Here is a 70,894-nt window from a genome sequence, read left to right on the forward strand (position 1 = left end):
GATCATGTAGGATGACTTAAAATGGCTGCCATGCTGACTACACAACATGGGTGATGCTGGCTTATAAAGAGTGCCTCCACCAGGCTGCTTCCCTCTTCCAGAGGAGCAAAGCTCTAATCATTTGTACTCAAGAATGTAGGCAGAGGATAAATATCCACCCCCCTTTTTTTACTCACCTGTAAGCTACCTGAGGCACCAGAGCTCCATCAAAGCTGGACTTCTGTTAGATGGTCACTGCTATTATTGGCCCAACAGCAAGGAATATGGACAGTTTTATCAGTAGGTAGACATCACTCAAGGTGTGGCACCCATCAGCATTTGCAAATTCAATATTTAAGGTAGATACTGAAGCCATGTTCTGTTTGCTTTGGGGCAGGGAGAAGGGGAAGATATAGGTATGTATAGCATCAAAACATACCTAGCTTGCATCAAGGAGGGGAGGGGAGCCATTAACACGACATTTGACCTCCCAATCGAGTAAGGCAGCATGACAAGGTGAAGTTATTTCTTACCTGCTAAGCAGGGAAGGAGGGGGGAACCACAAATTCATTGCAGGCTAGAAAGGGACAGATTAACAGTATTTGGGGGCTGCTCAATTCACTGAAATTAACAAAGCGGCTATAGCAGATCCTTCAAATACATACAACTGCGCCTCTAGACATCTTCCCACTAGGCAGACTGCTGATCTTCCTTCCAAGACTAAGCCAAGTCTTGGGGGTTAGGATTCCTCCCCTTCAGAAAATGAACTTTGTGCGCCTTTTGTGTACTATTCCCACAGGGATACTGGCACATTAAGACACCCAGGATGCAAGCCTAGGCACTCTCACCCCCAATTTGCAAACTACCTCTGGACTGGGTGAGGCCAACACCCAGCACTTGTATATGCAACTTGCTGATCCATACTTTGGAAAATGTGAAGAATGAACGAATGTAGGTAAAGGGTGTATTCCACACCCACCACTGACTGAGGAATCCCAATAAGGGATTTGGGAGCTTAGCAAGTAAAAATTCTAGTTTTGTGTCAACAGCAATTTGACAGCACTCCTGAATAGACAGCCAGCATTCCTCAGATAATAAGGACCCAAGTCTAATCCATAAAGGGGTCACCATTTATTCCTTTCAAATGTTACAATAAGACCCATACAACTTTTTTTTTTCATTTAGGAGTTAGAAAATTGCAGATCAGAAGTTGGGTCATTAAAAAATTATTTACAAAGACAATGAAACAAAAAACTGAAGTCACAGCATACAGCCAGCACTCTCCCTCACCCCCTGCTCCCCCCACCCAAGTGCCCCCCCTAAATAAACCCCAAAGAAGTTCTCCCTCTGAAGTCAAATTAAACACAGTGGACTTACAAGCTTTATAGTTTAAAGCCAAGAGCAAGACATTATAAAAAACTAACCAGATTAGCTTTTAAACTGTTGGTTTCTATAAAAAGCACAAAATACTTTTAAATGAAGTCAGAACCAGGAATGTAAACCAAGAAGAGATAAAAGAGAATATCCGTTTTGAAGAACGGTCAGTTGCTGGTTTATTGGACTCCTTTTCTTTTTGAAAAAGCTGCTTTGAGGATTAGTAGAAACAGAAGATCAGAGAGAGACCAGAACCCGGTGTTAATATCTGGAGTCTCATTAAACTGAGCAAATTTCCAGTTGCATCCAGGAACAGTATTTCCTCCATAAGAGTTTCAGAAGGATCTTAAGAACGCCTACTCCTGAGTGGTAGCGGTGGCTGTGCTGGGCACCAAGGATCCAAGTTGGTTTTTTGCTTAACTGTGTTGGATGAAGAGTGAGAAAAGGGGGAGGGGGACACTGGAGTGAAAGCTTGTCAGTTCTACGCCGAGAGACTTGTGTTTGTGGCATTGTGTGTGGTGTGTGAACAAGGCAGCAGTTCCAAAGGGGTTACTGGGGATGAGAAGGATGGCACAAATAAGTCTCTTTTTTCTTTTTTTTTAAGTTAGGTGGACATCGTTAAGCTGCCTCTACTCTTCCTTCTGCTCAGCAGGTGCAGGACTGGGCTCCGCCTCTGCTGGTTTTGAGGTCTCTCCTGGCTTCGTGTCCTCCTGGCTGTCGCTGGGTGGCGGCTGCTGCTGCTTCTCTTCCTCCTCCTCTGGTCCTTCACTTGCCACTTCTCTCTTGCTCTCCGCTTCCTGCTGGCCCTCAGGGGCGGCCGCCGTAGCAGCCGGCTCAACTGGGGCGGCCGGCTTATCTTCGGGGCTCTCCTCTTTGGTGGCAGCCTCCTGCTCCGACTCCCCTGCAGCACACGCCAGGTTCTCCTCCCCCTTGGCCTCCGCCTTGCCTTGCTCCTCGCTGGGGGAGGACACGGCTGAAGCATCTCCCGCTTCCTTCTTGGTCTTCCGGAAGGAGATGCCGCTCAGCTTGAAAGACTTCTTAAAAGAGAACTTCTTCTTCTTCTTGGGGGTCTCTTTGGGAGCTGCGGACGAATCCGTGGCCCCGTCTGCTGGCTTGGCTTCGGCGCCTTCGGTGACAGGGGCCGGCTCAATGGCATCACCGCTGCCCGCTTCTAACTTGGCTTCCTCCTTGACCGGCTCCGCGGATCCGTTTCCGTTGAGCGGGGTGGCTTCTCCGTCAGCTTTGGGAGACACGTCCCCGTTGATCTTCACGTGGCCGTTCTCCTGATGGGAGAAGACAGAACTCGCTGTTTTTACAGGTCTCAAGCCAGGTTGCAAAAGGCATTCAAGGAAGCTAAACCACTAAACCTCAATGAGAATTGCAGGAAAACCAACCAACCAACCACCACCGCAGTACTGCCAGGCAAGGCAACCCCAAGGTTACACAGCCCCCCCTCCCACTTTTTGGCTTTTCTTGCACATGCTTCAGGGACACACCCAAGTTGCAGGTAACCAGCATGCCCCTGATGCGGAGAAAGACATGTGCACTTACACACACCCCCCCCCAGATTGTAGGACGGAGCCTTGTAGGACAGAGTAAGCCCTGTTTAGGTCACCCTTTACAGGAGATCCCCCAAATACTAGTTGCTGAAGGAGAGCAGGAGAGGGAGATTGTGCTGCTTGTGGGCTTCCTACAAGCCACAGTGGGTGCTGTCAAGGTGAGACCCTTGCCTGATCCAGGAGAGGTGCTTCTATTCTTACCGGCAAGAATAAAAATGCTTTGGATCTGTTTGCTAAAAGCCTAGTGGTCCCTGCTGTTGGCATACCCAAAAGGAGCCACCTTCTATAAACTGAATTCCGTTCCTCTGCACCTCCCCCTCCAGCAATTTCTCCATAAACACGGGGTAGGGTACATTTCAATGCGTCCCCCCTCTCAATGCTCTCTGCGATTTGTTAGGATCCAGCCGCCTATTTGAATGGCAGTGCAGAGAAGCAGGAGGGGGGGGCACAGAATAGAAAGAACCCCATTCTACGCTACCACAAGGTGGCGCCCGCGCTCCAACAGCTTCTCGGGGCGCCCCGTGCGCGGTTGCAGAGGAGGGTGGGGGAAAGAGACGAGCGCCCGCGGGAAGCTCGCCTCGACGCAGGCAGCCAAACGCGCTCGGAGCGGCGGACGGACTACGAATCGGGAATTCCCACCCCATTCGGGAAATTGGCCCGCTGCAGTTTTGCTTTCCAGGCATGATGTTATAAAAAGCCCCTTGGATTTCTCCCCCTGACGGTGTTTGGGGAGAGACCGAGGGGCGCGTCGGCGAAGCCCATTTCGGGGCTCGCCCGCGCCCCACGACTGCACAGAGCAGTTCCTACCCCCTCGTACAAAAAGGCTCCTCTGTGCACGTTCTACTCCAAAATCTGGGTCCCACCGGAGTCCAAAGGTGGCGCGGCGACGCCTTTTTCCAGATCTCAGCTTTGCACTAAGAGCGCGCGAGCACGTCTATGTGCACCCTAGTCCGGCCTTTATTTTGCAAAATGCAAAAAAGGCTAGCAACCGCTTTGCTTTGCAAAATGCATAAAGATTCGCGGCTTTTTTTTCACCCCCCCCCAAATATGGCACGTGCTAAGCACCATATATTAAGTAAGCGATCTTCTCTGCTCTTCACCCCACCCCTGCCACAAAATGAAGCCCCTCATCGGCGAGGGTTTTTCTGCCCCTCGATCCGAGTTATGCGGCGCGGCACAGCGCAGCCCCCTCCCCTCCCCCTGCCGCGGGTCGAGCCAGCCGGGTCCTTCCCTTTGTTTCCTCTGCAAACAGCCCAGCCGCAGCCGAGCGAGCGAAGGAGGGAGGAGGGGAGGGTCTCCGCTCCTTTCGCCGAGGAGGGAACGCCAAACAAAGGCGGACCACGGCGCCACTGTCTCCAACGGATGGGGGGGGGCGGGAGAAAGCGTAAAGAGGGGCGCTGCTGCGCGGATCAGAACAGAGCTCTATATATATATTTTTATAATCTCCTTTTAAGCGAGGCGGTCGCAACTGAGCCCATTCAACGAGCGTGGCGGTTCAACGAGTTAAAAGCTGCTCGGAAATTCAAAACGCGCGTCCGGGGAAAGCGCACGGCAGCCAGCGCGAAAATAAAAGCGTCCACGAGAACGTGGCGCGGGCGGCCGTTCCTTCGAAGCCCAAAATCCGGATCGGTGCGATTGGGGAGTGGGGGGCGCAGGGAAGAGATCGAGTGTGACTATCGCTTTCCCCCTCCCCCGAGTTTCAGCCTAGACAATGGCATGGCGGGGGGGGGGATCTCTAAGGAGGCTGTTGGTCCCGTCCAGGGCGCGTAAGCCGAGGATCCAGCGCAGGGGCGAGGAAGGAGACCCACCTGGCCGTTGGCCTTGGAGGGCGAGGCGTCCGCGGCGGCGGCGGCCGCATCCTGGGCCATCACGTCCCCCTTGGCGGCTTTCGAGCTGTGGCTCCCCATGGCTGCTGCGGAGCGAGGCGAGTCACACCCGAAGACGGCTCCGAAGTAACAATAATCCCAGGACGGAAGGGCGGGCGCTGGGCAGGAGCCCCGGGCGCGCCTTTGGCCAAGGCTCCCCCCGAGAGGAAAGAGCGCCCCCGGGAGGAGGAGGAGGAGCTGGGATCGGGTCCGACGGCTGCGGCGCACCCCCCTCGCTGTGCCCACTCCGGCTGTGCGCGACCGAGCGACCACCTCTGCCGCCCGCCTCGTCGAAGCTGCGCTGCTTGAACTGCCGAGGCTGCGCCAAAGCGGCGGCTAATAAGAGCGCCCGGGCGGGGGGAGGCGGGGCCGGGCATTTAAACCCCCGCCCAATGGGAGGCAGAGCCAGGCCTGGGGAGGGGTCTCTCCCGCTGGTGGGGAAGCGCTGGCGAGCGGTAGGGAGTGGCACGGCTGGGCAAGGGGGGGGTCCCTGGCCCGGGGGAGCGTAAGCTAAAGGGGATCGCCGCCGGGGGGGGGGAGATCTGGCACGTGGAGGGCGGTGGTCGGGGTGGGGCAGGCGGGGAGTTGTTATTGGCCAGCCTCTGGATGTTGGATGGATGTCTTGGTAACCTTGGGAGTCGTGGCGAACAAGAGTGCGCCTGAGCGAGTGCAGAACGCACCTCGCTCCTCACAGCAGGTGGACAAGAAGTGCTCTCCAGGTGTTTGTGAACTGCAGCTAGGGCTGGTGGGAATGACTGCAGCCTGAAACGTCTGGATGCTTCTGGATCGCCTGAGCTGGAGGAGTCAGTTCCAAAGGGCTGCACTGGATCACTGCTGCTGCTCTGTCCCTTGGGTTTGGGCTCCATCTAAAATGAAGCCAAAAGCCCATTGAGTACAGCATTGTATCCTCAAAGCAGCTGCAGGACCAGAGTGCAGCAGCAGCAGCAGCACTTCCCACTTGTGATGTCCAGCAATTAGGGTATTCAGAGCCACCTCCTCCCAGTAAAGGTGGCCACCCAACCTCTGCTTAAAAGCCTCCAAGGAAGAAGAGTCCACCTCCCTCTGGAGCAAAAGGAAATGAGCTTGGTCCACCTTCCACATGACAGCCCTATAGATATTTGAAGATGACTCTCCTATTGCCTCTCACTCTTCTCTTTTCCAGGATGAACATACTCATTTCCCTCATCTGTTCCTCATAAAGCTTGGTTTCCAAGACACTTTATGTTCTTGGTTACCCTTTGCACACGTTCTAGTTTGTCAATATCCTCCTTAAATTGTGGTGCCCAGAACTGTGGGAGTTATTTATATTATACATACCCCACCTTTCTCCCTGACAGGACTCAAGGTGGCTTAAAACAAGAATCGCTAAAAACATAGAAAAATCAAATAATGAAAAAACAACAAAACACTGATAGAATTAAAAACTATATACATATACAAAATAGGTTTAAACCATTTGTTGTTTAGTCGTTTAGTCGTGTCCGACTCTTCGTGACCCCATGGACCAGAGCACACCAGGCACTTCTGTCCTCCACTGCCTCCCGCAGTTTGATCAAGCTCATGCTAGTAGCTTCAAGAACACCATCCAACCATCTCATTCTCTGTCGTCCCCTTCTCCTTGTGCCCTCCATCTTTCCCAACATCAGGGTCTTTTCCAGGGAGTCTTCTCTTCTCATGAGGTGGCCAAAGTATTGGAGCCTCAGCTTCACGATCTGTCCTTCCAGTGAGCACTCAGGGCTGATTTCCTTCAGAATGGAGAGGTTTGATCTTCTTGCAGTCCATGGGACTCTCAAGAGTCTCCTCCAGCACCATAATTCAAAAGCATCAATTCTTCGGCGATCAGCCTTCTTTATGGTCCAGCTCTCACTTCCATACATCACTACTGGGAAAACCATGGCTTTTACTATACGAACCTTTGTTGGCAAGGTGATGTCTCTGCTTTTTAAGATGTTGTCTAGGTTTGCCATCGCCTTTCTCCCAAGGAGCAGGCGTCTTTTAATTTCGTGACTGCTGTCACCATCTGCACTGATCATGGAGCCCAAGAAAGTAAAATCTCTCACTGCCTCCATTTCTTCCCCATCTATTTGCCAGGAGGTGATGGGCCCAGTGGCCATGATCTTCGTTTTTTTGATGTTGAGCTTCAGACCATATTTTGCGCTCTCCTCTTTCACCCTCATTAAAAGGTTCTTTAATTCCTCTTCACTTTCTGCCATCAAGGTTGTGTCATCTGCATATCTGAGGTTGTTGATATTTCTTCCGGCAATCTTAATTCCGGCTTGGGATTCATCCAGCCCAGCCTTTCGCATGATGAATTCTGCATATAAGTTAAATAAGCAGGGAGACAATATACAGCCTTGCCGTACTCCTTTCCCAATTTGGAACCAATCAGTTGTTCCATATCCAGTTCTAACTGTAGCTTCTTGTCCCACATAGAGATTTCGCAGGAGACAGATGAGGTGATCAGGCACTCCCATTTCTTTAAGAACTTGCCATAGTTTGCTGTGGTCAACACAGTCAAAGGCTTTTGCATAGTCAATGAAGCAGAAGTAGATGTCTTTCTGGAACTCTCTAGCTTTCTCCATAATCCAGCGCATGTTTGCAATTTGGTCTCTGGTTCCTCTGCCTCTTCTAAATCCAGCTTGCACTTCTGGGAGTTCTCGGTCCACATACTGCTTGAGCCTTCCTTGTAGAATTTTAAGCATAACCTTGCTAGCATGTGAAATGAGTGAAATTGTGCGGTAGTTGGAGCATTCTTTGGCACTGCCTTTCTTTGGGATTGGAATGTAGACTGATCTTCTCCAATCCTCTGGCCACTGCTGAGTTTTCCAAACTTGCTGGCATATTGAGTGTAGCACCTTAACAGCATCATCTTTTAAAATTTTAAACAGTTCAGCTGGAATACCATCACTTCCACTGGCCTTGTTATTTGCAGTGCTTTCTAAGGCCCATTTGACTTCACTCTCCAGGATGTCTGGCTCAAGGTCAGCAACCACACTACCTGGGGTGTACGAGACATCCATATCTTTCTGGTATAATTCCTCTGTGTATTCTTGCCACCTCTTCTTGATGTCTTCTGCTTCAGTTAGATCTTTACCACTTTTGTCCTTTATTATGGTAATCTTTGTACGAAATGTTCCTTTCATATTTCCGATTTTCTTGAACAGATCTCTGGTTCTTCCCATTCTGTTGCTTTCCTCTATTTCTTTGCATTGCTCGTTTAAGAAGGCCTTCTTGTCTCTCCTTGCTGTTCTTTGGAAATCTGCATTCAGTTTCGTGTATCTTTCACTATCTCCCTCGCATTTTGCTTGCCTTCTCTCCCCCGCTATTTGTAAGGCCTCGTTGGACAGCCACTTTGCTTTCTTGCATTTCTTTTTCATTGGGATGGTTTTAGTTGCTGCCTCCTGTATAATGTTGCGAGCCTCCATCCATAGTTCTTCAGGCACTCTGTCCAGCAAATCTAAATCCTTAAACCTGTTCCTCACTTCCACTGTGTATTCATAAGGGATTTGGTTTAGATTGTATCTTACCTGTCCAGTGGTTTTTCCTACTTTCTTCAGTTTAAGCTTGAATTTTGCTATAAGAAGCTGATGATCTGAGCCACAGTCAGCTCCAGGTCTTGTTTTTGCTGACTGTATAGAGCTTCTCCATCTTTGGCTGCAGAGAATATAATCAATCTGATTTCGATGTTGCCCATCTGGGGATGTCCATGTGTAGAGTCGTCTCTTGTGTTGTTGGAAAAGCGTGTTTGTGATGACCAGCTTGTTCTCTTGACAGAACTCTATTAGCCTTTGCCCTGCTTCGTTTTGATCTCCAAGGCCAAACTTGCCAGTTGTTCCTTTTATCTCTTGATTCCCTACTTTAGCATTCCAATCCCCTATAATGAGCAGAACATCCTTCTTTGGTGTCACTTCGATAAGGTCTTGTAAGTCTTCATAGAACTGGTCAATTTCAGTTTCTTCAGCACTAGTAGTTGGTGCATAAACTTGGTTTAAGCCATACAAATAGTTAAAAAAAGCACGGCACCAGCTCTTTAACTAAAGCAGTCAATTCCCAAAAACCTGTTGGAACAACAAAGTTTTCACCTGCCAGCAGAAGGACAAGGAGGGAGGTGGCCTACTTTTTATAGGAAGGGAGTTCCAAAGTCCGGCAGCAGAAACTGAGAAGGTACTCTACCGTGTCCCTACCAAGGGTGCCTGTGACGGTGGCAAGACCAAGAGGAGGGCGTCCCCTGAAGATCTCAAAACCTGGGCAGGTTTGGATGAGGGAATGTAGTCTTTCCGATAGCTTGGACCTAAAATGTGTAGGGCTTTATAAACCATAACCAGCACTTTGAATTGTGCCCAGAAACAGACCCGTAGCCAGTGGAGCTGCTCTATTAAGAGAGTCCTATACTTCCCATAACTAGCCCCAGGCAACAATATGGCTGCAGCTAATTGAGTTGAAGTTTCTGAGTTCATTTCGAAGGCAGCCTTGTGTAGCGCATGCTACAGTAATCCAAGCAGGATGTAGCTAAGGCATGTCTCACTGTGGCCAAATCAGAAACAAATCCAGAATGGGGGCAGCTGGCACACTAGCTTTAATTGTGCAAATGCACGGCTGGCCACCACAGGGACCTGGGCATCCATGCTCAGGGCTGAGTCCAGGAACATCTCCAAACTGCAAGGCTGTGTTTTCAGAGGAAGCGTTACCGCATCCAGCGCAAGCTGAATCCCTGTTCCCTCTGTCTTGTCAGCGTTAAGTTTCAATCTGTTCAGCCTCATCCAGTCCATTTCTGAGGATAGACACCGGTTTAGAACCGAGATGGCTTCCTTGAATTTTCACAGAAAGGAAAAATAGAACTGAGTGTCATCAGCGTACTGGTGGCATCCAACCCTGAAACTCCAGACAGCCTCTCCCAGTGGTTTCATGTAAACATTAAACAGCATGAGGGACAGAACCAAACCCTGATGGACCCCACGGGCCAATGGCTAAGGCATTGAACAGGAGCCCCCCAGCATCACCACCTGGGTTCGGCACTCCAGGAAGGAACAGAGCCACTGTAGAACAATGATTCTAAGTCCCATCCCAGCAAGGTGGCCCAGAAGGATACCACAGCAGAACCAATAGGGACACACTCTCCAGTCCAGTTCTCAGTATAAGTCATCCACCTAAGCGACCCAAGCCGTCTCTGGGTTCATCATAGGAGCCAACTCCTAGGGACTGAGGGGTCTTCGGCCCCCCCAATAAAATATTTGAGGATGCAGGGGCCCCCCAAGTTGAAGGGCTTTCCCATTCAAATGGTGTGCGTGCACTGCGTCATGCGATTGATTATGCAGGCCAGCGCTTACCTCAATATTTTATTCAAGTTAGCACCCCTAGGGCTCATCTTGTCCCACTTCTTTCCCCTGGTTGTGGGGGGCAGGGAGAGAACCACTCTTTAGCACTCGCATGGCAATTCGGGTTTTCTCTGGATTTACATCTGGAAGAACTTGTGGGTTTTCCCTGGGAAAGGAGTGGGGTGAAGGGAGAACCGCTCAGACCCCTGTTTTCTAGGCACGGGACATGCAGAAGTGTGGATGATCCCTCAGTCCAATAGCCAGGCCTGAAACCTAATTGAAATGGGTTGAGATAATCAGCTTCCTCCAGAAACCCCTGGAGCTGAGATGTTTCATGCAGTTTTGGGCTTAAGGGAGTCCCATGGTGAGTGGTCATTGCAGCAGGTGTTCCTGGCTTCCCACAGTGGGTGGCGATGGGAGGGGGGATGTCTGTGAAAAGCTCTTCCCCGTCAAGGGTTACCTGGCAGCAGCCTCAATGTGCATTTCATCTTTACATTTATACCCTGCCTTTCTTTCCAGGATCTCAGGGCAGCGGACATTCCTTTCCTCCTCTATTTTATCTTTGCAACTGTGAAAGAGACAGTGACCGATCCAATATCATCTTGTGTGCTTCTTGGCTGAGCAGACATACGAACCTGGGTGGGACCTTCCCACTCCTGGTCATAACCTTTTTATTGTTTCAGTGCTGCTGTTTTATTCCTCGGTTATTTTAGTCACTGTGTTATTGTTGCTTTAGATTTTATTGTCTATTGCTTTGTCAGCCATCCAGGGAAAAGGGCCCAAATTATCCAAACAAATTTCACTGGGGAGAAATGTAAGGTTCTGCATTTGGGCAGGAAGAACCAGATGCACAAATATAGGATGGGAGACACCTGGCTTCCCAGTAGTACATGTGAAAAGGATCTAGAGGTCTTGGTGGACCACAAGCTTAACATGAGTCAATAGTGTGATGCAGCAGCAAAAAAGCTAATGCTTTTCTAGGTTGCATCAACAGAAGTCTCATGTACAGATCAAGGAAAGTAATAGTACCACTTTGTTCTGCCTTGGTCAGACCACACCAGAAATACTGTGTCCCTTTAACAAGGATATTGACAAGCTGTAACGTGCAGAGGAGGGTGACCAAGGTGACCAAGGGTCTGGAAACCAAACCTTATGAGGAACAGTTGAAGGAGTTGTCATGTTTACCCTGGAAAAGAGGAGACTGATAGGGAATATGAGCCAATGAATTCAGGTTATAGGAAAGGCGATCTGGAAGAACTTTCCGATAGTAAGAGATGTTCAATTGCACAATGGACTCCCTCAGAAGGTGACAGGCTCTCCTTTAAGCAGGTTTTTAAGCAGAGTTTGGATGGCCATCTGTCATGGATGCTTTAGTTGAGATTCCTGTATTGCAGGGGGTTGGACTAGATGACCCTTGGTTCCCTTCCAACTCTACAATTCTAAGATGAAAATGAAAGAGCTGGGTGTCACCTGAAAACATGGAAGATGGTGCCACATGCTAAAGTTGCACTAGGTGACCTTTTCCAACGCTGCAATTCTGTGATTCTATGATCCTATATCAATTTAAGGATGTAAGAACATCTATTCCAGCATCCTGTTCTCACAGTGGCCACCCAGATGCCCCACATGCGGAGCCCAGAAGTAGGTCCTGAGCCTAAAAGTCCCCTTCATCTCCCAGAGCTACATTTATTATTCACAGAGAACCATGAAGACTGTAGCTTTGTACTACAATTCTTAGTACCCTTAACAAGCTACCCTTCCCAGAATTCTTTGGGGGGAGCCATGTTTGATTAAAGTGGTATCATAGTCTTTAAATGTTTGGTGTGAACATAGCCATAGTTTGAGATATCGAGACAATTCCTTTTTTCTTTTTTCTTTACCCTGGAATGTGTGAGAAGCATAGACCCTCACAAAAGTTTTAGGCTTGGCACATATCTGCACTTGGAGAAGATGGAGAACGTAATCTAATGCATGGTTCGGCTGATTAATTCACTAGTGGAAATTGATTAAAGGCCAAGGACTACCTGATACATTGCAACATCCCTGCCTCTTCCCTTTGGTGAGTGAGAATGACAACATTCTCTCCCCTCCTGCTAGAGCTCTGCAGGAATCTCTTAGGTCCTCAGCGCCATGTGTGAATCTTCTCAGGGATCAAGGGAAGCCCCTGAAACAGCGGTCAATAGCTGTTGTGCTTGATTCAGCCACATGACCATGTTTTGTGTTTCTTTCTGAAGTAGAACTATCTCTCTTGATTTAATTAAGAACCTAAGAAGGTTCTTCAGGCCAGTGACCTATCTACTTCAGCATCCTGTTCTCAGTGGCCAACCAAATGCCTGTGGAGAACCAGCAAGCAAGACCTGAACATAAGAGCACTCTCCCCTCTTGTGGTTTCCAGCAAACAAGCAGCGCATGGCTAGCAGTTCCTGATAGCCTCATCCTCCCTGAATCTGCCCATTCCCCTTTTAAAGCCATCTAAGTTGGCAGCCATCGCTGCCTCCTGCAGGAGTGAGTTCCATAGTTTAACTATGTGCTGCATGAATAAGTGAGTTCTTTTGTCTGTCCCAAATCTTCCTTGGAGGTCCATGAGTTCTAGTATTAGGAGAAAGGAAGGGAACCTCTTCCATACCCTCTTTCTCCAGCTCCGTACAGGAGAGGGGCAAGGCTGTGGTATCGACGCCACCACCACCTCTCCTCCACCCCTGGGTCAGACCTGGCTCAGGAACAGAGCTGCAGCTAGGTGTGAGGAAGCTTGCGCTCCAGATCCAGGTACTAGTGAGGGAGCTGGGGAGGGGCAACCTGGTCACACCCCCTCTCAAAAATGTGCCGGGGCCGCAGCCCCCCCCCCCCCGCTCCCTCCCGCCAACGTTACATCCCTGCTGCAGCCACATCTTCAGGAACTCCTGTTCCTTGTCTTTCCTCTCCAAACCCTTGAAGAACCAGGAGTCTCGTTCTGTTCTCTGGAGGGAAACCCTTTTGAACTGTCTCTCTCTATCCCCCTGCACTGCACTTTGTTTGAATTTTACCGTATTTTTCGCTCGATTACACGCACCTGACCATAACACGCACATAGTTTTTAGAGGAGGAAAACAAGAAAAAAAATTCTGAATGAAACAGTGGATGTATCATTTTTGTGCTTCATGCTGTGGCCACAGACATGTGATTTGATGGTGAGTTTGGGGTAGCCCAATGCAAAGATCCTGAGAATCCATGTGGATCTGTGCTTTGTAACCACGTTTTTGCACCATTGCAGCCCCAGGCAACAGTAGGTGCGTGATTTTTTTGGTGCAGGCTGTAGCCATGGACATGCTATGTGATCTGATGGTGAATTTGGGGCGACCCAATGCAAAGATCCTGAGGATCCATGTGGATCCGTGCTTTGTAACCACGTTTTAAGTGGGGAGGGAAGGAAAAACATAGAAGGGACAAGGAGCACCGAGAGGGGTGTGCGGAGAAGCAGCTGGCTAAGAATGCAGGAGAGGGGTTTTACCGGAGGGAGGAAAGGAAGGCAAAAGTTCCCCCCCCACACACACCCAAGCCAGCCAGCTCTCTCTCTCTCCCCCACCTGCATGTTGCAGCACCGGAGCACGAGAGGAATTAGAAGGAAGGACGCTCTGCTTTCCCCTCTGCTTGCCTGGAGGGGAGGGGTTTTCTCTGCTCTTTGTTCCATTGGAGCAAACACAGACACAAACAGAAGCGGGTGGGCAGTAAGACCCTGAGGCAGAATGCAGGAAAGCAGCAGCTTCCTCTTTTCAAGGCTTCCCTTCTCCAGACGATTGATATTTGCCTGATTTTTGCCTTCACTCGCGCCTGTCGGCTCCAGGGACCACACATTCGCTCAATAACACGCACAGACATTTCCCCTTACTTTTTAGGAGAAAAAATCTGCGTGTTATAGAGGGGAAAATACGGTATATAAATTATTGTGGTAGCTGACAGACCTCCCACATGTAACCCTAAGTTATCATGTGCCTATTCCATCTTCATGGCCACTTCATGGCCTGGACTAATGGAAGAACCAGGTATTGCCTGTTGCTATCAATTTTTTCCATGCTCCACACCTCCTTCAAAGGCCTTGTGGAAACGGCTGCCGTGGCCTGACGTGTTTTTTACCCGGTGGAAATTTGTTCTGGATTCTTGCATGCGGAGATCGTTCAGGACACACAATCCAGACAGCCTTCTCCATCTAAAGAGCTTAGAGAAATTGAAAAGGATGGGCAATGCAATCAAAAGCTGGGAATCCCACTCCGCTGCCAACCTTTGTTAATTGATTGAGTTGGCTATTAACATTTAAAAAAAACACACCTCCCAATGCAATTGATTTATCCATTGAGCTCAAACTGTTCCCAAGTGTCTGGGCTCTTAACTGAGTTAAGGCAAGGAGAGGAATGGTGCTGCACGAAATGCTGACACTCAGGATAAAGGAGGGAAAAGTGAGGAGAGTGCGGTGCCTTCCATTTAGATTTAAAAATAGCAACGGAATTAGCTAATTAGATCTCTCCAGGGAGCAAATTCCAACAGGGAGAAAGCCAAGCTGAAGCTGCAGGAGACCAAAGCCACAAATGTGCAGGGGGAGAGACTGCAGCAAACTGGGGGGGGGGGGCTGGGGGAGTAAGGGGGGAGCACCAGCTTCTCCTCCCAACCAATCACTCCATCTTTTGTATTCCTCTTACACCCTGCAGCCCCCTCATATTTGCAAAATTTTGATTGCAAGTTCTTTGGAGAAGGGGCATCTCCCTAGCCATTTACATTGCATTGCAAAGTGACACATGTCAACACTGTGTGCTAGCCAGTGTTAGTCCTCCTCAGAGTAGACCTGTGGAAATCAGTGGACTTCAGTAACATGAGCTGATTGATTTCAGTGAGAGTTGTCAGGAGGCCCATCTTTACTCCTCAGAGCTACAATTCTCAGAGTGTTTTAATAGTCAAGCCCCTTTCCCTGGGAAATCTGAGAATTGTAGCTCTGAGAGGGGAGTAGGGGTCCTCCTAAGCTCCCAGTCCCCTTAATGAACTACAGCTCCCATAATTCTTTGGGGGAAGCCATGACTCTTTGAAGTGGTTTTGTTGTTGTTTAGTCATTTAGTCATGTCTGACTCTTTGTGACCCCATGGACCAGAGCACGCCAGGCACTCCTGTCTTCCATTGCCTCCCGCAGTTTGGTCAAACTCATGCTGGTAGCTTCGAGAACACTCAATCTGTTTTCTTTTTTTATTATTATTAAAGATTTTCTTGATTTACAAAAATGTGTGCAATGTCTCTCGTATCATGCTGCTTTAAATGTATGGTGTCAGTGTCGGGTTGCCATATTTGACTTGTCAGTTGACTTGTCTAAGAGCTGCCTTTGGGAAATTCCCCCCAGACTTCAATGGTACCTTTGAAATCTTGTTAATGTCCAGGAAATGTGGTCTGACGCTGGCCATTGATCCATCTAGCTCAGTAGATTCTACACTGACTGGCAGAAGCTCTTCAGAGCTCTCCTCTGGATGTATTTCAAGAGAATTTGGCAGTGCTGCAAGTTCTGTGATTTCTACGCTGGCGGCAGGCACACCCCCTCCCCACCGCCATCCACCTACATCCCTCCTAGAAATTAGCCCAGGGCTACTAAGAATGGCTGTGACATTGAAGGAAACAGCTGCTGAAATGTAAAGTTTGCATGCCTCAGGTTGCTCTAACACAAGAGACCATTAGTGAGGGTGAAATGTTGTATGTACTTTTGTAACCCAATACAGTGGTACCTCGGGTTACATACGCTTCGGGTTACATACACTTCGGGTTACAGACTCCGCTAACCCAGAAATGGTGCTTCAGGTTAAGAACTTTGCTTCAGGATGAGAACAGAAATCGTGTTCCAGCGGTGCGGCGGCAGCAGGAGGCCCCATTAGCTAAAGTGGTGCTTCAGGTTAAGAACAGTTTCAGGTTAAGAACGGACCGCTGGAATGAATTAAGTACTTAATCTGAGGTACCTCTGTAAAATCTTTAATAAAAACATTTTAAAAAACAAAACAAAACTGTGCTTCCACACAACTCTTGACATAGCACCATGTGATCCACCCATGCCGGGCTCCACCAACAAGATCTATAGTCTTTATTTGCTAGTAAGTCCTGTCCAGCAAACAGTCCTTTGCAACATTAATTAGTAGCTTCTGTCTTGCTGGTTTTGCCTCTTGTATTGCTTCCTTCCTGTTGAAGGAAAACTGGTGAATTGCTGCAATTGTGTGACTCAGGGTTGCCTAGCTGGACCAACAGTCTGGCAGGATGGAAGGCGGCTTCCTATATTTGATTATTTACAAAACTGGTCACGGCAGAGCTGGAAAAGGGCCAATAGATACTAGAAGAGTGAGAGGGAAAATCTAACCGCCTCTTTTTTCCTCCAGTCTCTCTGGAAGGCAAAAGTGACCTTTCCATCCAGTATCAAAGCCAAAGGATTTAATCAGTTAAGAAGAGGCAATTGGTGACTTGGTGGTATGTATGAGAGAAAAACAGACAGCCTCTTTACATGGTGGAATCAAGGGGTGTGCTCTCTCTCTCTCCTCTTTTGTGTCATGCTGTTAAAGGTTGCACTGAGAACAACAAAGGAGTAGATTGTCCAGCACACCTGGGCAAGGCAGCGGGGGCGGGGGGGGAACCAATGACGATGACAGCCCACATTGCTCCTGAGTGGTGGCTTCCCTTCCCTTCAGTAACGCCAAGGTTGATGAGTCGTTTCAAAGTAGCCTTGAACACCCGAACAATCATTTCCTCGTTGACGCAACTGCCGGGGCCTTTGATTAGCAAGATGGTCCAGACTCCTGGCTGGGCACTGGGTTGCTCTTCTTGTGATGAAGCATTTATAGAGTGTCCTGGTGTTTTTAAAGAACTCTGCAAACATTATCTCTGTAACCCTTACAGATACCAAGCAAAACCAACTAGTATTATGATTCCCAAGTGTCAAATTTTAGGAAGTGAAACAAATTCTTAGCCAAATCGAGGTTTTATTTGTTGAAAAAGATGTAGGCGCTGTCTCCTGGCAGAACCCCTAGGGCACTGCAAATTAAAACAATGCCAAATGTGATTTTTTAAAAATGGGGAATAAAGAAATAAATGCACATTGAAACCTGGATAAGGAAGGAATAATGTTGGTACCAGGCAGACCTTTATGGGGAAATTTTCACACTTCAAGGGATATTTTCACAGATAAACTGTTGTTCAGGCATAGACAAACTCAGTCCTCCAGATTTTTGGGACTACAGCTCCCATCATCCTTGACCACTGGTCCGGTTAGCTAGGGATGATGGGAGTTGTAGTCCTAAAACATCTGGAGGGCTGACTTTGCCTATGTCTGCTCTTGCCTGTATGGCAGAAGGGTTCAAGGGCATGTTCTCAGGCAGCCTTTCCCAACCTAGTGTCCTCCAACTGTTTTGGACTACAACTCCCAGGCAGCATGTCCATAAGATGCTAAGGTTACTTTAAGGCAAGCAGTGCCTGACAGTACAGTTTGACATAATGCGGCAGCCAGATTGGTGACTGGGAGCAGCCGCCGAGACCATATAACACCGGTCTTGAAAGACCTACATTGGCTCCCAGAACGTTTCCGAGCACAATTCAAAGTGTTGGTGCTGACCTTTAAAGCCCTAAACGGCCTCGGTCCAGTATATCTGAAGGAGCGTCTCCACCCCCATCGTTCTACCCGGACACTGAGGTCCAGCACCGAGGGCCTTCTGGCGGTTCCCTCACTGCGAGAAGCCAAGTTACAGGGAACCAGGCAGAGGGCCTTCTCGGTAGTGGCGCCCTCCCTGTGGAACACCCTCCCACCAGATGTCAAAGAGAACAACAACTACCAGACTTTTAGAGGACATCTGAAGGCAGCCCTGTTTAGGGAAGCTTTTAATGTTTGATGTATTACATTATTTTAATATTTTTGGAAGCCCCCCAGAGTGGCTGGGGAAGCCCAGCCAGATGGGCGGGGTATAAATATAATAATAATAATAATAATAATAATAATAATAATAATAATAATAATAATTTTATTAACTGGTAGCATTTAACGATGTGATGAACATTATAATAAGAAGGGGACTGTTAACAAGGCTTATTAAAAAAGTCATTAGCTCTTTATGCATTTTGTAAGGGTTGCATTCAGCTGTCCTACTCAAGGTACCACCACTTGTCCATTAACGTAAGTGGGTCTGCTCTAAGTAGGACTTGCATTGAATACTATCCTAAACTGAGAAAGAGAGAAATTGACCTGCACAACAAAGTTCTATTAAACATAGAATGTCCACCTGTTACTGCACTTTTGTCATTTTCTATGCAGCAAAGAAATCACGGGTTTATTTCACTCTTGTCTCCCAGGAGGTCAGCTCCCCCTCCCCCACGCCCCTTATCTCTCTGTCCCCGCTGCAAGGCTGTGCTTGAGACAGACCTCGGCCCGCCCCACATTCGCCTGTGTGTTGCCAGTGGAGTTGCATTATGGCAACAGGCTGAGTGCCAGCATTTGTCAGGAGAGAGAGAGAGGGGAAGAGAATGGGGATGAGGACGCAGCTTCCAACTGGCAGGCGATGGATGGCAGGTCAGCCTCCGAGGGCGGGCTGGGCTCTCTTGGCCTTTGGCCACTCGCTCCCCTGCCCCTCGCTGCTGCCCAGTCAGCTTTTGGCAGAAGCTGCACAGAAGATAGAGTTGGTTTTCAGGGCCTCCTTCCTCATTAAAAGAGGAGTTTATAATGAAAACAAAAGCACGTTTCAGGCCAAACAGAGCTTTCCCCGCCTGCTTTCTGCCAGAGACTTGGCAGGCAGTTGCAAGGGCTCTCTCTCTCTCTCTCTCTCTCTTGGTTCCTTGGTCACTGCCCTCTCAGGGCTCTGGTTATAATGAGGGGAGGCCTCCAGTCCCTGCCATACCCTACACCGGAAATCTTCCCCATATGTTGACGTGACACCCCGACCTTGGAAGAAGAAGAGGAGGAGGAGGAGGAGGAGTTTGGATTTGATATCCCGCTTTATCACTACCCGAAGGAGTCTCAAAGCGGCTAACATTCTCCTTTCCCTTCCTCCCCCACAACAAACACTCTGTGAGGTGAGTGGGGCTGAGAGACTTCAGAGAAGTGTGACTAGCCCTAGGTCACCCAGCAGCTGCATGTGGAGGAGCGTGACGCAAACCCGGTTCACCAGATTACTAGTCTACCGCTCTTAACCACTACACCACACTGGCTGGAGAAGTGAGATGTGCAGTCCCAGAAATTGCAACCTCTGACGTTCCATGCAAAGGGAACATGGTGGTGATGTTGTCAAAGTGAGCCCTTTGCTGGCCTCAGCGCCCCATCAAATGGCCACCCTCTGGAGAAGGTCCTGGTGGCTTCATATACCAAGTCAGTCTCATTCCCATATATAGTTTCAAACCCAAAGTATAGGCGAGCAAATACAGGCAACTCCCCATTGAGGCGGGACTTATGTTCTGAGACACCGTGTGTTTAAGTGAAATTGGGAACACAATCGAAAAAGCCTGCAAACACCCTCTAAACCTCATGGGGAAAAATCCAAACCACCAAACTCCACCGCAGTTGCTCCCTCCTAACCTCCTTGCTGAAACTCTAATTCTTCACAGGCCTCAAAGGTCAGCGCAGAGGCTCCTGGGATTGCACTTGCAAAGGGCCGTGGGATTGCTAGGTGCCGTTTTCACATTGTGTTTGCCTATTTTGTGCTCTTTTAGGGCTGTTTGCGCCGTTTCTCATGCCACTTCTGGGTTTGCGGCGATGCGCGTGTGCACAGTTGCGCTAGCATGTTACTGAGGATTCTGGGATGTGATATAGGAAAGGCAAGTTCAGGCGTAGCCTTGCTGGGCTTCAGTGCTACCGAGTGTGAACCAGGACTGTGCACTGGAACAGCCATGGACAGACTGTCTTTTTTACTAGATTGCCCAAGGTCTATCAGATAGAGCCAGAGCAGAAGACATACAGTATATGTTATTGGTTTGTTTGTTTATTATGCATCTTATATTCTCATTTTGCATTTTTATGTTGTGAACTGTTCAGTGATCTTCAGATAAAGGGCGGTATACAGTTTTAACAACAACGACAACAACAACTAATAGCCTGTGTGCACACTCCCATTTACTCTGCATGCAGTGGATTCCCACGACCGGTTTGTAAAGCCGTGTCCACACATGATGTTAGCCACAATCTGCACCCATCCTCTCGTACTTGGGAAATGCTCCATTTTGATGCCTTTCGCTCCAACCCAGCTTCAGACATCCATGCCCCTTCTCTGCCCACCGGTGCAGACAGATGGAGGCAACGTGGAAGCACGTGCAATTGTACTAATGTGTACAATGGTGTGCAAATGCAATTTGAAAACGGGGGTGGGGTGGGGAGATGCCATTGCATTTTAAGCCAGTAATGTGGACCCAGCTGTCGTTAGAATTAAAGAGCCAGTGTGGTGTAGTGGTTAGAGTGTTGGACTAGGACCTGGGGGACCAGGGTTCAAATCCCCTCTGCTCTTGGCCATTCAGCTCACTGGGTGACCTTGGGCCAGTCACAGCCTCTCTGCCTGACCTACCTCATAAGGTTGTTGTTAAGATAAAATGGGGAGGAAGAGGACTATGTATAGCGTCTCAAGCTCCTTGGAGGAAAGGTAGGATAAAAATGCACCAACCAACAAATTATAAATAAGGATACACCTGAGTTCTTTCACAAACTTGCTTGCTCAGAAAACTAGATGTAGAACAGCACCCCGGCATCAGAAGCCTGCATATGTACCATAGCACACATGAGGGTGGCAATGACTCCATCTTTGTGACTGACTTGTGATTCTCTGGCCAAAGAAAATTGGCTACAATGGAGTGTGAGAGTGTGTGTGTTGGGACGGGCCTTATTCTTCCCTGGAATTTTACCCTTCCTTAGAATCCCTTCCTTTTAAAGCTTAATGAAGGTAGGTTGTCTGTGGTACGGTAAAGGCACTCTGCACATGTTCAGAGGCACACCCTGTTTTTGTAAAAACCACTTCACGCGTTCCAGATCCAAACCCTGGCACTGAAACGACCTTACGAGGCCAAGCTCAAATTAAGCCATGCTACAGGTCCCCTTCAACCCCAGCCTGGGGACTTTTTATCCTGGAGGAGAGTTCCCAGCATCTGACCACAGAGAGCCTGTGGCTGTGGTGGTTGGGAAGAGTAATTCTATGATGTCCCCTTTGGCACACCAGGCGGTTCTCTGCCCCCCCCCCCAAAGGAGACTGCAATCTATGGGACCCTTTCTCCTCCTGAGTCAATGTGTCTTTTTGTTTGTGCTGGTGGGGTTCGAAGCCTGTCAGCCAGCAGGGACAATACTTCCCATTGTTCCTTTTCAGCAACATCTGACGGCCCCAAGTTGGGGGGGGGGGAGAGAGAGAGAGAGACTAGGGATGGTCTGTGCAGAGAATGGAGGATTGGGGGGAGAGGGGAGGCAAGGCAGTGACACAGGGACAAAGGCCCTTATCCACGGAGAGGGCAAGGTGAGGTGGCCGGACTCTGGGTAGTTGGAAGGGCTACAGGGCAGGTTTGGTTCTTCCGGGCAAACCTCCTAAAATGGCTGCCAGCACCTAAAGGTCCATTTTCAGCAGTGTGGCACCAGTTTATTCCTGATAAGAATCTTAACGACCCATCGCTTTTACTGCCACCTTTCCTTTTGGAGGAATTCCTTGACTTCAGTTAATTCTTTTGATGCATCTTAATCCATGGTGCTTCACACATATTCTGCTTTTATTCTCATTCCCAGGTAAAGTTTACCATGTTCTATATTACTTAATGCAAGCACAGCCGGGGGTGGGGGGTTGTTGTGTTTTCTTTTTCTCTCTCCACAATTTGTTGTTTTTAATCCTGTCATGTTGAAAATTCCAACGAAGAAAGGAGCTTTGCATGCTGCCCTTCCTTCCTTCCTTCTGTTGTGGGGCTTTATTCTGAAACTCAATTCAACTCAAAGAGGAGGGGCGGCTGCATTGCAAGAGCATTAAGGAAGGGGGCAAGGGAGCTGAGTCATCACAGGGCTCAGTAGGATGTCATGGGTCAGCTGGTGAACATCTATTTTTGATTTAGGGTGACCACCATGGGCCCTGCTTCACTGCCCTGTAGTCTGATAGGGCTGTCAGAGGACAGCAGTCCTCTGTTTGAAGAGATGTCTGTTCCAAAGGTAAAGAAGCCTAAGGAGGGAGGACAGTGGCCTTGGAGTTGGTGCTAAGCAACAGTCAACAGCACCTGAACAGCAAGGCCACAGGCCTTTTCCCTGCTAGGGAAAGATGTATTGCTTCTTTGCAGGATAGCAGGAGACAGCATGAGACTCTCAGTCTCAGCACTGCAGGTTCCAGCCCTGTGTTGGGCAGAAATATTCCTCTTTTGCAAGGGGTTGGATTAGATGACCCTCATGGTCCCTTCCAGCTCTACAATTCTAAGTTTGCATCTATGCATTGCCGTACGCAATTTTAATCCTGATAGGTAGCCTCTTTTGTCCTTTTTAGTTACATGTTGCTTTTGGCAATGCACAACTGGCCGCTCTAATTTAATTGCATCTAAATATCTTTATTTTATTTATGTTTTATTTCAGAAATGTGTGCACTGCCTGGTTATTAAAAAAACCTCAAGGTGGTTTACAAAATTTGACAGGGATGTGATCAGACCAACTAGATTTGTGCCTGTCAGCAGGACATCCTAAAGGACCTGAAATACAGGGCTCTGACCTGCTCTGTCACCTTTAATCACAGCTTGATCTGCACAAATCAGGGTGGAGAGAAGCCCTCTTTAAGTGAGACCACATTTGAAGCAAGTTGCCTTGCCCCCATCTGCAGCATGAGATGTGGGCACTGTGCTGATGTGTTGACGTTACAGGTGGCGGGCACATCCTTTTGCTTCACCGGGCTTCATATTTATATCAGGCCACTTCTGGCTTCCCATTCCACCAGCATGCAGAAGAGGGAGAGATGGGAAGAGAGACCAGCAGCTCCAGCAGGCTCTTCCATTTTGAGAACTCTTTCCATCCCAGCTAGTCTTGAGAACAGAGGAGATAGGAAACCTGAGGCTTGCAGGCAAAATGCAGCCTCAGGCCTCTTTATCTGACTCTTGGAACTCCCACCAGGCCACACCGCTCATGAATCCTGCTCTGTAGGGTGTATGGCTGGGATGTGTCCTTGCTCTCTGATAATGCCTGTTGCTTGCCTTGAGGAGGATGGAGCAGGGTGGGCAAAAACATCCAGCTTCTGCATGGTGAGAATGTAGCCTAATGTAGTAAGAGGCAGATCCCTTTGCTCTGCCCACTTTTCCTTCAGGACCCACCCACCAGTGACATGTGGCCTCCGGAAGGTTACCTATGAGGGAATGTGGCCCTTGGGCTTTTCCAGCCTCATCCCTCCTCTCCCCTTTTTTTGTGTGTGTCTTTTTCTTTCAGAATGTAAGCCGATGGGCAGAGAGGGCCTTGTCTTTATTGACTGTTATCAACCATTTTGAATAAATAACACTTTTAAATACATACGTTTTTCTCAACAACAAACGTTTTTACTAAGAGTCTGGAAAAGGAGCTAGTTGACATTTATTGTAATGATAGTTTTGGGGGGAAAGAAACGGATTTCGAAACAGTTTTAGCAGTTGACTACAAAGGAGACAGAGATATGAAAGTAACATGGAAAAACACATAAATTTAAACCTAATCTAGAGTGATTCCCTGCTTCTCCAAGGCCTTGCAATAAAGTCACTTCATCTCACGCACTCTAGCCCATTGCCAGGAGAGCTTCCAGTCTGCTTTAAATACAGTGGTACCTCGGGTTACATACGCTTCAGGTTACATACTCTTCAGGTTACAGACTCCGCTAACCCAGAAATAGTACCTCGGGTTAAGAACTTTGCTTCAGGATGAGAACAGAAATCGTGCAGCGGCGGTGCAGCAGTAGCGGGAGGCCCCATTAGCTAAAGTGGTGCTTCAGATTAAGAACAGTTTCAGGTTAAGAACAGACCTCCAGAACGAATTAAGTTCTTAACCCGAGGTACCACTGTGCATACATACACCTGCATATCAGCCAGGTGCTGAAAGCACAGGGGTCTGTCGAAAGTTGGCAATCCCAGCAAGGGATTCCTATAGATTTTAGTGCCTGCAGGCTAGGATGCAGATCCAGTTCAGAGTCCTCTTGCTCTGAGTGTTTGTTTTCTCCCTTTCACTTCTGGCAGAGAAAACCCAAAGGCCACAAGGCAGACCTCACCAGCGCTTGTCTTTTTCTGGCTCTTAGCCAAACCAGCTGAAACAACACTCCCAGACCCTCCCCTTGCCCCCCCCCCCAACACACTTGTAATGGGCTGTTAACTTTAAAGCCCAATTAGCAGGCCTTAAGTGTCAAAGCTGTTAACCTTCCCACTGTTGCTTCTCAGACCAGAAAAATCTCGAACACCTCTCTTAATCCCAGCAGGTTTTACTTTTGGCTACCCAGTAACTGGTGTCCAAGCTACACTGCAGGCCTTTTGATTGTGAGGGCTTAGCTGTGGAACATGGAAATTGTAATTTTTAATTGAAATGAGAGAAGGGTGCCACTGACACATGCAGAGTGTATTCTTCTCCCACTCAAGAGCCTATGCAGAGTACGTTCTCCTCACTCAAGAATAACCCTCGTTCAAAGAGAAAGAGGTGGGACTTGAGCTCCAGTATCTCTTCTAAAAATTAAAAACAAACCATTGGATTAATGCTATATTTTTACATGCTCAGATAAATAAATAAAAAGTAAGAGAGCTTGGATTGTTCACAACTTTCCAACAGAAACGCCTTTTCCCAGAGTCTCATTGCTTTCAAGGAAATAAAAAAATCCCCTTTTTAAAAGTGAAACCGAAAGGCTCATTGCCAGGGCATGAGAGGTCTACAGCTGCCAGATTAAACTCTGAAAATGAAGGGACTTGGGGGGGCCTATGATACACAGTCTGCTCTCATGAACAGTGTCACGTGGGAGCCATGGTTAGCAGCAAACACTCCTTTCCCAACCACCGGGGACCAATCCCAGTCCTCGTGAGTCCCATTCTCCCACATTAGCTATTTTTGCAGGTAAGACAGCAGCACCAACATCTGCTTGGAGATAATAACTTGCTCACTCATGCCCAGCCTCTCCAAACAAATTTTACTGCCTGAGCCAAAGAACAAGATGGTCCCCCCCCCCATCATTCCATATACAGAAGCCAACTGGAGTGGCAGTTAAATCTTATCTCAACCCTGGCAACAGGATTGGGTTCTCCACTGCAGGCTGCTTATGGGGGAATCAGGACAGAACAGGTACCACACAGGGATCAGCCCTTCAACAGTAGCCATGGGGCTGCCTCCACTATCCCTCAGCACCTGCCCCCTGGGGAAGTTGCCCCACTCTGCCCAACGACAGGGCCAACCCTCCTCTCTCTATCCAGTGGGAGGGGAGGGGAATGGGGGTACAAATAGGAAGAATGTGCAGTGGGTTTCTTTGCAGCTGGGTATCTGGCAAACCAGGGGGACATGCCAAAGTCTCTGTAGAAAAGGTGGGGCTTCAGCAGTGATTGGCAGAAAGGTGACACTGTGGAGGTTAAGAGATCCAGGAGGGTGATCTGTGCACAGAACTTCCTTTTTGTGTGCAGATCATCCTGGATAAGACATTAGGTGCAACCTCCCACCCATGGCAGGAAATCCACTATCACAGTCCTGAGTGTTGTGGGTATTTTTATGCAAGACATGAAAAAGCCCCTTTGAACTGCTCTTTCTTCCACTGTTTGCATCTAAACAATGCAGAAGGTACATGCAAGTGTTGGGCTACATACATACAATATACCCCCCAATAAATTCTGGGAACTGTAGTTTATCACTTGCAAAGCCACAATTCCCAGCATCTTTATGACAGTTCCCAAGGTTCTTTGAGGAGGGGTTTGCATGCTTTAAATGTACGTACTGTGTGTCGTGTTCTACCATACTTTATTATATTTATTATATTTATTTATTTATTTATTCAGTGACAGTCAACAACCATTTCGCGCGGGGTTTCTGTTTTTGGCCCCCATGCGTGTCAGCGGAGCACTCATTCCACCCACGTTACACGTTACACCCTTTTAGTCGCATATTTTGTGACGTTTTTGATCACTTCTGGGTCGGGTGCTGTGTCTGCCTGAACATCTTTCAGATGTGCAATAATCAATCATTGCCTGTATTTTGCCTTTTTCCCAGACCAGGATTCAAGGCAGCTTACAGAGAAAAATAGAAAAACACAGATAAAATAGAAAAAGCCAAAGACATAGAAATGATAACCATTGCAAAGTAATTGAACACTAATAGAATTAAAACAATATGTAAAATAGAATTAAAACAATAAATAATATTAGCATTCAAGTCAATATCAGTTGTTGCAGTTACCATTGCAGAAAGTGCCATTACTCCAGGGGCAGGAAGACTTCAGGCTTTGTGGGATCTACTTTGTTTTTTCCTAGGGTCACCAAGTGGAGACTGGTGTAAAAGACTTTGAATTAAATAATCTGAGCCCAGGGATTTGTTTTGAATCTCAGAACTGAATGGAGCACAAAATCCTCCCACACAGAAATCCTCCCAAGACTCCTTCATTTCAGTAGGATGAAAGTGGGTCTCATTTTGCTGTTGCCACTGTTAAACAAACGGGAGTCAGAAATCCTTGCTGATCTGCTGGAAATCACACAGACCCGGGTCTGCCTTCTTCCCATCCGTGGCCTACACTAGGCTGTTCATCTCACTATTCTACCCATCTTCTCCCTTTGCCATTGTAAATCTTCTGCTATTTTGGTATCTTTTCAAAATTTATTTATTTAGTATATGTGAAACTGACTAGTTTCTGTCTATGCACAATGCGCTTGCCACTGTGACCCAAATGTAGCCGTCCATTTCCAGCAGCAAAACACAACTTCGTGACATAAGACCAACATATCTTTTGGAGCCCCGCCCCCAGGCAACCCTACTTCCCCACCCCCCAAAGTGGGACAAAGCAGCCTGCGATTAGGGACAAATCGGTGGCACAAAAGACTTCTCCTTTTAAAACAAATCTGAGACTAATGTGGCCATTGTGCAGGTCTCCATGGAAACACGGCCTGCAAACACACGTAGTAGCTCATGCCCACAGGAGACCCAACTTCTCACTTCTGTGGCTGTGCCCCCCTTTGGGATGAATCAAGGGAGCCTCTGGGGAATCGGGACAGCTCCTCTGCGCCTGGTCAGGTGCTCAAGGTCATCCAGATCTGCGTCTTGGTTCATGAAGGGGTTCAACTCTGAGACGAGAAGTCCACAGTTCAAATCTCACTCTGAATGGACTCAAAGAACAGAGGAAGCTGCCTTAGTCAGACCAACTGGAGACAACAGAATCCACACTATGCCACTGAATACCAGAATACCATGAACTGGGGGACGAGTGCTGGTGCACTCAGGTCCAGCTTGTGAGCTTCCCACTAGGGCATCTGGTTGGCAACTGGGAGAACAGGATACTGAAGAAGATGGGCCACTGGCCAGATTCAGCCATAGGGCTCTTCTTATGTTCTTACAGAAGACACTCTTCCTTGTCCCTATCTCGGCCCCATTTTCAGTGTGTGATGATAAACTCTTTTAAACAGGTTAGAAAGTGAGCCAGCTTTACTACCACAGAGCATTGTGAAATGCAAACCTGAGCTAAGCTGGTTTTAAAATGGCCTGTTTTAGGAATGTGGGGCAAGTAGAATAGTAGATCATTGTTGAACTGATTCACTTACAAACCCTCTGTTCCGGAACACATAATGAGGTGTGATGTCCAATTTAATTTGTTAAGACTCACCTTCAGGTGATGTATTTAAGCCTGGGGGGTTGAACTCATTGTTTTCTACTGCTGAAGGCATGATGAGGTTAGATTTTCTTCTGGCGATAACAAAGGTACTCTTTCTCAACACAGTCCTTGCCCTTCTGTGGGTGCCTCCTCCCACCCATTCATCTTGAAGATAACATTAACTCTGCTCTTTTTTGGGCGATGGAAATGTCTGATGTCATTACGCTTTTCACTAAAGATAACTTTCTGAAGGGCAAAAGGAACCTTTCACAAGGAACTGAAAACAGCAACAACCCACTGTGGCGTAGACAGGGGAAAGAAGACTTCAGGCTTGTGGGATCTAATCTGTGGGATCTAATCTGATACTCAGAATCTACTTCTGGTTGAGATAAGCCAAACAGAGCCAGAGTCTGGGGTAGATGGATAATAATAAAAATATTTATTTATACCCCGCCCTCCCCAGCCAAGACCAGGCTCAGGGCGGCTAATATCAGGTATAAAAACAATTGATTAAAATACAACTTAAAAACAGGATTAAAATACAACTTAAAATGCAGCCTCATTCAGATCAAAAACTGTTTGGGGGGAGAAAACGTCAAATCTTCACCAAGGCCAACGATCCAGACTGGTCCTACGTGGGCCAGAAGAAAGCTAGGGAAGTCCCCAAATAGGGGTTCTATCACAGAAGGAAAAGGAAGGTGGGAGAGGGGATCAGGTTGATTCCAAGCCAAAGGCCAGGCGGAACAACTCTGGCTTACGGACCCTGCGGAAAGAAATCAGATCCCGCAGGGCCCTAGTCTCATGAGACAGAGCGTTCCACCAGGCCGGAGCCAGTGCTGAAAAGGCCCTGGCCCTGGTTGAGGCTAATCTGACTTCCTTAGGGCCCGGGACCTCTAGAGTGTTGCTGTTTATGGACCTTAAGGTCCTCCACTGGGCATACCAGGAGAGGCGGTCCTGTAGATACGAGGGTCCTAGGCCGCAAAGGGCTTTAAAGGTCAAAACCAGCACCTTAAACCTGATGCTGTACTCCACCGGGAGCCAGTGCAGCTGGAAAAGCATTGGGTAAATGTAGTCCCACGGCGAGGATGGTGCAGATGGAGCTCAAGTTTCATACAGAAACCCTACCATAGGGCCTGTTGGTAAATCCCAAGGCCAAAGTCATCCTAGAAAGCACAAATTCCCATCTTTTTGCTTACACACACTCTCCTGCCATCCCCAGTCCACTGTGCAAACTTCAGTGACGGAGGCATCTCTGCCCAGACAACGTGCATGTATGTAGCCATGGCAACAGCTGCTGATCATGGATGCCAAAAGGAAGAAGAGGATCAGGAAGGGAAAAGACAGGGAGGGAGGGAGGGAGGGAGGGAGGGAGAGAGAGGGAGAGAGAGAGAGAGAGAGAGAGAGAGAGAGAGAGAGAGAGAGAACACTTTGATAGGGTGTTGTGGATTGAAGCTTTGGGCACCATTAAGGCTGTCAGAACAGAAGCTTATGATCAAGAATGATCAAGATGGGGCACAACCCACCAGCCTTAAACAAACAGCTGGTTTCCTTAGAGCTGTTAGTGGGGATCCTTCTTTTGATTAAAGACCACATTTCCTTAGAGGTGATCTATTTGGGTTCACAGGACTGCAGTGGACGGGGTTCAAGCCAATGGTGGGTGGGCCACCCTCTTGCTCCTCTTTCCGTCACCCCTGGATATATGAATTGATCACCTGCAAAGGGCTTTTCCTCACCCTCCTCCCCACTCCAGTGCCAGAGCAAGGACACTGAGAAGGTGTCCAGGAAGTCTCACTGGGAACAGGTATTATTGCTGGGTTCGTCTATCTACTTTCTCCTTGTTGCACACTTCCTCGGAGTATGAAGACAGGGCCAAAGGAATACCATCTAAATGAGCCGTACAACAGTCTGATAAGGCAGGCCAGTCTTATCGTCCCCATATTGCAGGTGAGAAATGGAGGTAATGCTAATGGCCTGCCTTAAGGCCACCCCATGATTTCGTAGCTCAAAACCAAAGATTGTCCACTCACACCCTCACATCTTAAGGCTGCTTTAAACCTGCATCTGCCCTAGATGACAGCTGAAGCATCAACAGAGCATCTTCCCATGGAAATGGATATTGCCGCACACGAGCACAGAATTCTGCTTCACCGCATCCGTTCTGTACGCAGTGTGGACAGAAACCCAGTCCTGTGCCCGACCAGCAAGGACCACAGAAGGGATTACAGGAGCACCAACCCACATACGAGAAGGCTAAAATAATCCCCCACCAATCTCATGCGCCCGAGCATATGCGTCCCCTGTTTGTATAGTTTGACATGCATGGCTGCTTCGGCTGTTGACGTGCTTTGCAGAAGCACATGCCAGAAATATGTGTACGTGCTGGTTGTAGCGGAGCTGAAGAATGCGCAGGAAGACAGCGGAGCAGAAGCAGCGGTGCTTCTGTGCCAGCAGGAGAGAGAGGCTTGCTGGCCCTCTTTGCTCCAAATGGTGCAGAAAGGAGGGCTACTGTGTAGCCAGGAGGAGGAGGAGGAGGAAGATAGGGATAAAGGCCTTCAGGGCCACTCCGACTTCTTGCTGAGCAGGGCTGTTTGTTCCTTTTATCAGAAACGTAAAGGTCTGGCTTGTTTGCTCAAATGTTGGGGGAGCACAGGCTGCCAGGCCAGCGCCACATTGTCTGCTGAGCTAACTTTTAACCTGCGGCCCTCTTTCATCTGCTGCTGCAGCTCCTCCTCCACCACCACCTCAGGCCTTTGCCGAGGAAAGGCTGCCTGACTGAGCCAAGAGCAGAAGGGTGGAGACAGGGCTGGCAAGGCTGGTGCCTGAGCCACACAACTCTCAGGACCAGCTGCTTCGGTCTAGGTTTGAAAACCTGCCAAACCTGTTTGGTCAGAGACCACATCCTGACCGTCGGATGAAGGAGTGTGCACACTCTCACTAAGATAAAGGGCCAACTAAGTCCATTGAAATGAATGGACTTACGCCATTCATGCTCCTTAATTTCATTTTAAAAAGAAAACCAAATTTAAATACCATTTACTCAGCAGAAAACATCTTAAGCAGCGCGCAAAGAAACATCTAGAAATACCCATTTAAAAATACTAATGAAAGCAAACATTAAAAGCGAGTTGACATAAAACGTTATCCATGCATAAATAAAACCAGCAATTCCATAACTATTCTACGTGCTAAAACTGCATGTTACAAGCTACATGCTTGGTGAAGCAAGAAAGTGTGTCTACTCTTGAGTAGGACTAATATTGGACACAGCTCAGAGGTGACATCCCAGGGCACTTCCAGGTGAGAGGCAGTTTGAGCGTGCATCGTGATTGGTCGACTACAGTGGCCACTTAATGGGCATTTGTCTTGCATCATCTCCCAATCAATTACACTTGTGAAACTTGAATTTTGCAGCGTGTGATTGAATCCCACTTCCAAGTTGTGATAGTTTGGGAGAAGCCCCCACAGGGTTTTAATACTTCCTACTTCCATGGAAAAGACCCTGATGTTGGGAAAGATGGAGGGCACAAGGAGAAGGGGACGACAGAGGACGAGATGGTTGGACAGTGTTCTAGAAGCTACCAGCATGAGTTTGACCAAACTGCGGGACGCAGTGGAAGACAGAAGTGCCTGGCATGCTCTGGTCCATGGGGTCACGAAGAGTCAGACATGACTAAACGACTAAACAACAACTACTTCCATGGCACTCCCATTGAGTTGCTGAGCCATGGAGCTGTCCATTGCCAAGGACTTGGAGGTGGGTTCTGGGGTACACAGCCAGTTTCCACAGGCGCTGGCTAAGCCTCTGGAGATGGAGTGGACCCTCTATTTGAACTGAAAGAGATTGGTAGTGATGGACCCGCTGTCATCCAGGAAGGTTTGTTTTTCATCGAGGATAACCCTACTGAACAATAGATTCTCAGCTTTAGAGAAGCTCAGGGGTTTTCTGGAAATCAGTTTGAAAATCATATCTATCTTGTTGCCTTTGGGTCTCTGAAAAACGATCATCTGGATCTAAGATAAAGCTGCTTCCAGTTGGCTCCTTTGGGGGGGCAGGGGGTGTTGCACTGATTCAGGGTGCCCAGGAGTGTAGCAGAGTGGGGACTTAGGAGTTTGCACCTTTGAGACTTTTTCTGAGCAGGAGCAATGATGTAATCTGCTAGAGTACCATGGCAATGCACAGGCCCTCATTGGTCTGAGAAGTGAATGAGGTGATAACAAAGCTTTCAAGTTCTACTATTGTTTGTGACAGATTTACACAGAGGAATTTGGAGAATGAGGAAAAGAATGAAGCAGAGGCTGGAGACTTCTTTCTTTTCCTTTGAGGGGGTTCCTGCTTCAGGCTAGCTGTTTAAAATGGTAACACTTCTCTGCAAGATTGTTTGCATTTCTAATGAAAAAGCGAAAAGTTTCAGTTGGTCGAAAATTATGTTAAAGCTCATCTAAGCTGGCTGAAGCTCTTTTGTTAAAGCTTGGTGGGAAATTAGTCTTCCCACTTTGGATGAGTCTGAGTTTTTGCACCACAGCTACACATTAGCTGCAATCCTTCCCCAGCCTGTTCCCACCCCCCTCCACCCCAGATGCTTTGGACTGAGACTGTCATCAGCTGCACTGGCTGGAGCTGATGAGTGGTGTGGTTCAAAACATCTGGAGGGCACCAGGTTGGGGAAAGCCTGCACTAGTTTAAAGATCAGAAAAAATAAAATCCTTGCAGGATGAGACCAAGCACCCATCTTGTTCCGCAGTATGTTTTCATCTGTAGCCAATCAGATGTCACTGAGAAACCCAAAAGCTGAACAGGAATGTAATAACATAAGAAGAGCCTGTTGGATCAGGCCAGTGACCCACCTAAGAAGGAAACAGCCTTCTCTTCTTGTCTAGCATCAGTCACTCAGAGGAAGACTTCCTCTGAACACAGAGACTCAATTTACCAAATTTACACTCCCTGTAGAACTTTCTGCTGTTCATTTCCTTCTGGCCTCACTGTTTATAATGCCTGTCTGCTCTTGTGTGTGTATCTTTATATGTTCATACAGATCTACCTGTAACTCCTGTCATGTGATTTAGACCATTACTGTATGCTATAATAACTCTGTTGGGTCTTTAAGCTATTGCAATACACTTTCCCGTTTAGCAAATGTTTTGAATCTGTCACATGTGGTCTACACACTGTATCCCTTGACCGAAAGCATGATGGAAAATATGACACCTTTCCCAGGTTGTGCATCCAGTCCATTTTTCATTGTGACTGCTCTGCACCTGCGCGCCTCAGGTGTAAAATCTAAGCAGCACCCTCTCCCCGGAGTCCTGCACACTAATTAACGTAATGAATATGCAAGCCCAACGTTTCTGTCCGCATATGTCCCTGTCTACCTTTTCTGCCCTCAGGAAAACATGTGAAATGGTCATGCACTTATGCATGCAGGACACTCGACTTGACTTAACTCACACATCACTTCCGTTCGCTGGGATTGGCGGGTACTCACAGCCGGGCCCCATGATCTGGGTCTGCATCCCATCAGTTCTGTGACCTTATTGAAAGGCTAAATGCATGAGCTGGCTCCTGACCACCCATATTTACTGCTTTGGTTGTAACGTTCAAGACCTATGATCACTCAGCCATTAGTTTTACAAATGTGAGGCTAGAGGGATAGGCTTGGGCAGGAAGCTGTTCCCCCTAATCCTGGATTTGTGAAGGCTGGCAGCTCCAAGGAGAGGACACTCTGAATTTGCCCAGAGACACCCTTCTATATAATTTTCACTCCTTCCCATGGTGCAGGCCTGTAATTGAAAAGAGGCTCCAAGCCCCAGCTGACACCAAGGCCTGGTCAGCTGGGTGAGCAGAGAGATGCAGGAGTTTTTCTGCAGCTAACCGGACTGTGTCTGTGTGAGGGCAACGCCAGCTGGCATTCCTGTCGCCCTGGCTGTGTGGGTGATGCCAGCCCCCCCTCACCCCTCTCTTCCTCCATCCCTGCCTCTGTCCATCCACTGGTGGAAGAGGAGCCTGCGGCTTCCGGCAGCTTTGGCAGAGAAGCAGCTGAGCTGGAGAAAACCCTCCAGCGCTTGAGTGACCCACTGACCTTGTTCTTCTGAAAAAATGCATGAAATGCAGGCTTCAGCCTAGGAGGGTCACTCACCCACGCAGCCTCTCTTGCACACCCACTCACACACTGGGGCACAGTCCCTCTCTGCTTGCCTGGGCTCGCACACAGTCACACATGTGTCCAGTTGAAAATTCCTTCCCTCCTGTGTGGACATGTGAGCCAAACTCTTCCCCTCTCCTCTATAACCCATCCCTTCTGCACTCTCTTTCTCTCTCTTTAGACAAACCAGCTTTTCTAAATCCGGTGTTTTGGACTGGGGTTGATGGGATTTGTAGTCCAATACATATTGAGAGCACCAAGTTAAGAAAAGCTGGTTTACTTAAAGACAGATAGAAGCAACACCACAGAGGAACCCCAGTCATTTCTCTTTTTCGTGGGGTCTGATGTCTTAATTCTAGGCAGATTGCCTCCAGTGTGCTTTCCTTAATATAATAGATCTTTGAATGTGGATTGTATTTATCCTAGGCCATTGCAGAGCATACAGGGAACGTCCTGTAGTTTTGCATGTCGTTTCACTGAGTGGTAACATGTTTCTCAATTTCCCTTTTCCTTTTCTTCACGTTATTGATGTCTGATTTGTATTGTGTGTAATGTACTATGGCTTGTTGGTTTGTTTGATTGCATTAAAAAAAGAAAGAAAGAAGAAAGGCAGGCTGGGGCAAAGTCTGACCTTCAGGTTTACTGGTTTTAAGCAGAACTTGTTACCTACCAGAAGATCAGATGTACAGACTATTGGACATATGGCCAGTACTTACAGACAGAGCGGTATACTGGAGAGAACACTGGGAGGCCTGGTCTCAAATCTGTAGTATACAAGAAAATCTCATGTCTCTGGCAAAGTGGGCTGTATCAGCCTGATGATGCCATCATAACTTGGTTAGACATTAAGGCACAAAAACAAGACTCTTTGCTCTGAATACTTCAGTTGGCAAATCACATCCTCTCTCTCTGTCTCTATCTCTCTCAGCTTCACCTGACCTCCAAGCGCTTTTGGTGCCCACTGGGAGGTGGACCTAGAGCCCAATCATGGGCCGAGTCAGAACCAAGAAGAGGCGGAGCCAACAAATTCTAGTTTTGTCCCTGTTCTCCTCCCTGCTGAGTTCTCCAAGGACAAACTGAGGCTAAGGAGGGGGAAGCTGACAGGCAGGGATGACAGCCCCATGGACGGGCTGTAGGTAAGAAGGCAGGCAGGTTGCAGCTGGATGAAAGCAGACTGAGGTTGACGAGCCAGGACTCCAATCACCCTAACAGAGCAGCCTCCATCGGAGGAGGCTGTACAAGAGGATAACCTACCCTGAGCATCCTGGCGGGGCTGAAATGCGTTAAATAAATGCATTCGGTCTACCTCTCTCTCCTTCCTCCTTCGCAGGCACTTGCTCACATATCCTGGCACAAAACTATCTTTGCAGTCTCCTTCTGCCCCCATTCTGTCACATACACGCATCCCTGCTTGCATGCACAACCTCCTTCTTCTGACTTGTCTGGTATCTCTTCCTCCCTCCCTCTCTCCTCGGGGGTGGGGGGTGTCCATAGACCTAGCCTGCATGGCACCCCCTTGCCTTTTAGAGGAGATAAGCCATAGGCCGAGGGGTCTGGGAGCATCTCTGTGCTAGCAGTGGCTGAACACCAGTTGCAAGGGCTGCCTTGGCTATTGCTGTGGCGGCTGCTGTTTTAGCTAGGATTGTTCTGCCCCTGTGTAAATCGAGGCATGGTGTGGCCTGGTGTGGCAACCCTCACAGACAGCAAGCCTGCTCCAGCCAAGCTTGCAAAGTGACCTCATTTCTCTCCAGTGTGTCTTCATGAACTGGACAGCCAGTCCCTTGGAACGGCTCTGCATGTAACAGGGCTGCAAGGGAATCTCGAGGGCTGCACTCCCTCCAGTGGCTGTGGGCTAGTGGTGGGCAGAGCCAGATGCAAAAGTGGGCAGAGTGGATGTGGATCTCACCCAAAAGCCAGAGATCACTATGCAGTCCACCCTTCCCATCTCTCTGTCCTCTCTCCAGGCAAGCGAGAGGCATGGTTATCCAAGTTCAAGGGCACATTCCAGCCAGGCAGAAGTGCTGGTGTGGAGCAGGGCAGCTGAGAGGGTGTGCACTTCAGGCAGAGTCCCAAAGGCCAGAGAGAGTGGCCTTCTGGGACAGTCATGGGAGATTGCCCCATGTCCGCTCTCCACCCTGGTGAGCATAAGAACAACCTGCTAGATCAGGCCAAGGGCCCATCTAGTCCAGGATCATAGGATCACAGAGTTGGAAAGGGATCCCAAGGGTCATCTAGTCCACCCCCCGCAAATGCAAGAATTACAATTAAGAACCTCCAACAGATGAAGAGTTTGGATTTGATATCCCGCTTTATCACTACCCGAAGGAGTCTCAAAGCGGCTAACATTCTCCTTTCCCTTCCTCCCCCACAACAAACACTCTGTGAGGTGAGTGAGGCTGAGAGACTTCAGAGAAGCGTGACTAGCCCAAGGTCACCCAGCAGCTGCATGTGGAGGATTGGGGAAGCGAACCCGGTTCCCGAGATTACGAGTCCACTGCTCTTAACCACTACACCACACTGGCCATCCAACCTCAATTTAAAAACTCCAGTGAGTCCACCAGCTTCTGGGGGAGTCCACTGTAAAAAGTGCCCATCAGGGCCAGCCCATGCTGTTTTCCTGCCTGAGGCAAAGGACAAGACGGTGCCCCCAGGTAATCAAACGGGTAATCAAACATTACTTCAACACTAGTGAAGGGTCAGCATCCTTCATCCTGCCCAAGGACAGCAGGCTAGGACTGGGAGTGCAGAGCAGTCTAGGTTAGGGGACTCAGGGAGTAGTGGCGGCTGGTGCCCATTGGGACCAGTAGGGCAGAAGATGGGGAGCTCAATGGTAGTAGATGGAGCCCCAGGGTTCATGGCAGGAAGAGCTACCCCTTGACTGGTTATAAGAAAGAAGCAAGGTGAGTGGGGCTGGTTGAGGGCAAACTGGGATTGGTGCGGCAGTGCCCCATTTCCTCTAATGGGCCAGCCTCTCTTGAGGGGGGATGGCTAGGGGAGGGCTGCCACTCCCAGGATCTGTTAGTGCCCAACCAAATGCCTATGGGTAGCCTGTAGGAGTGCTCTCCCTCCTGTAGTTTCCAGCAACTGATCTTCAGAAAGATTACTTCTCCTGACCATGGAGACAGAGAATGAGCATCATGTGTAGAAGCCATTGATAGCCTTCTCCTCCATGAATTTGTCCAGTTCTCTTTTGAGGGCCTTCAAGTCGGTGGCCATCACTGCGTCCTGTGGCAGTGAGTTCCATAGTTAAACTATGTGCTGCATGAAGGACTTTCTTGAGGTGATGCTGAATCTTTCAACGTTCAGCTTCACTAAATGTCTTCGAGTTCTAGGTGTTCTGAGAGAGGGAGAAAAGTTTTTCTCTAGCTGCTTTCTCTGCAAAGTGCATCATTTCACAAACTTCTACTGTGTTGCCTCTCACTACCTTTTATCTGAACTAAAAAAATCCAAAATGCTGCAGTCTTGCTCCTCCCCCCTCCCCCTCCAGGAATATCCCTCATCTTTTTCAAAAGTCCTTTAAGGAAGCGGCTGTAATCACCCCCCTTCCAGGGCTCATAATAAGTGGACTTAAATGAGGCCGTTGCCACCACCCCAGCCAGAATCTCACCCTTCCTGCCTGGAGCTCTGGGTAATATCAGGGCCAGCCCTGGCATTAGGCAGAGTGAGGCAGCTGCCTCGGGAGGCAGGAAGTGGCAAAGAGGATGGCATGCCTCCTTAGCTAGGGCGCTGCCCCACTGACAGTGCTGTGGTGAGATTTCGTGGCCAGGCAAGCCAGCTTCTGTGTGTGGCCTATCCTGTCTTTGCTTTAGGCAGCAAAATGTCTTGGGTGCTCTCCTTCCCCACACCTCAATGCAAGTTAGGTCAGGCTGGAAGAGAAAGGCTGGCTTGAGGTTGCCCAACAAGCTTGATTGACTGATTGCATTTCCATCCCACCCCTCCTCCTAGGAGCTCATGGTAGCGTACAGGTTTTCTCTTCCTCTCCATTTTTATTCTCACGACAACCCTGGCAGGTAGGCTAGGCGGAGACAGAGTGAGTGACCCAAGGTCACCCAAGAGCTTCCTGGCAGAGTGGGGATTTGAACCCTGTTCTTTGCCAAGTCTTAATTCAACACTCTAACCAATACTCCACACTGGCTCTCTTGATGACTGTGTGGGGATTTTGTCCAAGTCCAACATGCTGCCCAGACTGCCACTTCCAAAGTATTTGGATTTGGCAGCACAAGGTTGCTTCGCGTCTCCTGCCCTTCTCTAAGCTGGCCCTCTAAGGGTTAAAGTCACAATGCTTGGTGTTGTTCCTCTCCAGCCTACACCCTGCAGGGTCATTTTGCTGTTGTTCCTCTGGATACAACAATGTTATCTGTATTTTCTTTTGAGCTAGCAAATTGTCCTGTTGGTTAAACATTACAGAAGAGGAGGAGAGAGGAACAGCTCCAATCTTTTATTTCCTTGTTTGCCAAAGAAGCTACTTCTTTACTCCAGGCAGAATAATGAGCTTATGGAATTCACTGCCACAAGTTGGAGCTGCTGGGTCTGGAGATGAGAAAAGGCCTTGGAGGCATTTGTAAGAGGAAAGGACTTTCACTAGAGCAGCCTTCACCAACCTGCTGCCCTCCAGATGTGTTGGACTACAACTCCCATCAGTCTCAGCCGCCACAGCTGTGAGAGTTAGGACTCTCAGGACACGTTCCTGCCAGGTGAAGAGCAGGGATGAGTCCCAAGGGCCAGGTAGGAAGGTTTGGAGGACCACCCCGTTCCTGCTCCTGCACAAGACACCAGCAACATACAGCGGAGGGAGTGACCATGTGACGTTCATGTTCTGTGCCTGGGGGTGGCCGCACATCCTGTTACTGTGCATAGCAGCCCCCCTGGCCCCCACCCTTGCATGTGTTCAGTAAGCATGGGAAGGGTGCATCTAGAGCACGTACCAATGTAGTTGAATGTTAAAACCTGGATGAAAACATGCTCCTTGCGCACTGACAAAACAGGCAGCTCTTCCCCAGGGCTGGGTTTTGCATATAATTTGCATTAATACATTAATAGTAGTCTCCAGTCGCACGTAGCTTTGCTCAAAAATCACCTCTCCCGCATAGGTTTCATTGGCAAAAAAGGAAGCTTTCTGCTTGGGTATGCTTCCACATACTTCACTGTGCTCGTTCTGCCTCTCCCTTCCCTCCCACCTCTCTGCTGTTCTGTTACCCCTACCCCATCCTTTTCCTGCCCCGAAGGTGGGCAGTTAGATTGTAATCTCCTTGGGGCAGGAACCTGTCAAAGAAACAGCCTCCCCCAAGATGTTTTGGGCAGCAAAATCCATCAGCCCCGGACAGAGATTCATTATTTAATTGTTAATTATCTATTTGGCGGAAGCAGCTCAAGTCCACCCTTCCATAAATCTCAAGAAAGATATTTCGATAACTGAATATAGTAAATCTGAGCTCTCTTCTCCAGTCTTCCCTCTCCGTGTAACTGATGCTCTCCTGCATGCTCATACTCTTTGGCATTTCATAAATGAAAATAGGGACACATTTCTGGCCCCATTGCTTCCCTGATCCCTTTCATTACGCATTGCTGAAGGCCTGATGTCTGCTACAGGCATTGTTCATTGCCTCTGCAACAGCCTCATCTCACACTGATTTTTTAAAAAACCAGGAAGTTTTTTCATCCATTCGCTTATTGATATGCAATCATTGTCATTGAAGAGATTCACAAGCTTGTAAAATGGCAGCATCTAATGTCCACACATTCATTGTCCATGCATGAGCATTTACGTTCATGCGTTCTAGAAATAAAAATATGGTATATCCTCCTCCATCACCCTCAGCAACTCAGGTATTTAATTTCTATAGATCTGGGAGTAGGGCTGAAGAATGGCAAGTCTGGAAACAACTCACACCAACAACATTTTAATAATGTGTTTGTTTGCTTATAGCCCAAAAGGCTTATAGCCCAAAGGGCAGCTGACAAGATCAGTAGTGAGACAGTCTCTGCCTTCAGGTTCACCAGCAAAAGCACATGACACACAAAGAAAGGGGGAGGAGGTGGGAGGAGGAAAAAGCAAGCTCAGGCGCCAATTTTTAAAGTTAGTCTTCTGGCAACCACTGACTGGGATGGAACAGTTCCGATAGCCAGATGGAATCTGCCACTAACAAACAGTTGAGCAGGGAGCAAAGGCAGCTGTTCTCTCAGGAATTGCTCTGCTTCTTTCCTCTCCCTCTTCTTTGCAGCCTGATGGAATGGCTGCTAGTGCCTTTAGGTGACAACAACCTTTGCCTGCCTTTTGGCTTGCCCCCAAAATAGAAATAGGATTTACCAGAGACAGAGACCAGAAAAGAGGGATTGCCCCTGATAAATAGGGACAGTTGCCCCATATGGACCCACCAGGAATGTTTTCTGCATATCCCCCAGCCCACTTTTAGCAGACAACCAACCTTCTTCCTGCCTTCATGGGCAAAGGAGATGTTCCCAGAGGATAAGGACATCAGAAGAGCCTGGCTATAGGATCAGACCAGAGGTCCACCTTGTCTAGCATCCTCTAGCATCCTCTTCTCAAAGTAGCCAGCCAGATGCTGACGGAAAGCCCCAAAGCAGGACCTGAGCTCTAGAAGGCTCTCTCAAAAGATGGCCTGCTTAGGGTGCCTTGAGAGTCCCATGGACTGCAAGAAGATCAAACGTACCCATTCTGAAGGAAATCAGCCCTGAGTGCTCACGGAAGGACAGATCGTGAAGCTGAGGCTCCAATACTTTGTCCATCTCATGAGAAGAGAAGACTCCCTGGAAAAGACCCTGATGCTGGGAAAGATTGAGGGCACAAGGAGAAGGGGACGACAGAGGACAAGATGGTTGGACAGTGTTCTCGAAGCTACTAACATGAGTCTGACCAAACTGCGGGAGGCAGTGGAAGATAGGAGTGCCTGGCGTGCTCTGGTCCATGGGGTCACGAAAGTTGGACACGACTAAACAACAATTAGGGTGCCTGTGTGTCCTATTGAGGAGGAGAATCCTCAGTTTGAAGGCCAGCCTGTTCAAATTCAGTTTAAAGAGCCCTAAGAAGGGACAGCAGTTGAAGTCACCCATCTACGATTTGTACCTGGACAGCAGACTGAGCAGCCACACATGTCTCATGAGTGCACCACTAAGGTCTTCTCGTGTGTGCAGGCTCCTGGGGGTGCATGCCAGTTTAGGGGTAGGGGCCAGAGACAAACATGGGTGGAGCAATGGATAGATCGGTGACCTTTGAACAGTAGGTTCAATACATTTTGGCACCTGAGGTGAACCATAAAATGTGCTCTTCCTGGCCAGGAAAGAAGGGATGAGTGAAGATCTGCATTTGGGAGGAGACCAGCAGCACCTCCTATTCGCCAAGAGGGTGGGGTGGGGGGTGCTGCTGAGGAGACAAGAAACCCAGCCTCCCAGGAGTGTGCCACAGTTGTCATTGTGATGGGGTGGGGGTGGGGGGTGGGGCAGCAGCAACAACAGGCAATGCATTCCTTGGAGGCTGGATCTGCCGCCACTGTGGATCTTGCTGCCTGAGGTGGTCACCTCACTTTGCCCCATGGGCCTGACTGAGTAGGCTACATCCCTGCCACACAAAAGCCAACAGTTTTTACACTCACCCCCCACCCCCTCTCCATTCTGCATCCACGCTTGCAAGAAGCCCTTATCACACTTCAAGGATACATTCCAGCCAGACAAGAGCTGGGTCAGTGAGAGGCATGTTATGGGGAGAGTTCTGAAGGCCAGAGAGAGAGAGAGAGAGAGAGAGAGAGAGAGAGAGAGAGAGAGAGAGAGACTCAGAGAGCAGCATTTGGTCCCTGGGACGGATGTTGCTCACCCCTGACTGAAATTATAGTAATTTCTGCATTTCTACCTATACATATGAATTAGATGCTGTTAAGTAGCCACTCAATTCCTGTTATTCTGCATGGCTGTAATTTTCCAGTGCTAAAGCTCATGTTTTAAAATACAATGGTACCTCGGGTTACATACGCTTAAGGTTACAGACTCCGCTAACCCAGAAGTAGTACCTCAGGTTAAGAACTTTGCTTCAGGATGAGAACAGAAATCGCCTGGCGGCAAGGCGGCAGCAGGAGGCCCCATTAGCTAAAGTGGTACCTCAGGTTAAGCACAGTTTCAGGTTAAGAACGGACCTCCAGAACGAATTAAGTTCTTAACCCGAGGTACCACTGTACAGGGAATCCTTCCTAGTGTACGGCTATTACCACCCTGTTCTTCATTCACCAGGCCTTGGATGGCCCACTAGCTCCATTCTCGTGTGATCAGGCCTCTTCTCCTTCCGCCTCCTCTCCCTGCAATCTCACTCCCAGGGTCACAGCATGCAATGCTGCAGCCTCTGTATTTATAGCACTGGCTCTCCCTGCTGGAATAGAAGATACCAGATGGGGCCTCCCTTTAGCACATGCTCTGCGCCTAATGGAAGCAGCCACCCCCTGGGCTGCGGTGAGGTTGGTTCTGTCCGTGATGCTTGTTGACGGCTTTTTTATTTATTTACTTTCTGTGTGCTGTTAGATGCCCAATAAACTCAGATTATCTGGGCATCATACAATGAATGCAACACAGGATAAAAGGAAAGGGCAAAAATACAATTGAATAGGGCCACAAGAACAAATTAAAACGGCACTGAAAATTAATGGCAAGTGGCAATTCTGCCATCTGAAACATTTCCAGAGACTGTCCAGAATTCTTTGAGGAAAAGAATGTGCTTCTGATGTGCTTTAAAGGTCTAGTGTGTACACAGCCTATAGGTATGTGTCCACACAAATAAAATAGCCGCCCTAGCACCCCCAAAACACCATAAACCTCAGCTCTAAACTTAGTTAAATCTGGGCTGCAGGGGTGGTCAGGAGTCTTAGTCTCATCAAACGGAGAGGCCGGCAAACTGTCTGTGGGGGACATGTTGCAGATGTGGCGCCACCACTCACCACTGGCCATTTCCCTGGTCATCATGCATTCGATCTTTGGCAAGTGCTTCCACGAAAAAGAATTCAATTTTTCATTTTGTGGGGTTTCTTTTCTCCCCAGAAAATACTCCTTTGCCCACCTCTTGTGCAAATTCGTATTGGATTTTCCTGCATCACAGGGAACAATAATGAATTGAAGCTAGTTAATGTTGGTGACTTAGTAGTGTGGGCTACACAGAAATAGGCATCATTTAAGGCAATATGTCCAAAGACAGGGAAGTGCCGTGGATCTATGCCTTTGTTCCTCAGGTTCAATTCCTGTGGCATCTCCGAGTGGGGGTAGGGAAGGCTCAGATCCTGGAGAGTCACTGCCAATGTGTCATTGGACAGCGCTCAATGGACCAATGGCCTGATCTCAGTATTCAGCTTCATAACACCAGTGCATGGCACCTGTCATTCATTTAAAACATACCCATATCTACTCAAATGCCATTTCTTATCATAAAATTGGGGTGATGTCCCTGAATCCAATCCATACAGTTCCTGAGCAGTTTCAGGGGGCAGTGTGTGTGTGTGATGTATATATATATATATATTCATTTAAACAACCTTAAATCAATTACTTCCCTTCTTCTCTTTCTGTGGTCCATTTTGCATACCATACACCCCTGCATATTTTACATTAATGAAACTATTCGGTAATCCATTGTTACATCCATCAAAGTTTATTTTCACTGTTGGATTTATCTTAATGCTACCAGGGGGCACTTCTTACGAAGCCAGTTTCCTTGTAAGTGTGAGTAGCTGAGTCATAACAAAACTTAACTGAAAGAAAACAACACATAAATGTTGAGCAGTGTTTGTAGCGTGTGGGTGGGCTAGTCTCTACAACCACATCAATTCCCCCCAAAGCAAATTGTGTGCCCTTGAAGCCTCTCAGGGTTCCTTCTTCCCAGCCAGCTGGAAAAAAACCCAGAGACTTCTATCTCTGCCAGGGCGCTTTCTTCAGATGCTTGTATCTAGTAGCCACCAGCCATTAACCACCATTTAAAGAAGCACTGTGGCCCACCGAAGGAACATTGTTTACAATTTGCTGGACTCCCATAGCCAAAGACCAATTATTCTGTAGACAGGGCTCCCCTATACTGAACAATCTTTATAAATTATGACAGCTGTGGAGGGCTGTGGGGGGCTGTAGGGAAGAGGACCCAGCATTTCACCTCCATTTTTCTCCAGCCGGGCCTCGCAGTGCCCATGAGTTGTAGCCATCTGTTTGAATGGCAGTTGGCCGGCCGGCAGGGAAGTCTGAGCAGTTGGTTGCCATCCAGTTCCTAGTGGGCAAATGTCCACCTGACAGAATCTACCACCCTAATTGGCACTAATTGGCATTCCTTGTGACAGACTTGGCTTTGCGGAACAGACGCCTCAGGGCAGTGCCAGGCAGTCTCCATCCTCATGTGTGAACGCAAATTGGCCAAGCAAAAAGGTAACACAGCTGAGAGAGAGAGAGGGCTCATTCACACTTTTGCTTGACTCGTATTTTGATCGTATTGTGCACCAATTAATCTTCACGGGTCTGAGAGCGTTTCTTGATGTTCCATGGTTGTGCCTTGGGAAAATCTGATCTTACCTGCTGAATCAGAAGCTTTGGTTAAGCAAAAGCTCTCTTTGGATTTTCCGCACATCTGGTAAGATCTGATTCGGTGGGTAAGATCTGATTTTTGCAAGGAACAGCTGCAGAATCACAAGAAAAATTATTGGACCCTGGGGAATTAATCAGTATGCAATACAATTAAAATACGACTCCAGTAAAAGTGTGGATGAGACAACTGAGAGTTCTTAAGGGCTGCCCCCAAATCCGGGTTGCCCATGCAGAGACAGAAGCCTCTGACACTCGAGAAGCAAAGTCCCAATTGATAAGTTGCTGGTTGACGATAAGTAAAAGAAGGCATGCATTTTTCTTTCCCCCCTTGCATCATAAACCGGTAGAACTCATTGCTACAAGATGCTGAAAAGGCCACTGCCCTTCTTTTAAAGTACAGAATATATAAAAATACATGGAGGCAATGTCTGTCGGTGGCTACCAGCCATAACAAGATGCACACTTGTAAATTCAGAGGCAATTGAGAAGGGGTGGGGAAGAAAGGCTATCATTCTTGTACTTGCTGTGTGCAAACAGCCTCCTCTATGGACAGTGTGGTTCTTAATAGCACCTTATAATGCTTAGTCTCAAAAGTGCTTTGTATACATTTTCTCATAATTTCCTCATTCATACAGTGGTAAGTATCTGCCTGTCACTTGAGAGACTTGGGCTTGATTCCCCAATGGGGCAGTGGCGTAGCGTGGGTTGTCAGCACCCGGGGCAAGGCAAGTAATTTGCGCCCCCTAACCCGTGGATTTGCACCCCCTAACCCGTGGATTTGCGCCCCTAACCCTAACCCCCAGATGTTGCGCCCGGTGCGGCCAGCCCCCCCTGCACCCCCACGCTATGCCACTGCAATGGGGATCCAGTGAATTTTGAGAGCCAGTGTAGTGTAGGGGTTAGAGTGCTGGACTACAACTCCGGAGACCAGAGTTCAAATCCTCACTCAGCTGTAAAACTCACTGGGTGACCTTCGGCCAGTCACAGTCTCTCAGCCTAACCTACCTTGTAGATTGTTGTAACTTACAACCATTTGTAAGGATAAAATATAGAGATGAGAAGAACCATCTAAGTCACCTTGAGCATCTTGGGGGAAAGGTGGGGTATAAATGTAACAATATGTATATATAATAAATAATTCCTTACATCAGCCCTGCCGGGCAGGCTGGTGTTGTGATCCCTGCCTTGCAGAAAGAGCAGGGGTGCTGTGGTGGAAGAGAGCGGCTTGCTTTTGTGAGTTAGTAGTTGGTAGGTGAGATTCAAATCTGGGATGTCTGGCTCAAGCTCTGCACCACTATCTTAAAGGTAAAGGTAAAGGGACCCCTGACCATTAGATCCAGTCGTGGCCGACTCTGGGGTTGTGGCGCTCATCTCGCTTTATTGGCCGAGGGAGTCGGCATACAGCTTCCGGCTCATGTGGCCAGCATGACTGAGCCGCTTCTGGCGAACCAGAGCAGTGCACAGAAATGCTGTTTACCTTCCCGCCGGAGCGGTACCTATTTATCTACTTGCACTTCGTGCTTTCGAACTGCTAGGTTGGCAGGAGCAGGGACTGAGCAACGGGAGCTCACCCCGTTGCGGGGATTTGAACCGCCGACCTTCTGCTCAGCAAGTCCTAGGCTCTGTGGTTTAACCCACAGCGCCACCCGCGTCCCTCGCTATCTTACTACTATCTTACATTGACTCTTTTCTCTCTTCACTAGAGTTCACCACAGAAATGACTTCATATTTATTTTCTCTCCCAAGGATATGAGGAGGATATGAGGAGTGGACTTGATGTTGGAACCTGTTGGGCAACTTTCTTTTGCCTCCCCAGCAGAAGATGAAGAAAGGAGCAAAGGGGGAGGAAGAAAACAAGCCCAGAGCACCTACCGAGAGTGCAGGCCTCTTACAGCCCTGGCCTGTTCCTTTGCTACCCTCATCTTCATTTTCCTCCCCCTCCCCATTCTTAATCCACCTTCTAAATTTGACGCCAAGAAAAAGGAAAAAACACCCTGAGCAACAACAGGCAGCTTCCTTTGTATTCAGGGACAATGTCAGGAATTTGTCCAGCTATAACAACTAGAGCATGGATCATGAGGTCCAGAAGCTTGTTCTTTAAAAGAAATGAAAGCTGCAATTCTCACTCCCTATTCCTTTTAGGTTTATGCTCCTAGTGTTACTGTGTTTTGTTCTCTTGCAAATCTCCCTGGAAATGGTTACTAGTGATGCTTTATTTGTGGAGTTTTGAATGTCTATTTTGAACAATTTTTTGCTTGTAATGCTTTTTTGTTGTTTTTTGTTTCAGATCGTAATTTGTTTTTCCTGTTAATGTTGCTGCTTTAAGCTTGAATCTTTCTTGCAGTTTGTGTTTGACCTTTATCTGTAATGTTTTATTTTGATATTTTGTAATGTTCTGTTTGACATTGCGAGTTACGTTGTAAAGGATTTGGAGATTTGTTTATTTTGTTATTTAAACATGAAGTGGTCTAGAAATGATTTCAAGAAAGAAAGAAATGTACACTGGAGGGAAATCTGTAAAATAAGTCAATGTCTGCTTCTGCCGTGTGCTGTGACTGCTGGGAAATGTCTTCTTTGGTTATTTTGAGACAACAAGCTCTGCTTTCCCCTTCTGTTTCCTTTCTCCAGGTGACTGTTAAAGGCCAGACCTGTACTGTGTCTCTTTGCCCTCTGCATCTCAAAAAGTAGCCAAGGCGCGACTCCTCTGCTGCATCTGGGGCTCAGCTCCGGTGCTCAGCTCAACAGGCCACAGTGGCTTAGGGCTGCCAATTATTCCACCAACTTCTGCTCTTTCGTTGCCTCTAATATATTCAATCAGCATGCCAGGCTGTTTCTTTCGGCCTGGTCAGTTGGCAACTCAAGTCGCAGCACACACCTTCTCTTCCTGCTCCTCACCAAACGCCTGGACTTAGAAGGACCCCCTTGGCTTGGCATGGTGTGCATGTGTGAAATCAGATCTACACCCAACTTCCCAAATCCGGTTAATCTGCCTCCTCCTGGCCTGGCGAGGGTGGCTTGTTTGGGAAGGCAAGTGCTGCAGTCTGAAGAACCGCTGCTGGCTGAAGGCCCCCCGCCCCTATTTGCATAGCTCCTAGACAGGCGTGCGCCTCTGTTTTTGCACTGCGTTGTGACCTTCCCCCCTCCCCATTTTTCAAGGCAACACCCAGGGGACCCGCCAAGGCCACACAAAGGCCCTTCCTCCCTCTCAGCTGAGCTCCGTGCTTCAGCGCAGTTGCCATAGCAACCCAGGAGGGAACAGGCCTGCTCATCTCCAAGGCCCTGCAATCTCAAACTGTGTTTAGAGAGAGGGGGATATTTCAGAGGCCTTGGCCACAGGGAGATGCTGACCTTGGCCAATTCACACATTATTTTCTCAACTTGGAGGCAACATAGCAAAGTATAAACAGTTCATCGTTTGTGTACGGCAGCTTGGTTGCCGACACCTCCAGCGGTGGAGGTAGAACATAGCTGTCATATAGCTGATGAAAGCCTTGTTTTCCATGAATTTGTCTAAATCTCTTTTAAAGCTGGTAGCTTTAAGTTGGTAGCCATCACAAGAGTAGCGTTCTTCTGCCATTGCTACATTTTGTAGGAATGAATTCCATGGTTTAACTATTTGCTGTGTGAAAGGTACCTTGTTTTTGTCCGTCTTGAGCCTTCCAGGTGACCACCTGCAGCCATTAGGAGATGATAATCTTCCTGTTTTGATTTGTGTGGCTCAAGCTGTTGTTACAAGCACAAGAGCTGGTCAGAATGATTCTTCCCCTGGTTAGTTGGCAACTCTGGAAGGCACATGCTTAATCAGATGGCTACCCTGCAATAAACAAGTGGAGCCCTGAGCCTTTCCCCCAAAGAGCTGCCACTTTTAAACTTGGCAAATTACGGGCTGCCTCTCCACCCTCCAACTTGAGAGAGCAAAACAAATAGGACGTCAAGGGGCCTATATAGTGACCACAGTACTGTATAATCATCGGTGTCTGGTTGCATTGTTTTAATTATTTTAATTATGGAAATGCAGAGTTGGTTAAACAGGCCACAAATACGCAACAACCATTATAATCTTTTATTATACCACAGAGCAATTGCATTTTCCAAAGTGGCGACTCAGGAACATAATTGTTTGTGTAAACTCCTTATAATACAGAGACACTTCCTTTTGTAGCTAATACGTATGTTCTGGTTAAAGGATCTTCCTTTTGGTTTATTTCAGTGCATTCACCTCTGCACTAGATCATCATCAGAAGTTGTCAAACTGTTCTCCACAACCTCAGTTCCTCTACAGCCATTAATCTATCATCAAGAGGCAGCCTCCTTAATGGCATGCAATTCGAAGGACATTGGAGTTAGTTGACCCACATGAAAGTACACTCAGGTACATTATACAGATTGGGCATGTATCCTAGTTTACAGAGGATAGTCCTCTATTTGAAGACTCATAGTATCACTGAGTTGGAATAAAGCCCTCTTGTAGCATCCAGCCTCTACTGAAGAAGAATCCACCATTTCCCAAGGCACCTCCACTATTCCACTCTCAAAGAGCTCATAATCACATACCAACATGTCTCATGTCTAGTCTACATTGCTTTTCTTGTAATTTAAACCCATTGGTTCAGGTCCTACCCTCCGGAACAAAAGAAAACATATTTGCGTCTTCTTGTACACGGCAGCCCATCAAGCAGATTGAGGTGGCACAAAAGTCATATGCACACAGTCTTCCTTACTATGCTGAAAGGCATTGGACACATTTCTATTTAAATTATAGCAATGGCTTCTACATATACGTATATCTTGGCATATGCAATGTTCATTAAGGGGAAGGGTCGGAGCTCAGTGGAAGAGCCTCGCCTTTGTCTGCAGAAGGTCCCAGGTTCAGTCTGTGGTACCTGCAAGCAGGGCTGGGAATATCCTGACTGATATCCTGGAGAACTACCAGACAGTGTGGGTGAATGATTCCATGTGGTTGGTGTTGACAGGGACTAGAAAGAAGGGCATAAACTCTGGTCAAGTGGTTCAAACCCCCGTCAGACCCCAAAGACTGGCACTGCCAGGAAGCATTGGCAGACTCACCATGTGATGGACCCAGGCATAGAGTGGCCATGTGTCCTATTTTACAGAGGGAAGTCTTCTATTTAGAGATGTCCTCTATTTAATAGGCTATCCAGTCCACACCTGATATTAAGGGCTCATCCAGCCTTCCTTTTGTGCTATATTTCTAGGCACAGGTCTGCATCTTAAAGTCTGAGTGGAAACTCACTCTTTAATGCTGAATCAGAGCAAACAGCAATCCGTTAAAGGCTGAGTTTTCATGGGGAAAGTACCGGGGGTGGGGGAGCACTCAGACACAGCACTTTAAAGCATGGACCTGTCCCTAGAAAGCACAGGGGAAAAGTTAAGTGTGGATGAGCCCTAAGATAAAGAACACAAAACACAAGGGCACCATCTTCCTTACTAGGGTGATGCAGGAACATAGAAACTCCCTTATCCTGAGTCAGACCAATGATATTGGCAGCTCAGTACACCGAGTGACAGTGGCTCTCCAGAAGGTTTCCCCAGCCCTACCAGGAAATGGTGGGGATTAAACTTGGGAGTCTTCTGTTGCCCTACCACTGAAATCTGGTGCAGTATTTCTATTTAAATATTCTTTATAAATTAGGACATGCACATATAAATTAGTATATGTAAACTTTATCAGTGTCCATGATTGCCCTCCTTTTTGGTGATGCACAGGGGGTCACCCTTTGCGTGGTTGTGATCTGTAGCAAGGCAGATGCAGATATGTCAATTTATTTTAATGCTAAGGAAAGGGAGGAGCTGTTCATGCGCTGCAGCCCTTTTAAATATGCTAAAAAGGTTTCATGCTGAGATGTATAGAGACAGGACCAGCCTGTCAGTTAATGGAAGCGAAATACAAAGCAGCGCCCTAACGGGCAGGACTTTTCCAACTGCAGTTGCGAAGAGCACTGGCCCCATGCCCCCAGCCCACTGCCCACCCTGCTTACCTTTGCCCTAGCTGGGTGGGATTGGTATGTGAGGAGCCAGATGAGCAGAAGAGATGTCTCAGCAGCAGGGATAGCCACTATGTGTGCATTCCGCCATGCGCTAATGCTCACACAATAGGAGAGTGTTAATGTAGCTCTCGTCATTTGCCAGTTCACTGGACACCACTCAGTCACTGTCTGGGCTCGCTATCAGATCTGGATACCTGCCAAAAGTTAGGTTTGCGGGAGGGGGAGATTCAGAATTTTTTTTTGGGGGGGGGGAGATGGCCAGGGTTTAAGGAGACTGGGTCATAAGCACAGTTAAAACCACATGGACAGCTTCCTCTGTGATGGACTTCCTGGACTGAGGGATGCAGAGGGGAGTCAGAGAGAAAAGTCAATCACTTCCAGTTCCCCATCCCTAAGTCCTGATGGTGAGGCCAAGCAAACATATTGGCAAAAATCACATCTGTGAAATGGGGCTACCAATGACCTGCTTTCTAGGATTGCTGTGAGACTGCAAAAGTATTTTGCAAATGATTATGGGTTTATGCTAAAAAAAACTATCCACAGATTGCTAGTGAGAGATCTTCACGTGGGACTCAATGGCATGTTAAAAACTATCATGTTTACTGTGGCATGAGGCCACTTGAGGGGCCTCCTCTGCTGCCACTTCATCATCACGTTTGCTTCCTGAGGAAAGAAGTGACGTGGCTTGCCACAGGGAGTCGTGGAGGTCACAGGCAGCAAAATGGGAAGCAAAGAAAACACCTGCAGCAGGCAGGGTGGGTCAAAATGATGCATCTTGGCCCAGACAGAGGAGATTCCTAGGAAATGGAGGCCTGCTCTAGGCTGCTCCAGGGAGTAACCCAGGGATTCATTAGGCTATTGTTTTGATTCATTTATTGCACCTTCATTGTGTAATTCTTTTGTATTAGGAAGTGTTGCTGTTATTTCTTAATGCTCTGCTATTGCTGTGAGCTCAACTTGGCTGAAAAAGCAGCATACAAATATTAAACTACTAGTGTTGCTTGCCAACCGCACCTACTCTTGGCTTCCGGCTAATTAAGGATTCTAATATGGCACTACAAATTCTCCAATGGGGGCTGTATGATGATAGCATTATTTTTTTATGTAGATAAGAATAAATTAAATAGCAAAAAAGGCCAATTATGGGTCCCCCTCAACTCCTCACAAGATCACCTTTAGCCATTGTCAGTGGAAAACAGGTAACTTATTTACAAAAAGATATCACATGGACAAAACCTGGTTGTGTCCTCACAACCACAGCTGTGCAAGCCCTGCAAGTCAGCTCACAAAACCCACTGGCCTGTAGAAATTTTCACCAGTCTGTACCACGGATGTTGTTACAGGATGGAGTAGGGGATCTGAGCATCAGCTCTTTGCTATGGGCCCTCCCCACTTTAAAGGGCTCCTTCAGATGTCCTTTTTATGGTGCATTCATGATTATTTGTGCTCATGATGCTATTGAAAGAGTCTCGTGTGATCCCACTTTTAAAACTCTTCACATCTGCAAAAGATTCATTTCCATTTTATGAAACTATGTACCACGTAAAATGTGCCAGGAAAGTATCCTTTAAGAAATTAGCCATGCCATTGTTTTATATTGGCTGTTTGTGGCCCATCAATACAGCATGGAAGGTGGGGATCCTGCTGAAGTGCACTGCAGTCCATGAAAGCTTAAGCCATCATCTTCAAGGTGCCAGAAGACTCTCTTGCTCTTTTCTCTTTACAATGCTTCCTCCACCTGGCAGCCTGGAGGAGATTCTTACTCACTGCAGGTACCCAGGCAAACTGCCCAATGTTCATTTAAATGATGCCTGCACAAGAGAATGTCCAGGTCAGGTGGACCATCCTGCTTGGGATTGGAGTGCCAGTTCAATTGCCCATCCCAGGTGTTAAAATGGCTTGAAAAGCTGGGAGAACTGGGGGAACATTTGGTCCCTTGGTTGTATTGAGCTGGCTTCACAGAGAGCTTTAGGAGCAGAGGCTCGGGAGGTGTCAAGTAGACTGCTGTGCTTTGCCTCGCTGGACTCTGGCATTACGCTGACTCTGCCTTGAGACTAGGACCACTCATGGACATATGCTGGGAGATGACATTTGCAAAAATCTCACCTAGCACCTATCAAACCTCTCAATTCTTAAGGAAATCCTGAAGCTGAGGCTCCAATACCTTAGCCACCTCATGAGAAGAGAAGACTCCCTGGAAAAGACCCTGATGTTGGGAAAGATGGAGGGCACAAGGAGAAGGGGACGACAGAGGACGAGATGGTTGGATAGTGTTTCCAAAGCTACCAGCATGAGTTTGACCAAACTGTGGGAGGCAGTGGAAGACAGGAGTGCCTGGCGTGCTCTGGTCCATGGGGTCACGAAGAGTCAGGCACGACTAAACGACCAAACAACAACAACAACACCTATCTGCACCCCTTAAAAACTATAGTTCCCAGTATTCTTTGCGGGGAAGCCCCAACTGCTAAAGTGGTATAAAAGTGCTTAAAATGTACAGTCAGCACAAGGCTCTAGCAGTTGGCTCTTGTTTAACTGCACAGGCTGCTCCCAGGTAGGAAAGAAGAAGCAGAGGGGAAAAGCGAAGATGTTCCAATCATTTTATTAGAGCTACAAATAACACAGAGCCAGGCAGGGCCCAGGGAGAAAGAACGGCATCAAACGAGAAGCATCGTCCTTAGCAGAAAAGGTTGAAGCATGAAATCCAAGGAATTACCAAAGAATCCAGGCAAGCAAATTAAGTGGGTACAGCAGGCTCCTTTGGAGTCCACCTTGAAGCTGAAACAGGAAAAAGAAGAAAAAGCCAAGTCAGTTCCAACTGTTGCCAACTGTACCAGTATTTCCCCCCATATCCGCCCCGGTTTGGCATAAAGTTGGAGCCTTTAAACGACAACGGTTGCTTTGAAAATCATGGCACACAAAAAAAAGGAACAAAAGTCTGGAACTTCTGTTTGTCTTGCCAGCTGAAATTTTAACTTCACTCAAAGAGAATTTGAAGGTATGAACCAGTGGCGTAGCGTGGGTTGTCAGCACCCGGGGCAAGGCAAGTAATTTGCGCCCCCTAATCTGTGGATTTTGTGCCCCCTAACCCATGGAGCCCCCCCTGCACCCCCCATGCTACGCCACTGGTATGAACAGTACCGGTACTTCCTTCACAAAATAGCTTGAATCTGTATTAAGTGCACTTCAGTGGCGACACAGTTCTATCTTCAGCCCCTCCCTCCTCCATCCCTGGGAGAATCTCCTTTAAAGTGGCCTTCATGGTCTGATCCATCGCTGCCAAGCCCTTCCTCAAGCTCTCTTGTACCTGGCCTAATCCGGATCAGGGAGAGACCTGAATGCAAAGATGGTTCCTCCAGGCAGAGAGAGCAGGCTTGCAAAAGAAACGGCTCACTGTCCCTTTAAGCCCCCATCCTCTGTCTGATGGGGCTCCGATGAATGGGGAATTGAGTGAGCCAGTGGCAGCTGTTCTGCTTGGAACAGCCTGAGACATTTCCTTTGTGCTGCGGACATGTGGTCCGGCAGTGCTGAGCGGGAGGGAGGGGCTCCACTAGGAGAGCACTGGGGTTATGGGGCCTTTCGTGTGTAGATGCGCCTACGTGTTTTAAATGCGCAGGCACTGCTGCCCTTTTTAAATTTTGCACTTTTCAGGAAATAGGTGCCTTTACAAATGCCCACTCGTGCATTTGTATGTATGCAGCTTTGTATGTAAGCAACATGTGTATCTTGAGGGGTTTCAGGAATGCATTTGCAGCTGCATCAATGCAGACACCGATGCGCACAAATACACCCAGCGGCTGGTTCCTATTAACAGAAGTGCTGTGTTTGGAAAGAGACCAGGAGTCCTTAACAAGCTCCAATCCCGGGATACGATGCTGATTAATAACTATCATCATTACAGGGCTTCTTGTTGGTAGCACAGGAGATGCTGGGGCTCAAAGGTGTCTGCTGTTCCTCATTATTATGGCTGACCCCACCCATCTCCTCTTCTCTCGCTTGTGGCAGTGGTCAGTGCCCTAATCCTCCTAGATGTGATGATTCCTTTGGATATCCTTAGGCAGCGTTCAAAAGTACTGTGGCAGGCATAAGGACTAGAAACTTGATTCTCCTGAAGCTGGATTCTACACACAAGGCCACCTTTAGTACTTTGTTGTTGTTGCTCTCTGGCAGCAGTGTAGCAGACATCCAGCTCTGCTTGTTTATGCTGATAGGGATCAATGCATATATTCCCCTCCCAGCTTTCTCATGCACTCCTCCACTTTTCAGTGCATCCTTGGCTCTTTTCAAGGCTTGGTCTCCCAGGCACAGCTAGGAATGTCAGTCTCTGGAGTCACACTGCAGCTGCCACTGCCCCAGAGGCAGGGTAGAATTTCAGGCTGGGGACAAGCTACATGAGCCTCGCCTTCTCCTCAAGTGCCTGATCCAGGATTTTACAGCATTTCTCACAGATGAGGAGGAAGGACATTACGTCAGCGGCTGTGCACTCTCACACACGCTAAACGTAGCAGTTCCTGCTGGAAGGGCAGTTCACAACCCTTGCGATCACAGCATTTAACCCTGCCTTAGTCCAAGCCAGATTCTGGCTGTTATGAATGGCAAAATATATACATGCCCCACTTCTAAGACTGAACTCACAATTCAGTTCTTACTGGCTAAAATGAGAGGTGCTGAAGCCTGAAGCTGCCAAGTTCCCAATTTCTAAAAATGTGAAAAAGGAAGGTGCACTCTGTACATGCTCAGAGGTTTTCAAATGGGGCTTGCACAAAATAATTTCTCAATGAGTTGTGCTTCAGGTTCACAAGCGGTGGTAATGGGGAAGTGTTTGGGTGTTCCACCTTAGGCAGAAAAATTACTTGCACCAGCCCTGCTTGAAAACATAGAAAGAGCAACAAGAAGACTCGAAGTTAAACTGAAATCGGCTTACAATCTCATGATTTCCCAAACTTGTACGCTGGATTTTATAAGGTATCCTAAAGGTGGATTCATTAACACTTTCCACATGTCCTGAATAATGCTGTTCACTCCATACTGCTGTGTACTTTGCCAGGGTGTCAGCAAGCAGGCTTGGGGGGGGGGGAATGCTTATCACCTAGGATTTGAGCAAATATTTGCTTCTCTGCAGGAGCCAGGATATGCAGCTCCTGTCTGCAGCCTCTGCATGAGCTACCAGTGGCACAGAGAGCATGCTATTATTTGAGAGACCAGAATACAGACTAACTAGAGAGCCTAGGAGTCCCCGTTTCATAGAACCATAAAATCATAGAATCACAGCATTGGAAGGATACCAATGGGTCATCTAGTTCACCCCTGCAATGCAGGAATCACAGGTGTCACTGCTTATGTGTTTTTTTTAAGGCATTGGCTGCTGAACTTGGAAGCTTCATTTACAGTGTTCCAGCCCTGGGACTTGAGGAAAACAGCACAAATGATACCTCTGAGCATGTGTAGAGTACCTTTGCTTTATTGCTAGTTCCCATAAGGCAGGAAATTGACAAAAAGGAGCCTACCTGTACTAGGTTTGAAGGAATTGCTGTTAAGATCCTGTGAGGTCTCTGGCCTGAATCTCACAGCAGGTGATCTTTCACCCAGTTCTTTCTTAGCTGCACTTCTGCAATATGGGGGTAATACTGACCTACCTCGCAGGGTGGTCATTTATGATGAATGAAACCATGCATGCCAAGCTTTCTGAACTTTCCTATGTTGCTCTAGACAACATTTGTGTCACTATTATGAAGTGGCCTCGGGGCCGCTCTGCTTCAGCATTCAGCCTCCCTTTAGGGGGGTCACAGCCCACTTCAACTTCCTTTCATTCATTTGTGGTCTTGAGGCCACAGCTGCTGTTGGGTGGAGAAGGGGGCACAGGAAAGCTCTCTCCCAGCAGTCAAGGAAGAGGGGCCTGGCTGGTTGGTGGCTTCCGATGGGGGCGGAGGAAGCTGAGGAAGGAAACGGAAGCTGCTTTCCTCGGGGCTGACGCGCTTTGGCATGGCTGAGCCAGAAATGCGCTCACAGGTCAGTTGCGCCAAGCATTGCAGCCCCGTGAGTCCCCCTTCCTGACCGGAAGCCAGGAACAGAGCTGGGCTGGCCTCTGCTTCTGAGGGGCATGTCTGCACTGGCTGCATTTTGCCATCCCAAGCTTGCGGGGTGAGTCACCCTCTGAGTCACCAAGCCATCTCACCCAGTCCCTGCTTAGCATGGGGGGAGAGAGAAACTGTTGACACAGTAAATAAAACAAGATTGGCACACTCTGAATTGGACGGTTGTCCGTCAGGAAAGACGGGGTCAAAACAAGGAGTGGATTCCCGGGCAGAGAAGCTGGACTCTGTTCACATGCACTATGGGCCACAAGGGTCTCTAACATAGGCAGTGCTGTCTCCTGCTCAGTGTGGTTGTGGAAGCTGCTGCCCAGAGCAAGGGGGGAGGTGAGGCAGTGGCTGCTCCTTCCTGGATCTGTCCTGCTTGGTGCTGTGCCAGGCTGCACTGAGGATGCCTCCCCGCTTCCATCCTCACCCTGATAGAGAAACAGGCTAAGCAGTGCCCCCCTTTACTTCTAACGCTTCCCTCCTGCCCAGCGGGCAACTGGTGATGCCCAGAGGGAGGGAGGATGCACAGTGCTGCTGCTCCTTGCCATTGCAGATCACTTGCTGGCCTGAGCGGGCAAGCGGAAGATGCCAGCTGGGATAACTTCCACTGCCGCCACTGCTCTCTCCTGCTTAAGAGGATTATGTACTTTGAACTTAGGAAAAACACAGGCATGGTGTAAAGTGCCTGATGAAGCCACTCTCTGTACACATCAGAAAAACACTTGGGAAGTCCCCAGCTGAGTCATAATAAGCATCCTGGATGATCTTAGGCAAGCAACCATCTCTATTCCACAAACTGTTCCACTTTGGGGGTGTTCTCTTGGCACCAACTGGTCATCCTTCGGTGCCAGGCAAATACAACTGTGAGGGGCGGGCATTTGGGCAGCACATGATATTATTAAATCTGCTTTTAATATGCTTTTGTAATTGCATTATTGTTTACTGGCTTGTAAATCACTCTAGAACTTTTACGTGGCAAGTAATATACAGTGGTACCTTGGGTTACAGACGCTTCAGGTTACAGACGCTTCAGGTTACAGACTCCGCTAACCCAGAAATAGTACCTTGGGTTAAGAACTTTGCTTCAGGATGAGAACAGAAATCGCGCAGAAGTGGCGCGGCAACAGCGGGAGGCCCCATTAGCTAAAGTGGTACCTCAGGTTAAGAACACTTTCAGGTTAAAAACAGACCCCCAGAACGAATTAAGTTATTAACCTGAGGTACCACTGTACAGTGGTGCCTCGCAAGACGAAATTAATTCGTTCCGCGAGTTTTGTCGTCTTGCGATTTTTTTCATCTTGCGAAGCACGGTGTCGGGAAAGTTTTGGAAAAGCTTCAAAAATCACCAAAGTCTTTAAAAACCTCAAAAAAGGCTACCACACCGCGTTCTATGAGTTGCTCCTCGAAGTCAAGTCGCAACTGTATTAACGGTGTTAAGAAAAAGGAAACAAACTTGCAAGACGTTTCCGTCTTGCGAAGCAAGCCCATAGGGAAAATCGTCTTGCGAAGCAGCTCAAAAAACAAAAAACCCTTTCGTCTAGCGAGTTTTTTGTCTTGCGAGGCATTCGTCTTGCGAGGTACCACTGTACAGTAGGGACGCGGGTGGCGCTGTGGGTAAAACCTCAGCGCCTAGGACTTGCCGATCGCATGGTCGCCGGTTCGAATCCCCGCGGTGGGGTGAGCTTCCGTCGTTCGGTCCCAGCTCCTGCCCACCTAGCAGTTCGAAAGCACCCTTAAGTGCAAGTAGAGGCTCCCGGCCTCTAGAGTGAGATGAGCGCACAACCTTAGAGTCTGTCAAGACTGGCCCGTACGGGCAGGGGTACCTTTACCTTTACCACTGTACAGTATACATGGAATAACCCTAGTCCTAACCCTGGTTTCATTCCTCATGTCTGTAACAGAATAGCAATGACCAAGTTTGTTCAGAGTTGTTGTGACTGAGGCAGCCTTTCTCAATGTGGTGCCTTTCAAGTGTCTTGGGACTAACTCCCATCAGCCTCAGCCAGCATGGCCAATGAGCAGGGATGCTTGGAGCTGTAGTTCAGCAGCATCTGCAGGACCACAGGCCTCCCACCCTGGCTGCATACACACTACTGCCTTTTAAAGACCATTTGAAGCATCATATCCTTTTCCTCTAAGAATTCTGGGCACTGTCATTTCTTAAGGCTGATGAGAGTTGGAACTCTGTGAGGAGTAAACGACAGTACCCAGAATTCTTTGAGGGTAAGAATGTGCTTCAAAAGTGCTTTCAAGGTATTGCGTGCATGTAGCCTTACTATTCTAAGCAGGACAGAATCACAACTGCTGGGGTGGGTGGAAGTTGGGAGTCCAACAGCACCTGAGGGTCCTCATGGGCTCCTCATCCCTGCATTAGATTTTTAAAAAGAGGCTACTTAAACAAGTAAACATGGAGTTAATATGTAGTTTATCAGCAGCTGCAAAATTATCACCTCCTGACTCCTGCCCTGAGAATTCTCCATTAGAGCTCAGTGCGCTCACCAAGCTACAATCTCCAGGAAGCTTTGGGGAAGTCACGGCATTAAATTAAATTGACAGAAGTGTGCAGTGCTCTGAAAGGTATAGGGTGATGTGGCAAAAGCAACAGAGGGAAGTTAACTGGGTGATGGGATATGAAGAGTGGAGGCCCAGTTTCCTCCTAGCAAGTTCCCTCATTGCTGCTGTTTACACTGCAGAGCCTATCCCCCACACCCAGATGTAACCAGTTTGCTAGAGCCATTCCTTACTCTCTCCCAAAATCTGGAGGACCAAACAAGCGAGAGAGGGCAGGGCAGAGAGAGGATACCCGCCAAAGGCGCTGGCGGTGTGTAATGATTTTAGGATGAGGACAGGGGCAAAGGAAGTGGGGAATAAATCAAAGCGCTGCATTGGCACAGGACCCTCACAGGCAGGAAACTGATGAGAGGGGAAGGAAGAGGGACAGATTGAGGTCAGGAAAGCAGCTTGACACATTCCAAGGTCAGCAGGAAGGCCTGGGAATCCAAGCGGAGATGGAGAAGAGGAAGTAAGGAGGAGGAATGGGCTAGGGGGCCAGCAGGCCCTTATCTCTCTGAGCCAGGCATGTGCTCCAGGTTAGCGGGGGTGGGGGGATGAAGCTGGAGGTCTAGCAGTGGACCAAGGCAAGTTCCACAAGGGCAGACAGGAAGCTGTCACTTAATATAAGATGTGGGTAATGAAGGCCCTTTAAGAGCATATATAAGAACATAAGATGGGCCTGCTGGATCAGGCCAAGGGCCCATCTAATCCAGCATCCTGTTCTCACAGGGGCCAACTAAGCACTTATGGGATGCCTGCAAGTGAGACATGAGCACAGCAGCCACTCTACCCATCTGCGATCCTCTGCAACTAGTAGTCAGAGGCACAGAGGCAGGCTTGCTTTGGGTCTTTCCCAACTAGCGACCAGGTCATGGGTTCTTGCCCATAAGCCTACAAGGATGTTCTGTTCACAACAGTCAAAAGAGCATAGATGCATGGACAGGAAAAGAAAAATTCTGAGCGAACCACTTTTTAATATTATTTTTAAATATGTGCTCACGTGCCTCTTTATTTAGGCACTATTTCACCCCCAAAAATCATGGTTTTTTGTTTGTTTTTTAAAAGTAGGCACAAAAGTATTAGCAGATATTTTTAAAAGTGGAAGAGGGACATGCTTCAAAAATGGTGCCAACCTTGGGGCACTGTTTTAAAAAATATTTTAAAATTTTTATGTTTCTCTTAAGTGCTGCTGCATGGATATTTGAATACTTAATGTGTGCGCATGCAGAACAGATGCTTTAGGGCAAGCTAAACAATCCATTTTAAAATTAAACTAAAATAAATTATCATGCTGACAAAATGGTGCTGAATGGAACCTTATGAGTCAAGGAAGTGGAAGTGGTCTGTGGATTTTGAAAATCTAAGTAACTACCAGTCAGTTGCCAGTCTCCCCTTCTTGGGCAAGGTTCTTGAGCAGGTGGTCTGATTGGAGGAAACTGATTTTCTAGATCCATTTCAATCAGGGTTTAGGCCTGGTTTGGGCACAGAAACTGATTTGATTGCCCTTACGACGACCTCTGTCAGAAAGAGAGAGACGAAAAGTGTCCCTATTAATTCTTCTCAACTTCTCAGAGGCTTTCTGTACCATCGACCATGGTATCCTGGAGCGGCTGTTTGAATTGGTTGGTGGCACCAGTGAGGGGTGTGGCCTAGGGTAAGGAGGTACGGCCTTTGCAGTCTCCCGAGGGCAAGGAGGAGAGAACATGGGGTCATAGCAAGCTTTCTCAAACCGAGTTCCTGGGATAGCTCAGCTGGTAGACCATGAGACTCTTAATCTCAGGGTTGTGGGTTTGAGCCCCACTTTGGGTGAAAGACTCCTGCAATGCAGGGGGTTGGACGAGATGATCCCTGTGGTAGCTTCCAACTCTTCTGGGATTCTGTTCTACTGAGCTCTGTTCTGCCTACACCAGGGGTCTGCAACCTTTAAGACAAAAAGAGCCACTTGGACCTGTTTCCGAAGAAAAAACAACAACTGGGAGCCACAAAACCATTGCGACATTTAAAACAAATATATCTCCAGAGCCACGATCTGACAGCGGGCGGGAAGGTGACGTCGGGACGGTGCGTGACTAACGCACGCACCGCCCCCATGCGATGTCACAGCCAGTACAGCGCCCGCCACAGTGAGGAGTGTCAGGGCGCACAATGCGCCTCCTCCCCTCGCTAGTATCCGCCCCGGAGCCGCAGCAAAGATGTAAAAGAGCCGCATGCGGCTCCGGAGCGCGGGTTGCAGACCCCTGGCCTACACGGACTGGCAGCAGCTCTTCAGGATTTCAGGAAGAGGTCTCTCCCAGTCCTACCTGGGACCTTCTGTATGCAAAGCAGATGCTCTGCTATTGAGCTGCGGCCCATCCCTGGCCGGGGGGGGGGGAGGGTTCATGTTCCCTGCCTGTGTCCCTATCTCCATCAGGCCTGAGGTAACCCACTCCTGCAGTATGCCGATACTTTCATGCACTGCTTTGGGGGGCTTCTCGAGGGGGGCATGTGATTGACAGCTGCTAGCACATGGGGTGTATCGGTGGCTGGTTAGATCTGGCAAGGATCTGCTTCTGTGTCATGGACCTCTCCCACCAGCCACGGTGAGGGCAAACACGCCTTTCAGCCTGCTGTCTGTTAGCCAGCGTGGAAGCTGAGGCCCAGGCCTCTCTCTCCCCTCCGCCAGGCCTGTGCATCTGTGTGAGAGAGCAGCAAAGCCCTCCGCACCTGCTCTGCCTTTGCTCCCTCCCTCCACCAGCTCCCAGCAGGTGCAGCTGCAAGGGAGGAACGATCAAACATAGCGATGGTGGGTGGCACAAGTGTAAAATAACAGTGTGGCAAAAGTGGTGTTGGTGGGGAGAGGGGAGGGAGGGGAGGGGAGGGGAAGGAGGTCCGGCTGAGCATAATGCAGCCATTCATAAGCTGCGATAGTAAGCACGCAGGGCCTAACAGCTGCTGGCGCATGGCGCATGGCATGGCGATGACCTGCGAGGGACTCCCTGGATTGCTCCAGGGCAGCTTGAGAAGGAGGAGACTGGGGGCAGGGGTTGGGGTTGGACGGTGATGTTTATGCTCCTGTTTTAGTTTTACTTTTTTATGTATAGGTGTTTGTTTTTGTATTCTGAAACTATTATGAGCTGCCTTGAAAGGGCTTTTTGGCCCTGAAAGAGGGCATTAAAAAGAAAAGAAAAAAAGAAAGTATACTCTCTCTCTCTGGGAGTGTTTTGGAATATGAACTGCAGGTTTGGTTTGAGAACAAAAGAGATTGAAAGAGAAGAGGAAAGAAGGCTTTTTAGAAATGCTTCTGAATGTTTTAATTAGCTGATTTTAACTGTTTTATTATTTTCGTAAAACACTTTGAGTTGTGTTTGTTTTAAACAACCAAGTGGTGTGTAAATTTTGTTTAAAAAGTAAATAAAAACTCTGCCAATTTTTGTTGCCAAATCTTCTGAAATATGAACCAATCATGGAGCGGATGTGCATAATTTGGGGTTGGATTCCAGGAAGGGTGTGTTTGTGTGACAAATATCTGACCTGTTACAAAGCATGCCTTCCCTCAAGGGTCCAGGAAGAGACTCACCCTGCAAACTCCAGAATGCCCACTTGTATTTCATACAACTTAGCCTGGGAAAACTCTCCTCACCAGATGCTTTGCTCAGTATCACAAAGACAGAATAAATCTGATCTTCTTGTCAGTGCTTGATTATGGCCAAAAAGATAGAGGAACTTTAAAAAGGAAATGTGCAAAATTCATCCTTCATACTGTTCTATAAACCACAGCTGGGGGGGTGGGGGGTGGGACGTGATTTCACAAAAGGTAAGAGGGCTCTTTGCCCTGGCAGATTCACAAAAGTTACAAATGCCAGTTCTCTCTCTCTCTCTCTCTCTCTCTCTCTCTCTCTCTATATATATATATATATATATAATGTTTGTGTGGGTTGTTTTCTTTGAGGTTGTTTTAATGGTTTGAATTGAGATGCTATTGTGGTTTTACATCTTCTCTCTGTTATCTGCCTCATTAATTCCTGTAATTATGGAGCAGAACGTGAATGTTCTAAGTAGGTAGGTAGGTCTGTGCATATTCTTGAATGTTCATATACAAAGGAAGGGGCCCTTTCCACCTTCACAGCAGCCAGCAGGTGGAAGAGGTGGCTCTTTTGGCCCTTTCCACCTTCACAGCAGCCAGCAGGTGGAAGAGGTGGTCCCCTTTGACCTCCTAGTTCTCCCAGGCAATTTACACCAGAGATTTCTCTGGCACCATCTGTTCCCTGGTGTGTGTTATAATTGAATTTGGAGGCCTTCGCTACTTACCTCTGAGTGCATGGCCCTGGGGCCAGAGTTCAGAAGTTCAGCTACAGGAAGTGGCGTTCTCTCTTGCCCAGGTAATAATGGTTCAGGTGCTGCCAGCGCTTTGTCCATCTGCAAAAGAGATATCATCCTAGATCTGGCCTAGGTTGCCAAATGACGGGGAGAAACTGTCCTGTCCTGCTCCTAGTGCCTTTGCCAGGGCTTGTCTCCATGCTGTGAAAAACTCTAGCGACTGTAAAAGGTCCAGGAGCAGAGTCCAGTAGAAATGTTGACAACTTTATCCCCATAAGGATGAGGTAATTAAACAGAAATTTGAGTGTAATAGGGACTATGCATGGTGTGCGTGGTGAACGATCCTGATTTGGGACTTATTTTTTTTGGTCTATATAAGCTTTGGATACGTTCTAGCAACAGAAATCAAGTGAATTAAACCAGTCCCAAGCAGAGCTGATAAGCTGGGCCAGGCTTCCTCAACCTCGGCCCTCCAAATGTTTTTGGCCTACAACTCCCATGATCCCTAGCTAGCAAGACCAGTGGTCAGGGATGATGGGAACTGTAGTCTCAAAACATCTGGAGGGCTGAGGTTGAGGAAGTGTAAGGTGGGCCATGGGTAGGCAAACTAAGGCCCGGGGGCCGGATCCGGCCCAATCGCCTTCTAAATCCAATCTGCAGACCATCTGGGAATCAGCATGTTTTTACATGAGTAGAATGTGTCCTTTTATTTAAAATGCATCTCTGGGTTATTTGTGGAGCATAGGAATAAATTCATTCATATATTTTTTTCAAAATAAAGTCCAGCCTCCCACAAGGTCTGAGGAACAGTGGACTGGCCCCCTGCTGAAAAAGTTTGCTGACCCCTAGGTAAGTGGTCAGTTCGCACAAGAATTTCTTCATGGGGTTGTATTCCTCAAGGACACTGATCACGTGGAGATAAAGTGTGTCCTTCTTAAAATTGTTTGTGTGCATGAACTGCCCCTTAGATCCAAAATGGACTTTGGACTGGGGCACCCCTTTGTGCTCATCCCTTGAAATAACTGCAGGGTTAAATGGTTGCTTGCATGAATCAGCCATCACACAGGTCACCCCAGATAGGATTGCCTGGGGCTTGGCTCTTACAATTTTAACTGAGTATGTCCATGAGCCTGTGTTTCCTACAGAAACGGGGAACCTGAGGACCAAATTTCCCAAGGGCCACATGACAGTGGTGAGCAGGGCCAGAGGGAAACACTGGCAGAATAACGGATGTGACTCTTAACTTTTGTACAGTACTGCATTCCAGCCATGCAAAAGCAAGTGGCTTGTACACTGACGCCGCCGCTATATCTAGGCAAGCAAAGGGCATGATCAGAGTTGAAGGACACATTCCAGCCAGGCAAAGCTACTTGAGGAGAGTGCAGAGCATGGCCTGGGAAGAGTGCCAAGGACCAGATAGAGAAGCCTGGAGGGTCACATTGATCCCCAGTTCTGCATTTCCCCATCCCTGCCTTAAAGATAAAGCTTGTTGTGAAACTATCTCCCACCCATCTTGAAATCCCTTTGCTTCCTTTCCTACTGAAATGGTGCCCCCAAAATTGCAAGCAGGTGCTTTTACACTAATGGGTTTCGGTCTCGGTCCAGGATGAATCACAGAGCTGTTCACCCAAGGAAGAAACAGAAGAGCTGCTTCTTGGTTGCTGGATGGGCTTCCCTCCCTTTCTCTCACGGGAGCTGAAGGCAGTTTAACGAATTCAGTTTCATAACAGGAGAAAGCTTGGAGGTTGTTAAGTATTTATAGGAAGCGTCAGGAGCTGGCTTAGCGAAGTTCCCTCTCTGTTTATGAGTCTCCCCCTCAAGTCCATCTGCTCTCCTTGAGCCACGCCTGGTGCGGTAATTCGGTAAAGAGCCATCTGCTCTCGCAGGCGATCTGTTTGCTCTTGCGTCGCTTTGTGGTGGAAATGGCAGCGGCTGCTGTGGCTACGCCTGTTCCCTTCCCAGGCTGAAGAGCCCGGTGTCTCTTCCCTGTGTGCTCCGTGTCCCAAGGCACACGGCACTGCACGGCTTGCCGAGTTTGATGGAGCGGAGCAGGTGCGCATGGGCCTGGCGCTGAAGGACCAGGCTAAAAATATGCAGCCGGCTTTTATTGCGGTCCAGCGCTGGCAGGCAAGCTCCAAATCTTAGCATACAAATGTACATCTCCCCACAACCTGCAAAGCCCATTTTCACCTTTAGATGTCAGGCCTTTTGCACATTTTTCAGGGGCTCCCAGGGCCAATTTTTAAAGTGTACACCTAGAAATGCCGAGTGTGAATTTCATTGCATGTCCGTGAATTCTGGTGTTATGTGGAAGGGAGAAAAACTTTTCTCTCCGTGTGACATGCATAATTTTAAAAACTTCTACCATGCCACCTCTTACTTGCATTTTCTCTAAACTAAAAAGCCCCAAATGCTGCCACTTTTCCAAGCGGCAAGCAGTACCTTTGGGCAGCGTGAATGGCAGAAGAACGAGAGGCAGATGAATCGGATCCCCTGAGGGAAGTTCCCCCACGATCACTGGCCAGGCAAGAGACTCTCTGCCTGTGGAATGCTGAAAAGAAGGAGCAGCTCTCCCTTTTCAGCCCTGGCTGTGCTATGTGGTCTCCCCTCCCAGTGCCCCCCTCCTCACTGCCTGCTGCTGCTATTTCAAAGGGCAGGTGGCTGTTCACATCTCCCGCTTTGATCTGCTCCCTTCCTTCTAACCTGGAGGGACCACCTGCCTCGCTCCTTCATAAAGCTGCTGTTAGTCTTCCTGCTGGCCCAGACTTGGGGGCCTCCCCATCAAGAAAGAGAAAATTCTCCAATTAATGTCATTTTACCTGCCTCAGGAGCCTGACTCCACATGCTCTGTCTGCATCCTGCTGAATCGGCAGGGAGCTAGCACCTCCGGTTGGCTAGCAGGAGCCCCCTGAGGCCTATTTGGCCCTGAAAAGGGATTTTTGGCATCCTCGTGAGGTTTACCATCAGCCATAGCAATTAAGTGGTACCTCCAAGTGCTGCAGCACTATATCTTTGAGGACTAGATGCTGGAGAAAAGCCATAGACACTTCCCTGCCTGCAAGCTTCCAACCCTGGCCAGCCACTGCTCTTGGTAAACCTTCCTAGATAGCTCACTTGGTTAGAGTGTGGTGCTGACAGCGCCAAGGTTACAGGTTCAACCCTCGTATGGGACAGCAGCTGCATAGTCCTGCATTGCAGGGGGTTGGACTAGATGATCCTCAGGGTCCCTTCCAACCCTACAATTCTATGGTGATTCCTTTGTGCTGCATCTGCTTAACCACAAGCTTAACATGAGTCAACAGTGTAATGCAGCAGTAAAAAAAGTGAATGCTATTTCTAGGCTGTATCAAGACATATAGTGTCCAGATCAAGGGAAGTAATAGTTCTACTCTATTCTGCCTTGGTCAGGCCACACGTAGAGTGCTGTGTCCAGGTCTGGGCATCACAATTTAAGAAGTATATTGACAAGTTGGAAGGTGACCAAGATGACCAAGGGTCTGGAAATCTAGCCTTATGAGGAACGGTTGAAGCTGGGTATGTTTAGGATGGAAAAGAGGAGACTGACAGCCATCTTCAAATATCTAAAGGGCTGTCACATGGAAGATGGAGCAAGCTTGTTTTCTCCTGCTCTGGATGGCAGGACACAAACCAGAGGCTTCAAGTTAGAAGAAAGGAGATTCTGACTAAACATATGGAAAAACTTCCTGAAAGTAAGAGCTGTTTGACATTGGAATGGGCAGTGGAAGGCGGTGGGCTCTCTTTTCTTGGAGGTTTTTAGGCAGAGGTTCGATGGCCATCTGATCAAGTTGAAACTCCTTAATTTGCAGGGGATGAACTCGATGACCCTCTGAGTCCCTTCCAACTCTACAATTCTGTGATTCCATGATTTTACAAGGCAGCAAGTCCACATGGCACCCCTTCCCCAGGTTGCTATACTCCTAGAATCAGTGCCTTTTTTTCTGGCGGGATGCAGAGGTACGCATATTCCTAAGTCTCCAGGTTTGCCTCCCAACCACCTGGTGGCAAAGGGAGGTCTTTAATCTGCAGGTGGGCAAGAACACCTTCCTTACCTAGACTCCCTAAGTAGGTGAGAATGAATGATTCCTTCACTTCAGCTGAACCTGGGGACACCCCTTAATTTCCAACTGGTGACATATTTGCTCATTTATCATATTTTGTATTTTTTTGTTTTGATGTGTCATGCTTAATGTCATCCATGCCCCCAGGTCTCAGGTATGGGCCCTAATAGCTCAGGATCTAGGATGCTCCTGACGTGACAATCTTAACCCCACTGCCACCACTTCCACGGTGGCTACTTTGAGGCACAGCCTCGTGGGGGTGTTCTCCTGTGGCAGAGCATGCGACTCAACCTGAGGGTCCTGGGTTCGAGCCCCATATTGGGCAAAACATTCCTGCATTGCAGGGGTGGACTAATGACTCTGGTGGGCCCTTCCAACTCCACAATTCTACGGCTCTGTGAATGGGGAGCCAGCTTTTTTGCAAGCAGTGTTAGGAAGAGGCTCCCAGGAGAAAATCCTGGCAGTGGCATGCCTTGGGTCAGGTTGTTCCTTCCACCCAGAGGCTCTTGCCCTGCCCCTGCCTCCTCTGGGCTGCTAATGGGGTGCTCCACTGGGCCACCAGGCTCTCTGGGTACCTCTCTTCAGCTTTCTCTCACTCCTACTCTACCCCATCCTCTTTCTGGACCTGGCAGCTTCTCAAGTCTCCATGAAAGGCGGGACAGATGGAGACAACAGAGGAGCTCATCTGGGACCAGCAGCAGCAGGAAGAGGCCAAGGCTCATGTTATTGGGGGGTGGGGTGGAGGACAAAGGATAGAGGAGAGTAGGAAAAAGCGGAGAAAAGGGGGAGACCCAAAAAATAAGAGAGCAGCAAAGGGGCGGGGGCAAGGTAGGGTGTGGTAGCGTGGACTGAAGGCCAGAGCAAGAAGGGGCAGAAAAGCACTTAGAAAGACCAGAGGAGAGGGCTGAGAAGGTGGTGTGGCCCCATCTGGCTTTTCCCTTGGGCTCCACAGCCCTGCCAACCAGCAGTTGAGCCGGCCACCTGTCAATGGGGGCTTTCCTGGCTTGAGAGCAGTATATGTGAAAAGGATCTAGGAGTCTTGGTTGACCACAAACTTGACATGAGCCAACAGTGTGATGCGGCAGCTAAAAAAGCCAATGCAATTCTGGGCCTCATCAATAGGAGTATAGCATCTAGATCAAGGGAAGTAATAGTGCCACTGTATTCTGCTCTGGTCAGACCTCACCTGGAGTACTGTGTCCAGTTCTGGGCACCACAGTTCAAGAAGGACACTGACAAACTGGAACGTGTCCAGAGGAGGGCAACCAAAATGGTCAAAGGCCTGGAAACGATGCCTTATGAGGAACGGCTAAGGGAGCTGGGCATGTTTAGCCTGGAGAAGAGGAGGTTAAGGGGTGATATGATAGCCATGTTCAAATATATAAAAGGATGTCACATAGAGGAGGGAGAAAGGTTGTTTTCTGCTGCTCCAGAGAAGTGGACACGGAGCAATGGATCCAAACTACAAGAAATAAGATTCCACCTAAACATTAGGAAGAACTTCCTGACAGTAAGAGCTGTTCAGCAGTGAAATTTGCTGCCAAGGAGTGTGGTGGAGTCTCCTTCTTTGGAGGTCTTTAAGCAGAGGCTTGACAACCATATGTCAGGAGCTCTCTGATGGTGTTTCCTGCTTGGCAGGGGGTTGGACTCGATGGCCCTTGTGGTCTCTTCCAACTCTATGATTCTATGATTCTTATTAGCTCATTTTTTCTCCAGCCATTTTTGAGTTCTGGTGGCAAAGGGATCAGGAATGATCAACCAAACCCCAATACCTCCTCACACTGGCCCTCATACTCATCTAAGGGGACAAGCACCTCTCACTCTCCTGGGTGAAAAAATGAAAAACATTACAGTAAATGAAAGAAAGGAGAGGATAAGAATGGGGGAATAAGGGGGGGGGGGAAATTAGGTGGGATGGGAACAGACACGCCAGGCAGACTTTGAAGGCAAGGTACAAACTCATTTCAATATATTCTGACAGGCTGGTTAAAAAAGCATTTCCTGTTGATTAAGCATCAGGTTTCTAATTGTTTGATCAATCAATTTAAAGGTCAGTTTGCACATGATCAACACATCATGTCTTTTTTGAAATGTGGAAAGAATGTTGAATAAAGTCATGGCTGATTGTTCTAGAAGAAAAGGCCATTCTGAATACTTTTGGATGGTGAACAAGGGTGCCTATAACCCTCAGTGCCACCTACTGAAATTGGCTCCCAGAGACCAGTGGATTCAGACTTTCATTGCTTGATCTGCCAATTAAGCTTGGCTCCCACTTCTATTTACCTGAAATACAGATCTGTCAATCCATAATTTGAGGAGCCCTTCTGAGCCCTGGGAGTGACATTTCTGTTTGCTTGTTTGTAAAATGCTAAATCTCTGGACGACCGATATGCTAAAATGTAATGTGAGACGCACATTTACAGCATAATTCAATGTTTTAATTCCTTGTTTTCTCCTGCACATATTTTCATGGGAAGAGAGTAGGAGAATACATCTGATCCTCCAGAATGATCTCTGATTATCTCCTTTCCACAGTGAAACACCCCCATGAAAGGTAGAGTCCATTCAGCACTTCAGGCTGAAACCTCAGCCAGGGGCCAGGAAATGTACAAAGCACAGTGCAATGCAATCTCTCCTTTGAAGACTGGCTTTGCTTTACTAATATCTCTGTTTGCTTGTGGGCACGTATGTCTGGACCGACTCCTATATGTGCTCTTCTTTCAGGAGGTTTCAGTTCTTTCCCATGGGAGGACACAGAGATGCAACACCTCCTCCTCCAATCTGGAGGCAACAGGATCAGTCCAGCAAAGACAAAACTTCTCCCAGGTAACCATCCTGGCAGAATATTAAAAGGCAAGCCTTGCTCTGGCCAATGACACACGAGCTAAGAGCATGACATCACCAGGACAAACACTCATTGGCTTAAAGACCATGGAAGGCAGGATGCGGTTACCCAGCAACTGCTAAGAGCTAATTAACACTTTAGTGGGGTGGCTGGCATTAAAACAGGCAAGGAGAGAGGGATGGGTTTATTTCTTGCAATGGAGCGATTGCCAGGAGTCTGAACCCCACAAAAACGGTGTGTTGGAGTGGGGGTGGGGAGAATATCTGTCTTTTTCCTGTGGCACTGCTTGTATCTGAAGGAGCCTTCCCTCAAGTCCTGTCCACCTTGGCTTTTAAATACTCAGAAATGATCGTTTTTGTACCCCTTCCCTGCTCTGTCACAAATACAACCTCTCATCCTGCTTGTTGCATTCCATCTCTAAAGGGGTAGCATTTTGGGGGGTGGGATGTGTGCGCAGGTTTATCTCTCTTGTGTGTTGATAGCCGGGAGACCACAGTACTAAACAGGATTGG

At 48.1% G+C, this 70,894-nt stretch overlaps 2 protein-coding genes and 1 long non-coding RNA gene across 4 annotated transcripts in view; 1 reads left to right on the forward strand and 2 right to left on the reverse strand.

Moving 5' to 3' along the window:
- Positions 1–1,088: 1,088 nt before the first annotated feature.
- Positions 1,089–5,123, reverse strand: MARCKSL1 (MARCKS like 1). Its single transcript, XM_083511692.1, has 2 exons — positions 4,721–5,123; positions 1,089–2,636 (listed from the first exon to the last, which is right to left on the reverse strand). Exons 1-2 carry the CDS (start codon positions 4,817–4,819, stop codon positions 1,983–1,985), a joined length of 753 nt encoding a protein of 250 aa, XP_083367818.1. The 5' UTR covers positions 4,820–5,123; the 3' UTR covers positions 1,089–1,982.
- A 14,247-nt stretch (positions 5,124–19,370) lies between these two features.
- LOC310710713 lies at positions 19,371–48,890 on the forward strand. 2 transcript variants are annotated; one of them, XR_014528208.1, is made up of 3 exons: positions 19,371–19,429; positions 46,271–47,981; positions 48,735–48,890. It is a non-coding gene; the product is annotated as an uncharacterized lncRNA (long non-coding RNA). The 2 variants fall into 2 exon arrangements; XR_014528209.1 differs by lacking the exon at positions 19,371–19,429 and adding an exon at positions 43,766–44,368.
- A 4,225-nt stretch (positions 48,891–53,115) lies between these two features.
- LOC310710691 (uncharacterized protein) overlaps positions 53,116–70,894 on the reverse strand; it is a 21,735-nt gene continuing 3,956 nt past the window's right edge. Inside the window, exons 3-4 of the mRNA XM_083511730.1 lie at positions 63,450–63,557; positions 53,116–53,307 (exon numbers count right to left, since the gene is read on the reverse strand). Coding sequence (XP_083367856.1) covers positions 63,491–63,557 — 67 coding nt within the window. The 3' untranslated portion in view covers positions 53,116–53,307; positions 63,450–63,490. The remainder of the gene's footprint in view (positions 53,308–63,449; positions 63,558–70,894) is intronic.

The sequence above is a fragment of the Podarcis liolepis genome, assembly GCF_965112155.1.
Source record: "Podarcis liolepis genome assembly, chromosome: 7".
NCBI classification, from domain to species: Eukaryota; Metazoa; Chordata; class Lepidosauria; order Squamata; family Lacertidae; genus Podarcis; species Podarcis liolepis.

Coding starts and splice junctions, on each gene's coding strand:
- MARCKSL1 (XM_083511692.1), bottom strand. CDS start 4,819: ATGGGGAGCCACAGCTCGAAAGCCGCCAAGGGGGACGTGATGGCCCAG. Junction 2,637..4,720: donor CCTCCAAGGCCAACGGCCAG/GTGGGTCTCCTT, acceptor TTCTCCCATCAG/GAGAACGGCCACGTGAAGAT.